We start from the raw sequence: 65,086 nt of genomic DNA, 5'->3' as shown, positions 1-65,086 counted from the left end.
AGGTATGCTAGGATAAAATACACTAAAATGTCATGATTTTACATGTGAGAGGAGAAATTTTATTTTTTTTTTACTTTACATATTTTCTCCAAATTTCTGTGTTCACATAGAACTTTTAGTAATTAAACTGTGATTAATGAACCTGAACATTTGTTATGTACAGTAACAAGAGACTCATTAGTGGACAAAGAGGGAACTCTATCATGATACTTATTCTAAAGGAGCTTAGAATCTAAGTTTAGGAGGTTGCTTTTAAAACACAATATCCCAGCAGCTCATTAATGACTACTGCCTTGGTTGAATGGTGTTTCCCCAGGGTCTAGCACAATGTTTGCTGGAGAAAAACCAGCATGACTAAATAATAGCTGGCAGTTTCATTCCCAAACAAAGAATGCTAAGATTCCAGCTTGACATTAACCAAACACCATGGGACCAGCCTGTACCCATCATTAAGGAGAAATAAAGAATGCTATGTGCCTGTCCTCACAACTATTCAGGAGGATCACTTGAACCCAGGACTTCAAGGCAGGAGGCAGGGGAGAAGATAGGGAAAAAGGGAGAAGGAGAAAATATTTATTAAAGAAAATTACTTTTAAGCTACCCAGTGACATTTCCAAGAGGGCAAGATAAGAAAATGCACCCCAGGGGCCCCATATCTGTATGAACTCAAGACAACTCTTCTAGCAGTTGCAAGATTAAAATTTCTCAGAAAATGGGGACAGAAAAAAATCTACAATTTAAATTTTTATCATGTTTAAATATATGTTTGTTTGTTTGTTTGTTTTTCAAGACAAGGTCTCTCTGTGTAGTTATGGTGCCTGTCCTGGATCTCGCTCAGTAGACTAGGCTGGCTTCAAACTCACAGAGATCCGCCTCCTGAGTGCTGGGATTAAAGGTGTGTGCCACCATCACCTGGCACATATATTTTTTAAGTGGACTTTTTATGAAGTAAACAAAATGTATTGTCACCAAAGTCAACAGAAAGTACAAACATGGATATAAGTATAAAAACAAATACAATAAAGACACGTGAATTGCTTTGTATAATTCTATACATTTAAAATCTCAATAAGATGAAGTAGTATTTTTTTCTTTTTTACAGTGCCAAGGATCAAACCTGAGGCTTCATGCATGCTAGGCATGTGCTCTACCACTAAGTGCATTTCCAGCCCAATCTTTTTTCTTTTTTCCACTCATTTTTGAGAATCTCATACAACATATTTGGGTCATATTCACCACCCCAGCTGAAAATGATACAATAAGAGACAGAAAGTCTAAGCAGCTCAACTTTCTCAGAAGAAACTGAGACAGTGGCAGCAAGGTAAGTCATCAAGAGATGAGGTCATTACAGTTCTCTAGAATAATCCCACAAGAACCGTATAAAAGAGGTTATTTCTGCACTGTTTATAGCCCCACAGCATACTGGAAGAGCACCAGTTTTTAATTTTTAATGCGTGGAGGCTCAAGGACAGCTTGCAGGCATTAGTGCTTGCTTTCCGCCATGTGGGTCTCGGGGATGAAACTCCAGACATCAGGCTTGGTGGCGAGTGTCTCTTTACCACTGAGCCATCTCACCAGCTAGGAAAACATTGTCTTTATGAAGTGAGAATAAGTAACAAAATCTAACAAAGAAACACAACAGATAATATTACAGATCAATATTGCCAATAAACATCATTGCAAAAAATATTAAATATTGTGAAAAGGATTCAGCAGTTCCATAAAAGAATATCATAACTGGAATAGTTTAACACAAGACAGTGTCAAAATCACAATAGTTTTAAGGATAGGAGTAATGAGACCACTTCTAGGAACACTAATATGGTATGTGACAGACACTCAACCCTCTTGCTAGAAACAAAATAAATTCCATAGATTTTTCTGAATACATCATTTTAAAAACTACATAAATACATATTAAGGTGTATATATATATGTATGTACATTTTTCAGCCTCAAATCAGCATGCTACTTAGCAGAAAGACATTGAATGCATCATCACTTCTGTTATCACAACAATTAATTGTACTATTATTGGCATTACTCAAAAGAGAAAAGGATGTTGGTGGTGACAATAAAATCTATAGAGTTAGGGAGATGGTGGGTAAAGGGATTTGCTGCTAGGCCTGACAACCTGAGTTTGATCCCTTGGACCCACATGGTAGGGGGAGGGAACTGACTCCCACAAGCTGTCCTCTGACCTCTACATATTTGCCTTGATGCTTCTGCACACACATGTTCATGCATACAAGCAGACAGACACAGTAAGTAAACATAGAAAAACTGTTAGAATATGAAATAAAGATTATGCATAGATAATATGACTGTATATCTAGAAAACAATATCAACTAAAAATAACAGATGAGAATTCAGAATTGTAGCAAATGCAAAATTTATATAGAGTAATTATGGCCTTTGGGTATATCTTAGTTATTTTTCATTTGCTGTGAAGAGATAACCTGACCAAGACAACTTATAGAGAGTTTATGGAGGCTTACAGTTTCAGAGGGGTTAATCTATGATCATCATGGCGCGGGGGTGGGGGGAGGGGGGATTGCAGCAGGCAGGCATGGCGCTAGAGCAGTAGCTGAGAGCTTATATTGATCTACAAGCAGGAGGGAGACAGAGAGTTTATTGGGAATGTCATGGGCTTTTGAAACCTCAGAGCCCACCCCCAATGACAAACCTGGTACAAGACCACACCTCCCAGTCCTTTCCAAACATTTCCACCAACTGGGGACCAAGCATTCAACTACATGAACCTCTGAGGGCTGTTCTCATTCAAACCGTCACACTGTATATTGTGAAATGAAAGACTTTAGGGGCTGAGGGTAGAGGTCACTGGTAGACCACTTGCCCAACATGAGTGCTCCTCTGGGTTCTAATGCCAGCACTGCAGAAAGCACTCACAAAAAGGGGTTCCACAAGCTCCACCCAAGAACATGAGCGGCGAGCTTGCACAGGCAGACCACAGAGCACAGTCAAGAAGGCGTTGACTGGCCTCAGCCAAGCTCATCTTATTTGAGCATGATGCTGCACGAGTGTTTAGTTGGAAAAGATCCTACTGGGAACCTATGCTTGACTGAAGCTTAGCTGTTTGGGATTGGCCAAACTTTGGCTTGTTGTCACAAAAACATACATTGTCCCTTCACTAATAGTCTAAGCTTATTTATTTAACACCACAGTTAGTGAAGAACTCAAAGCACAAAGGATCGGAGTAAATAATCTCTTGCCTGTTTGGGAATAGATGACATATGGAAAGGAGGGCTTCATCTACACACAGAAGCTTACAAGGGCAATGACTGAAATATGCCTGTCCCAAAGTTGGCATTTCATCAGCTATGAGAAAAACATTGAGAAGCACCCATTTCTAAGAAGCTGGCTTGCTGGGATTGGCCAAGATATTAACAAATGAGTTTACCCACTCCTGTTTAATTTCAAGGATTTTTATTTATTTTTTGCCTTAATTTCTCTTTACTTCTAACTTCTAATACTTACTGCATCCAAACTTACCTTGATCCCGGTTTTAAGAAAAATCTTTCTTTCACCATTTTTGTGATTTTTTAATTGAAAAAAATTATACTAATTTAATTTTTATGTGTGTGAGTGATTTGCTTGTATGTATGTGCACCATATGTGTGCCTGGTGCCCACAGAAGTCAGAAAAGGGCATTGGATTCCCTGGGCCTGTAGTTACAGGTAGTTGTAAACTATCATATGGGTTCTGGGAGCTGAGCCCAGGTCCTCTGGAACCACTGAACCAATTTTCCAGCCCCAATTTCTCATAAATGGCCCTTTACCATTTCATTTTTTTATTGCTAAAGTTCTTATTTTTAAATCCATTTAAGGATTCTTTTTTTAAAAATTTATTTACTTTTATTTTATGTGCATTGGTGTTTTGCCTGCAGGTCAGATCTTTGAGTTACAGACAGTTGTTAGCTGCCATGTGGGTGCTGGGATTTGAACCTGGGTCCTTTGGGAGAGCAGTCAGTGCCCTTAACCACTAAGCCATCTTTCCAGCCCTTGATAAAGTTTTTGGCTCTGTGTGGCAACTCAGCCTTATAATCTACAACACTCAGAGGTAGGGGGGTTGACAGCTCAGGGCCAGCCTGAGCTACATAGCTAAACCCTGTCTCAAAAACCCAAACCCAAAGTAAAATAAAACAAATAAACCATAAAATAGACTGTTGTAGTCATCGCAAGTGCAAACTTCAGTGGCACTTGGGACGTTCCCGACAAGTTGCTACCCGCTTCCACTACCATCTAACTCCTTTTTCATTACTCAGAGTACAACTCTGAACATATTAAAGACCTTATCCTGCAGGTGTCCCCAGCCACTGGGGACCACTTCTACCTTCTGTTTCTGTATCGTCATATAAGCGGAGTGATGTTGTGGGGATCCCTGAGCCTAAGCCCTTGTTCAGGGTACCATCTGTGGGAGGCCAGCTCCCACCCTTTAAAAGGGTTCCTATGAGGAGGAGAGAGGGATAAGAAGCTTTTAGATAGAAAGATAGCGGAGAGGAGACAGACAGCTTTGGGAGGACCAGGATCAAAATCCACCGGCCCCTTCTGTCTCTGCTAAAGGGCTTTTTATAACAATGCCAAGGGGCGGGGCAAAAGACCCTTCCAAACACCTGGTCACCACGCCCGTGGTTCAGTCATCCCTTTATGCAGTCTTGCTGGGTAAAGCAAGCTCAGATCTCACTAGGAAACCTCTGTGGGTCTCCACATGATATGACACTTATCTGGTTTTTATCTTCAGCTATTTTGTTAAATGTCCTCTTTTCTCGACTCTTGCTCACTCTTTATCTCCCCGTTTCTCCTCTGACTCTCTCTTAAGCTATTCTTTCTCCACTTCTTTCCCCTCTTTTAAGCCTCTGTCCTTTCCTTGTTGTCTTATCTGTTCTTCAATCTTATCATCTTCCTTTGGGGTTTCCTTGTTTTCAAAGATTATGTTTCACTCTCTAGAGATTGGGAAAATTATGCCATCTGCCCTCTGAATGATTTTTTTGGTAGAAGGCTTGTATCTTTTCTTTCTTTACCCAAGTGTGCTATTTCCTGACTATTATTGGTATGTGGACACAAACAGCTATATCAAAGCTAGTATTTGCTAAAGAATATGAGGAGTGGGTTGGGGATTTAGCTCAGACCCTGGGTTCGATCCTCAGCTCATTAAAAAAAAAAAAAAAAAAAAGAATGTGACAAGTGCCAGGAAGGCATCTAAGGTGTCTAAGATTCCAATTCCAATCTGACATCTTCAACACCATTCATAAAATTCATTGGGTTTTTTGTTTGTTTGTTTGTTTGTTTTTGTTTTTGAGATAGAGTTTCTCTGTTTTGCCTGGCTGTCCTGGAACTTTCTCTGTAGTCCAGGTGAACTCACAGATTTGCCTGCCTCTGCCATCCAGCTATAAAATTTGTTCTTAACAGCCATAGAAATACCTGCAAATTGAAAAGGCAATCTCTTTATTCCTTAGCATAAAGCAAGTTGAAAGTCACAGTGAGGTATCACTATCACCAACTGGGATGGTAATTTAAAGACACTGACATGACCAAATGCTGAAGAAGCTGCTGTAAGTGACTGATGGGGACTATAAATTGTATAAACATATTGAAATTTTATTTGGCTACAAAAGTTAAACATGTTATTTGTTATCAACCAAGAATTCTGTAGGAACAACTGAGTAGAGGAATAAAGATAGATATACCTGTAGTTTAACTTTGCAAAAATTTGTATATATTTAATAACTAAAAAAATTCAATCTTTGTTACAAAAATACTATACTTCCATTTCCTCAGTTTCTGGCAGAAAAAAATTTCAAGGGCAGGGAAAAAGAGCTTCATTGTTTTAAACTTTGAGGGCTGAGTGTGTGTCTGTGTGCCCAGGGCTGTCTTCCTCCTTTGTGCCTCTGTCTCCATGTCCTAGGAAGTTGAGTGTGAGTTGCTCAGAACCCATCTCTCTGTAGGAATACATTTGCTGCTTAGAAATTGTCAGTAAATTTCGATTGTTAAACTGTCTAATTTCTATCACATAGGAAAAGAATACCATACCAACTTTTACAATGTTTGAATTCTTTCTACCCTATAGTGGTGTTAATCCGAGGACCTGAAATTTGGGGTTCTCTCTATAACATTGAGTTTATTTTTATAGCAAGTGACAATTTAAACTTTGGGTCCCTACAGTTGGAAATTTATCAGCCCATGAAACTATGAGAGCAGAAAAATGTACCTTAATCTTCAAACTTGTTGTTCAGAACATCTTAAGACGCTGTCTCCGAGCTCTGCTTTCTTCAGTACCAACTTTGTTCTCAGGGACTCACTCCTTTGGTTGTCAAGAAACTAGTCCAAGTGTGCTCTAGGATCTAATGAGCTGCACTTCATGCCACGTTCATGAGAATCCTAACGAAAGGTCAAGGGAGAGCTTCTAGGTCAGGTTTAGGCCACCAGCACATGGCTGACATAATCTATGCACTGAGTGTGGATTTCTGTCCTGAAGTGGCTCTGAGGTTGTGGTGGTGGTGGGGAGGTCAGGGAATGGGTCACCCTCAATAAAGAACATATGTTTTAATAGAAAAAGGAGGACTTTCTTAAATTACCAGTTTGCTATCTTTCCTGAAAGTAGTTTGTGGGGAGCTATCCCATACCCCTAATCTTGAAGTGAGAATTTTATTGGTCCTTAGTCACTTACGTCAATGAATATTCCATATTGAAAAGCTAGAAGGGAGAATATTTCAGTTGGGAATACATATAATTGTAGTCCTTTATTTGGTTCCATAATAATATCTTTTTTTGGAGCATTTTGGACGTGCTTTTTAAATCTACTCAACAAAATGCTCTCAATTGCTGAGCTGGCTATCGTATGTCAACTTGATGCCAATCAGAGTCATTTGGGAAGAATGAACTTCAATTGAGAAAATGTCTCCATCAGGTTAGCCTGTGGGCAAGCCTATCGTCCATTTTCTTGACTAAGGATTGATATTGGGGACCCAGCTCACTGTGGGAGGTGCCACCCCTCCTGGGAGCTGTAAAAGGTAGGCTATGCAAGCCTTGAGGAATAAACCAGTGAGCAGCACTCCTCCATGGCCTCTACATCAGTTTCTGCCTCCAGGTTCCTGCCTTGTTTTTTGTTCCTGCCTTGACTTCCCTCAGTGATGACCTGTGATGTGGAACTGTAAGCAGAAATAAACCCTTTCCTCCCCAAGTTGCTTTTGGTCATGGTGTTTATCACAGCCATAGAAACCCAGAGACAAGTGGTTTCTCCAATATAAAAAATATTTAAAGAGACCATGAAGAGTCAAACTTTCAGTGAATGTGCACAATAGAATCATGATATATTCTGTTTTCTGACACAAGGTCTAGCTAGCTACATAACCTTGGGCTGCCATGGAACTCTCTATGTAGACCCAGGCTGGCCTTGAACTCATAGATCTACCTGCCTCCTGTATGCTAGGATTATAAGTGTGTGCAAACACCAGTATATTCTTTTAATTTTTATATTTATTTATTTATTTATTTATTTATTTTTGATTTTTTTTTTTTGAGACAGGGTTTCTCTGTAGCTTTGGAGTCTGTCCTGGACTAGTTCTGTAGACCAGGCTGGCCTCGAACTCACAGAGATCCATCTGCCTCTGGATCTACCTGCCTCTGCCTTCCGAGTGCTGGGATTACAGGCGTGTGCCACCACTGCCCGGCAAACAGTATATTCTTAAGAAACCCTCACATCTCATTCTCAGGACGAAAAGCAGCTTATTGTCACTCAGATCAACTTGCTTTATATGACATGGACTCCTGTCCTAGTTTACACTAAGTAGAATTCTATTACTTATACTTCTTAGCTCACCGCACAATATGTACCTTAATTTATCTTATATAATTCATGATCACATAATGCTTATTAACTCAAGAGTTTAAAATTGGTCACTCTCTGATCAGATTAAAAAAAAGATAACCAAGCATCCTCCTGTGGTGAACTTCGAGCTAATTTCAACATTGCAACACAGTGCTAGATACTGACCTTCGGCCGCTGGTTTGCTATGCACAGGTGATTCTAGGCTGTGTGGGGGTAAGCTACTGATTTGTTTTGTAACATTAGAAGCCTGCTCCTCTTACACTTTCTCAGCTGCAGTCCACCAGTTTCAACCATGAAGCCTCCAAACAGAATGTTTTGCTGTTTGTTTTGACTTGCTTTAGCAAGTGAGGGTGAAGCAGAGGTTTGAGGCAGGGTGGGGTGGCCTTCCCAATTGTCTTGCTTCACCAAGAAGCGCCTCAGAGAAGCAAGCCTCAATGCACAGGATATTGTGAAAGCTACAAAATTGAGAAAGTTAGCTGGGCACTCCAGACAAAGGACACAGAGTGGAAAAAAAAAAAAAAAAAAGCCCTGGGATGGGAAAAGTGCTCAGGTGTTCAGTGAACAGCAAGGAAGCCACTCTGACTAAAACTCACTAAGTGGGTGAATCCTACAAGCAGAGGCACATCCAGAGGGCTGGACACACAAGGCTTACAGAGGATGGCGTGGGCTTTCAATCTTATTCTCAGTGTGACAGGAACCTGTTGAAGAGCATGGGACTAGTAAAGGCCAGCATATGCTCTGAAAAAAATCAGGGACAGCTAGGTGAAGAACAGGAAATAGCAAAACTTTGCAGTCAGGAGAGAGAAACCAACCCAGTTATTTCCTGCAGGAGGGGCTTCGGGAGTAAACACCATCAGAAGGAAAAATGGGGTGGTATCGAAGATCAGAAACTGCCCAAAAGGTTCTCAGTTGGAGCTCATCACTCCTATGCCATTTAGAGATGCTGTGACTGTCCTCCTCGGTCTAGCGGAGGAGCCACCTTGTCCAAGGGATTCCTAGAGGCAGGGATGCACTTATCTCCCCTCCCACCATGCGCATGTGCCACACTACTGAATACATGGAGAAACAGAAATTTTGATTTTCCTTCTGGCAGAACTTCCTCAGAGGCTGAGGACGAAGGAGGACCTCTCATGGGACCCTGAAGTACAGAGTATAAAATGACAAGGGTAGGATTAAGAAGTAACAGATTCATAATCTCCAAGCAATCAAGCAGGGAGCCTATTAGGATGCTATTGCTATATACAGTAGATATATTTTATGGTTCGAACCATCAATTATTGGATTCAACATATATTCTGAAGTTAAGGGCAAAGAGATAGGGAACACTGAAGGAAGTATGTTTGGTAGAGAAAAAAAAAAATCAAAAGTTCTAATGAACTTAACGGCAAGGCGCCCATTATAAGTCTAAATAGAGAACGACATTTAGTCATTCCAGAAGATGGGAAGGACAACTCTGAATGAGCACCATTGCTGAGCAGCCCCAGACAGGGTCCCGATGCCCACCATTACTAATTAGTCTGGAGAGGAAATTTGGGGAAACCTGGGTGATGCGGGTTCCCTCTCTGAAGCAGTAATGTCAGACAGGGGAACAGAAAAACCGGAGGATTAAAAACCAGGGTGGACGATGACAATGCTGGCGTGAGTGCACTGGAATCCACCTCTGTCGCGCGCGTCACCCGCCTTGCCCCACCCCTGCACCCGGCCTGCAACTGCCTCTCTGAGTCTGAGGCGCCGGGGGCGAGGGGAGGCCGCTCCCGACCTAGCGAGCATCTCTCGGGCCTCAGTTCCTCCTCCGAGAGGACGCTTGGCCCTTTTCCAAAGCCAGAGCAAGCCTTCCGCTAGTCCGCCGAGACACACCTCTTCTCCAGCCGCCCGCTGTCAAGGGGCCTGTGGCTCAGACCCGGGCCGGGGGCGGGGCCTCGCAGTCACGTGCAGCGGCCCGGCCAATGGGCGTGCATCGCGTCATTAGCCGCGGAGACGGCGGGTTTGGCTTACGTGGAGGCCTGGTCTGGGCGGGTAAGCTAGTGGGGAGGGTAAACCGAAGGTGGCACTCAGCGGCGGCGTCAGCCAGAGCTGGGCGTCGTCTGGACTGTGCAGCCACACCTGCCTCACTCCGCGTTCTCCTCAGGCCCGGCCATGGAGCATCAGGTCCAGCGGCTTCGGCAGGCGTTCCGGTCCGGCCGATCGCGGCCGCTGCGTTTCCGACTGCAGCAGCTCGAGGCCCTGCGGAGGATGGTGCAGGAGCGCGAGAAGGACATCTTGGCTGCCATCGCGGCGGACCTGAGCAAGGTGAATGTGGGAGATGGGAGGTGGGAGGGACCCGACGCGTCCCCTTTTTCCTGCGCTGTAGCAGGTTGTTTATCCAGTAGTAAAGCGGAAGCAGAGTTACTCCGGACTCCAGCCCTGCCTAGAGTCCAGACCGTTTTATTTGCACTGACGGGCGCTCGCAGTTTCTCTTCCGCGAATGCTGCTTATTAGGACATTTCTACTGCATTTGTAGTCTCTTTTCTTACAATGTGCCCTCAACTCTCTGGATATTCTGGGTGTCAGTGGTTTGTCCGCTTGGTAGATTTCAGATATTTCATTCCCTGTCTTATTTCTTAACTTTTAAAAAGTGGGTTCTAATTGTAGACAGTGTTGTTATTTTTTTCTAAGTAATCTTCAACACTCATATTTTCCCTCATGACGTTATGTATCATTACATATGTGTTGCTTAAACTCTAGTACACTGACAATCACTCTGGGGACCCGTTAAAATAAAAATCTTAAGTCCACCTGAGACAGTGTCTGAGATTTCTAATGATGTCCCAGGTGATACATATGACCTCTTCAGAAGCAAGCTTTGAATACCAAGGTTTTGAGTAGTGTTTGAGATATAACTATATTCTCCTATACTCTCTAGTAATATTGTTATTTCTTTTTACTTTCTATCTGTATTCCAGGCGTAGTAAGATCTTTATTTTCAGATTTGCAGTCCTTCCTTCCCCAATCAAAGACTGTTTCAAAACATGGTACCAGTAGTTTAGGAGTAATGATAGTTGTAGCTACAAACCTTCCTTCAGGGTACTTTCGGTGAAGATGGGCTGTGATAGTAACAAAGATAATGACTGTTAAAACCCTATCATTCTGCTAGCATCAGATACTTTGTGTATACATACACAAATATATGTATATACTTTGTACATACATAGGGTTACTGAAGAAATACAGTAAGTCCAGAATTTTAAACCAGACTGTAAAAGAGAACATATATAGATAAAATGTGACTGTGGTTATAAACCAGTGTCCTAAAGATACAGCTCAGAAGCAAAATTGCCACGGTATCTAAACTGTGACTGAGGCAGGCTGTTATTAATCAGGGAACTGTTTAACTATAATATAAATATAAAAGGCTTGGATCAGCAGAGAAGAATTCAGACACATTGACTATCTTAGAGAGGAAGAGCCAGCAAGAGTATCCAGGGTGTGTCTTATTGAGAATTTGGAGGTTAAAAAAAATCTGATAGCAATCTGTGGGGAGGGCTGTCTAATAACACCAGTTGTCACTGCAGATACACCTGGTCTGAACCTTGTCACATCATAAGCCAATGGTTCTCAACCTTCCTAAGGCTGCCACCCTTTAATACAGTTCCTCATGTTATGGTGACCCCAACCATAAAATTGATTCATTGCTACTTTGTAACAGTAGTTTTGCTACTGTTATGAATCATAAATGTAAATACCTGATATGCAGGTTATCTGATATATGACACCCGTGTGGTCTCGTCACAGGTTGAGAACCATTATCCTAAGCCCAGTAGACTGTAAGATGAATTGATTTTCTTTTCCAGAGTGAACTCAACGCATACAGTCATGAAGTCATTACCATCCTTGGGGAGATTGAGTTTATGCTGGCAAATCTTTCTGAACTGGCTTCTGCTAAGCCAGCTAAGAAGAACCTGCTTACCATGCTGGATGAGGCCTATGTTCAGCCAGAGCCCCTGGGGGTCGTACTGATTATCGGAGCTTGGAACTACCCTTTTGTTCTTATCATGCAGCCACTGGTGGGAGCCATTGCTGCAGGTCTGGTGCCAGCTGATGTCTTTATTCCTGTGTAGAGGGTTGCACCTTGTCATGTTGCTTGGGAGTTAAGTGTCTAGTTAAATACATGTACTTTGCCGGTTTTCCTTAGCTAACACCAGTTTATTGAGAATTCACGTGTGTACTTGTATTTATGCATGCTGAAGTGCCTAGGGGATGAATCCGTGAGAGTCAGAGGCATTCCAAGTAGTCCCAAGATCTTAGAGTCAGGCATCCATATTCTTTTTTGAAAATCATTTATTTAAATTTATTTTACGCACATTGGTATGAAGGTGTCAGGTCCCCTGCAACTGGAGTTACAGACAGTTGTGAGCTGCCATGTGGGTGCTGGGAATTGAACCTGGGTCTTCTGGAAGAGCAGCCAGTGCTCTTAACCACTGAGCCATCTCTCCAGCCTAGGCATCCACATTCTAATGTAACTTTAGTTGCTGGCTCTGCCTTTAGAAAACAAACCACTTGATTTCATTTGACCAGTTTCTTTATTCAAACAAAGGCATTATGTGTAATGCTAGCTAGAGTGTACAGCAGATCCCAACAGATTGATTTCTTACTGTGTCAGCAGCTTGTCTTGGCATAGCCTGTTCGCTCGGTGATTCTAGGGCAGAGAGAGAAAACCGTGGTAGACTTTCAAAGGAGGAGATAGAAATCTGGGGAGTGGGAGAAGCTGGAAGAGCCTGTTGTTAGTAACCTGGCGATACTGGGAGCTAATAGGTTAGCACTTGGGAAGGAAAACATGAAAGGAAAGAGGACATGTGATGTGAGCTAGGACAGACTTAAGAGCTGCAGAAATATGTGAAACTTAGCCTGTACAATACATGAGTGTCATTTTGGTAGCTATTCAAGTTACTCAAATATTGGCTGATGTTGTTCTGCTGTCTGCTTTATTTAGGAAATGCTGTGATTGTTAAGCCTTCAGAACTAAGTGAAAACACAGCCAAGATCTTGGCTAAACTCCTCCCGCAATACTTAGACCAGGTAAGAATATTTTAGTCCATCTTCAACACATCTGTTTGTGGGAGAAAACACAGATTTGACTCCTCTGCCAGTGATGTCTTTGCTGGCTACAGACGGGTATGGTCTCCTTAAGTCTCCAACAGTTAGTTTAATAAAGGAAGCCAGGTTCCAAAATACACTGTGGAATGACCCAGCAACCGTGGTTGCACAGTGTGTTTAGGTCTGTGGCTTTATACATGTCTCTTATCTTTTTCTACCATTTGGCACTTCTAAGGATACAATTTTAGACATCATCCATTTAGTGAAATAGTTATGAAAGGCTAGCATGTCTTTGTCACTGTCTTCTTTTCCTAACAGAACATCGTATGTATTATTACATGAGTACTCTGCATTTTAAAGGCATGTTTGTGGCCTGGATGAAAGGCCTTCCTGAGCTAGCACTCTAAGTTAGCATGTAGGCATGGAGAGCATCGAAGGCTGACGAGGGAGAGTGATACCCCAGCTTTTGGGTAGGGGATCAGATTCGGAAGTTCTCGTGACCTCTAGTGAGGGAGTTGATGGCTTTGTGACTGCTGAGGTCCACGTGCAGTTTTACAGGGAGATTATCCATTTCATCAAAAGGCAACTTGAAAACACCCGACTTGTATTGTGTTTATTAATTTGTGGTGTCCCTAGACCAATTCTAGCTCTTAGAATAACTTTGTCCTCTTTATTGTCTTATCACTGTCGTCATAGCTCACAGAGCAATTTGATTCTAATAGTTTGGATATCCAATCTAGCAGGACTAAATGGAAGATGGCAAGGAAGCATGGATTGGGTAGGACTTGCATGGATTGAGTAGGACTTGGAACCAGAAGATAGAGGATTAAGGTCTCAATTTGCCCCTCACCCAGATGTAAATTCTTTAATAGTTGACTGTCCAAATGGCGAGGATAATAATGTACCTGCTTCAGTTAGCTGGTGGGTTAATTTATCTGTGGATTAAAGCACAGAAAAATTTAAAGTACATTAGGCAGTTGAACTATAAAGTGAATAAGAACTAATTAGCCTTCTAAAATCTAAAGAGCGAGCAATCAAATGAGGACTGGAGGTTGACAAGCCAGCTTATCCATCATACGGCTTAGACAATTGCAAAAATCTCATGTTTTCCTTGGCATTTGTTCTTAGTCATTAATCATCCCCACCCCCACCCCCCACCCCTGAGCTGAGGACTGAACCCAGGGCTTTGCACTTGCTAGGCAAGTGCTCTACCACTGAGCTAGATCCCCAACCCTTAGTCATTACTTTTTGCCCTTGTAGTTCAAAGTAGTTTCTCTCTGAGCAACTACCTAATGGTAGCATAGTGCATGTGCTGGGCATTGTACAGCCGCTATGTGACTTTTCCCAGTAGCAAGTTCAGAGATTGCCTAAGGTCACAGATGCTAGTGAGAGGCAGAACCTAGATTCAGTCCAGATCCACTTCAAAAGCAAGTGCCTTTGACTACAATGCTCCGAGTTCTGTTCATTTTTGGGCAGATATGGACTTATTTACCTTGGGCTTAGCCCTGCTGTACCTTGTGTTGTGTAGAGAGAGAACATTGGGATAAAGACATGTAACTGCAGGGATGGAGGTGTAGCTCAGGAGGTAGAGCACTGGCCTATGTGTACAAGGCTCTGGGTTGGATCCCCAGCAATGTGCAAAGCAAAATAGTAACAAAAACCCCTCACAGTACCCTCCCCTTGTCTTACCCTTTTCCCGTGTTGAGTCCAACTGTTCACTCATTTGTGCTGTCATTGCCAAACTCATGTAGAAAATATCAGACCCTGAGTCTTGTGTAGGTTGATGGTTCCTGGTCAGCAGCAGACCCCTTGTCCTCCGTCTGTCTTGAGTCACCTCCCTGATCTGTCCCTTGAGGCAGATGACCTTGGTCTTTTGGTTTTACTGATTTATGTTGAAGAATTGCTGAGGTGAGGCAATAAGATTAATTTGACAATGGAAGACTCTGCTTCTCTTTCTTCGAGGACCTGTATGCGGTAGTTAATGGCGGCGTTGCCGAGACCACAGAGCTCCTGAAGCAGCGCTTTGATCACATTCTCTACACAGGAAACACTGCGGTTGGAAAAATTGTCATGGAAGCTGCTGCCAAACACCTGACCCCTGTGACCCTGGAACTGGGGGGGAAAAGCCCGTGTTACATTGACCGAGACTGTGACCTGGACGTCGCTTGCCGGTGAGGCTGGCTTTGGTTTCCTGAGGTTTTTCCCAGAAGGTGCAAGTTTTTGCTAATGGCTCGTTTTCCTTTACACTCAAACCTCATGACTTACGGCTTCAGGGTTCATCAGACTGTAGTGGTTGATGTGCCCAAGAGGACCTGGAGCCTCTCAAACTGTCTTCTGATGCCACTGCTGGGGTAGGAGCCACACATAGGTCCCGCTAGCATGGAGTTTTCCTTAGGAAGTTTGGAAATATTCTTATGGATAAACTTGGCAAGAAATTTTTCCCAGATTTGATTCCCCCCCCCCCAGGTGTTAGGATCAAATTATGGTAAGCCTGTGCTCCACATTAAGCTACTCCCTGAGCCTGTAGCAAGAAATTCTAATGTCCTGCTGGTTGATGAAATAGATAATCCAAAGGCTTGTGTGTATTAATAAAAATTCTCAGTTGAAAGGGTATTGTGTTCACTTCTTAGCTGAGATCCTTTGTTGACAAAACAGCATGACAGACATTTTTAATAGCACTTGGCAGCTGGGAACCAGAAAAGAAGAGTTCCGTTTCTCTTTTCTAAGTTAGCCTGACTACTAGGAAGTGAGTGCCTCTGTGCTCTGGGTGCCGTGGTTTTTCTCTCCCTCTCAGAGCTGTGGTGCTGAGGAGGTGAGGAGCTGGGTCAGGGTTGCTGCTTGGCCTCTTGAAATAGAGCATAATTTCTAGAAAAAGAGACCAGCAGGGAATGCTGAGCTTGTGGGCATTGTCTGTACATAGGAAGGGGAAGGGTCCACATGGAGGAGCTTGGTAGAGGACGCTGGCTGTGCCCTCTGTACCCACACAACACAGCCTGTCAGCAATACTACAGCCTGGAGAGCCAGAGTCTGAGCCGTGTGCTCGTCATCCAGAATGACCTTTGGCTGGATAAGAAAGGAAGGAGTGTTGGGAGGCTGTTCCCTTTCTCTGCAGACTGTGTCTTCATAGCTTGTTAGGTACTATTTGCCAGGCTGACTCTGAGAATTTTCTTGCTATGTAGAATATTTTACCTCAATTGAAAATGTGTTCTAAAGGCTGGTGGGATGGTTCATTGGTCAAAGCACTTTATGTACAAACCTGACACTCTGAGTTTGATACCAGGAACCCATGTTTTAAAAAAGTCAGATTCTAGCTGGGAGGTTGTGGTGCATGTCTTTGATCCCAGTACTCGGGAAGCAGAGGCAGGTGGGTCTCTGTGAGTTTGAGGCCAGCCTGGTCTACAGAGTGAGTTCCAGGACAGCCAAGGTTACTCAGTGAAGCCCTGTCTCCAAAAACCAAAAAAAAAAAAAAAAAAAAAAAAAAAAAGCCAGATTCTGAGTAGATGGGAGGCCTCAAGTATACAGCAAGCACACAGGAGAAGCAAGAGAGAGACCCCACCTCAGCAAGGCAGGAGAGAACCAACTCCTAAAATGTTGTCTTTTAGCCTTCATACACACACACACACACACACACACACACACACACACACACACACAGGCATGCATGCTCATATGTGCACACACACAGCAAATCAAAAAGAACTCTGAAAATGCATTTTAAGTTGTAACTAGATGATCTACAGCTCAGAGGTTTTTTTTTTTTTTTAATTTTGTTTTTAACAATTACTAACTAAATCTACAAGGCCACATCTGTTGGCATGATGATTAATCTTGGTTGTCAACTTGATGGCATTTGGAATCACCATGAAAACGAATCTCTAGGCATGTCTGGGAGGGACTGTCCAGATTAGGTTAAGTGGGAAGACCTTTTTTCTGGGTGAAAAAAAAAAAAAAAGTCAAGCTGAGCATAAGTACTGATGCTCTCTCCTCTCTGGCTGGGCGTGCCATGTTGCCCCGGCCAGCGGGGTTTCAACAGGGGCGACCCACCTGTGGGAGCGAATGAGAGACAGGGGACACAAGAGACAGCAGCAAGACAGAATTCTGATCAATCCACCAAACTTTATTTTCCTCCACATGGTTTATATAGCATAAGAGGGGAAGGGGCAGGAAGGAGGGAAGGGGAAGGGACGTGGAAGGCGTGCAGAATGTGGGAGACGTGCAGATCTTGCAACTGCAGGAAGTCTGCTAAGGTGACTGGTCAGGGGCCATTTGTTCTGTTGCTAGGCTACCTGACCATGGAATGCTCTTTACATTCGGTTGCCATGGCACCTGACTGTGGAATGTTCTTATCTTTGGGAGCCTCCGGTTAGCAAACAGGTGTTACTGCTCTGGGGAAGGGCAGTGGGCTTAGGACTTGTTCTCTGCTTAGCTACTACTTTCCATGGTTCATGTTTGGTTCCTGAAATCTTGGTCCCTAACACCATGTGACCAGCCGTGTCAAGTCCCTGCTCCCATGACTTCCCCCGCCGTGATGCCGTACCTTCAGCTGTCAGCCAGGGTCCCCTCTTCCTTAGTTGCTGTTGCTAGAAGCCTGCCACAGCAGTATGTAAAGTGCCTGAGACGTTGGGAAACAAACAAGATAACCACAGAAAGGTGACGGAATTATATAGGTATTCTGTTCTTGGTTTTGTTTTTTTTTTTCTCCCCAGACGCATAACCTGGGGAAAGTACATGAATTGTGGTCAGACCTGTATTGCTCCAGACTACATCCTCTGCGAAGCCTCCCTCCAGGATCAGATAGTGCAGAAGGTTAAGGAAACGGTGAAGGTCTGTATTCCGTAATTCTGATCCCACTGATGAAAGAAAGTCCAATAAAGCGCTTTCAGACAGCATCTCTGTTCACTTTTACCCCCAACCCAGACAGTTCCAGAACATAGGTGACTGAATCAACTTACTGGCTAATTAAAACACTCTGTGCATCTGTGGGAACAAGGCAGGTCCACTTAAATTATATAGTTGATTTGTCGAGGCATATACTTAAAAGTCAAAAATGTTTTCTGTGGTTTTGAGAGAGTGCTTCCAAATCACTTGAAGAGAGCCCTTGGCATATTGGTTCTTGCTGAAGAAGGTTATCAGTTGCTGTGTGTGTAGAGGGCTAGATGGCCAGTAGTTTGAAGGAGTGAAGGAAAGACCTACTTAAAGTGCCCCCTGCAGAGCAGTGGTTCTCAACCTTCCTAATGCTGGGACCCTGTAGTACGGTTCCTTGTGTTGTGGTGACGCCAACCAAACAGCTACTTTCATGCTACTTCATAACTGATTCTGCTGCTGCTGTGGATTGTAATGTCAGTCTCTGATGTGCAGACTATCTGATTCGGTCCTCGTAGAGGGGTTGCGAGAACTGCTGCTGGAGAGGGTTATCCATCTCTTAGGGTACTTAAAGGAACTAATCAAGACTGTCTGGTAATAAGCTAAGGCTTGAAGAAGGTGTGGGGTTTTCATTGTGAGTGTTTGACCAGGGGTACTGAGTTCAGTGGTATGAAGACTAGTAAGCCATGCTTCTGAGATAACTTTTTGTTAATTGAGCACCAGAAAGGATTGAGAGTACCAAATTGTAATATATGAAGAGAGAATGAAAACTGTGTACCAGGAAGTGGAGAGAGAGAGAGATGGGGTGGGTGAGAGTAGAATTAGTGATGAAGACTGAGGAGCCAGGAAAGGAGAGCATGAAACTTGTCTAGATCCAGGAAATGTGAGTGGAAGAGAGGGTCAAGGTCGCTGTGAGACTGAACTCGTTGGGAGTAGAGCTGTGCTTTACTGAATATGATGATACATTCCAGAGGATCAATGGCCCCTCTTCCTACCTTTAAGGAGTTTGTGCTATGACGTAAGAGTTCTCAGTCAAATAACATGCTGGAATAATTAGGGAGCCATTTAAAAGTAAGTCTAGGCCTTATCTTCTTGTTATTCTGTGATTCAGTTGGCCAGAAAACCTAGCTGTGTTGGTGGCCTTGGACAGAACATTCATTTCAACAGGCTGCCTGGATGATTTCTGTTGCCCAGACCTTTGAGTTCATCTTGGTAGGTTAGTGGATAAGGCCTTTTGTGATTCAACATTAGTTCTCACAGGGCTGCCAAGCTTCCCAGCAAGTGCATGTTATGTGTTTATTTACATGATAAATATTGGTTATCCTTCTTGAGGTTGTTTTCCTTTGGAAATTTAACAAGGCCATATCTTTATACATAGAGTAGCTTTGCTGTCGTCAGTGACTGGTGAAAATACCAGTCCAGAGAAGACGAAACCAACAGAACAGAGTGAAGGCTAGCAAACTTCTTTGGTAAAGGCTAGAGGAGAGTAAAAATGTAGGAGTTTCTGTAGCAACTGTCCAGTTTCCTTCTGGGAGAGGCCAGCTGACATTTGAACTAATGACCTCTTCCCTGACATCTCCTTTCAGAAAGGGCTATCAGGAGACTGCAAGATCTGTAGGCACCCGAAGAAAAGTATAGGCAGAAGGTGTGTGAGTGTGTGAGTGTGAGAGTGAGTGTGTGTGTGTCTACCGTATCTGTTAATTCTTGACTTGTCTAAGAACTTAAAGTTATTAGTACTGTACTATTACTAAGTTATTTGAAGAGTGGGTATTGGAGTCTGTGACTCATAAACCAGGTCAACTTTTATACACCAGCAGATTTTGAACTTATTAAAGAAACTGAGGCTGGGTGTTGGTGGTGCACACCTTTAATCCCAGCACTCGGGAGGCAGAGCCAGGCGGATCTCTGTGAGTTCGAGGCCAGCCTAGGCTACCAAGTGAGTTCCAGGAAAGGCGCAAAGCTACACAGAGAAACCCTGTCTCGAAAAACCAAAAAAAGAGAAGAAATTGAAGTATGGGTTTTGTGGCAATTAAATAACTCCTGTTGTTTTTAATAGGACTTTTATGGGGAAAATATAAAAGAGTCTCCTGATTATGAAAGGATCATCAATCTTCGTCACTTTAAGAGGTTACAAAGTTTGCTTGAAGGACAGAAAATAGCTTTTGGCGGGGAGACTGATGAGGCCACACGCTACATAGGTAAATTCTATTCTTAAAATTCTATTTATTTTTTTTTGTGTGTGTATGCACATATGCATACAGGTACCATAGTATCTTAATTTTCTGTTGCTGTGATAAAGCACCATGACTAAAGCCACTCAAGAAGGAAAGGGTTTATTTCATCTTATAACTCTCAGCTCATACTCCATCACTGACAGAAGTCAGAGCAGGAACTCAAGGCAGAAACTAAAGCAGAGGCCATGGAGAGGAACTGCTTATTGGCTTGCTCAGCCTGCTTTCTTACACAACTCAGGACCACCTGCCTGGGGTTAGCGCCACCTAGCGTGGTCTGAACCCTCCCACACCAATCATTAATCAAGAAAATGCTCCACAGGCTTGCCCAAGGGTCAGTGTGGTAGGGGCATTTTCTCAGTTGGCAGTTCCCTTTGCCCAAATGACTCTAGCTTATGTTATGTGACATAAGATAACACTGTTGAGCACTTGTTAGTTGGATGTGTGTGTGTGCGCGCGCACACACACACACACACACACACAATTGATTAAGCCATAATGTTTCCCTCCTGGATCATTTCCAAGATCTTATATTAATATCAAAGTCCATGGTCTTTAAAAATTCAAACACATTAAGTTCAGTCTCATTAGATATCCAGAGTTTCTTTAAAACTCAAGTCTTTCTGAAATGGCAAAGTTCTCCAACAATCCAAGGTCTCTCAGCTGTGAGTTTCTGTGAAATCAAAATAAATCGCATACTTCTACTCCAGGAGGGAAGAACCAGGGCACAGTTATAACCGAAGTCCTGCAGTGTAAAGCTCAGTGTTTGGGCCCCACACACGATCCTCTGGGCTCCAGAGGCCTTCGCCAGCTCCAGCCCTGCAGCTCTGCCATCCACAGCACAACACAGCCCGGCTCAGGATTAGGCTAGCTCCACTCCACAGCTCTCAGCATTTATTTCCAAGTTCACACAACAGCTCATTAAGCTTTGAGCATTCAGTGGCTTTTCCAGCCCAAACTCCTTCCACAGTCCTCCCAAAACAGACCTCCACGTCTACCACTGCAACGTCCACAATCATAGTACCAGTTTATATCTTAGTACTTTTCTACTGCTGAGCTAAAACATCATCACCAAAAGCAACTTGAAGAGGAAAGATTTTCTTTCATCTTACAGCTCTTGGGTCATCCTACTCTATCACCAAGAGAAGGCAAGGCAGGAACCTGGAGGTAAAAACTAAGCAGAGGTTATGGAGGACTACCGCTCACTGACTTACTCCTCATGGCTTGCTCAGCCTGCTTTCTTATACATCCTAGGACCACCTGCCCAATGTGGCACAACCTCCCTGTGTGCTGGGCCCACGCACATTAATCATTAATCAAAAGACTTGTCTACAGGCAATCTGATGGAGGGATTTTCTCAATTGAGGTTCCTCTTCTCAAAAACTCACACAATGTGGAAGTCGGGACAACTTGAGGGAGCATTGTTGTTGATTGGTTTTGCTCTTTTGAGGGGCCTGCCACCCAGCTCCCAAATAAATCACACATGGAGGCTTATTCTTACTTATAAATGTTCAGCCTTACTTATTTCTTTCCAGCTTTTCTTATCTTGAAATTGTCCTGTTTACCATTTGCCTTTGGGCTTTTCCCATTCTCTTATTTCTGTAAATCTTACTCTTACTCTGTGTCTGGCTGTGTAGCCGAGTGACTGGCCCCAGGGTCCTCTTCCTTGTCTGGATCTTTCTTGTCTCCTCCCAGATTTCTCCTTCTATGTATTCTCACTGCCCGCCAGCCCTGCCTATCCTTTCTCCTGCCTTGCTATTGGCCGTTCAGCTCTTTATTAGACCATCAGGTGTTTAACACAGGCACAGTAACACAGCTTCACAGAGTTAAACAAATGTAGCATAAACAAAAGTAACACACCTTAAAATAATATTCCACAATGAAGTATTTCCTTCTGTGAGGACTCTAGGGGTTGAAATCAGGTTAGTGGGCTCAGTGGTGAGTATCTTGCTGAATCATGTCACTGGCTCTTTCTTTGATTTTTAAATAAAAATTTCAAAAATAACCTGTAAGGTGATGTAAGAAATGCAAGTACATTTGGTAGGCAAAGAAGCTGCCCCCAAACTAATTTACTTATCTTTTCTTATCAGCTGTTAAAACAAACTTAAAAGGATACAAATAATTAGAAATTCATAGAGATTCTCCTGGGTTGGATGGTTCAGTGATTGTTAATACCATAAAAAAAAAAAAAAACAAAAAACCCAGTTCTTTCATCTTGTTGCTCTTCCCATCTCCTTGGTGGCAGTGTGACCCATTTCTAGGTCAGTCAAAGAAAAAATGAAGGAAGAATTGTCGAGATTAGCTTGGTCTAATTAGGACTTCTCCCTGAGATGGACAGTGGATTTGGAAGCAGATTTTGTTGGGGGCGGGGAGGTTCCTGTGAACCAAAGCCAGGTCTGGCACGCTGAGAGGACAAACTAGGTATGCCTAGTGGGTGGTTGACTCAGGGAAATAAAGAGAAGATGAGAGTCTTAAAGAGAAGTCTTCAGCTTGACCATTCACGTTACTTTATTTTATTTTATTTTTAGCCCCAACCATACTTACTGATGTTGATCCTAATTCCAAGGTGATGCAAGAAGAAATTTTTGGACCAATTCTTCCAATAGTGTCTGTGAAAAATGTAGATGAAGCCATTAATTTCATTAATGATCGTGAAAAGCCCCTGGCACTCTACGTATTTTCTCATAACAATAAGGTAAGCTTTATAGAGAATAATTCACTCTCTATAAAAAAATAAGAGCCAGATTTCTCTATTACTATAAAACATAGATGGTTTATTTATATATCAAAGTTGACTGACTGTATTCATAGCTTGCTAAGGTAATGGAGTCTTGGATTATCACGGCACCTTTCTCTTACTCCCTGGAGTTAAAACTAAATCCACAGGGGTGAATATCACAGGACTTTTGAATAACAGACACCTCCTGAATAATTAGAAAACTTACATCTACTAGCATGTAGTGCTTTTTGTGACATGGATCCATAGCGCCTGCCCCTATGACTCAAATGGCCTTCATAGCCACTCAGATGGGGCTGGGAAAGTCCAAGACTCTGTCTGGCATATCCTATACATGGTCATAAGAACTTGGGTTTCGGGCATCACTGGGCAAGTAGCTCTGCCTCTTCCTGCGTGCTCTGTCATTCATGTCACTAGGTGACCTGCTGCTCTTAGCAGATGATGGCTTCCACGTGGACTTGTAGGTTCAGGATCCTTCTGGAAAAATGAAAATGAGAAAGGGGAAGACGGGATTAGTCAATGTGAGAAGTTCACTGGCCAGGTGCCGTGTGCAGTTTCTGGTAATAAAGTGCTGTAGTCACGTGGTGGCTTCAGGAGTCTCCAGTGCTAGTGAAGTTCTCATGACTACAGGTACTTGAAATGAGATAAGTGTGCATGGTTCACTAAGGTCTGCTAGCAGCATGCAGCTGGGTGGAGAGCACCCCACTGTGGTCACTGTAGTCCCATGTGACATCCATCATGAATTCTCAAGGCTTATTAGTACCTAAGTGAAATGATGTTTATTAGTTCTTTATTTCTTCAAAAATAGGATAATTCTAACATCTTTTGCATTTCATACCTGTTAATCATATGGTACAATTTAGATCAGGGATTGAGAAATTTTTTTGATGTTGATGTCTTTTGTTTTGTTTTGTTTTTCAAGACAGGGTTTCTCTGTGTAGCCCTGGCTGTGCTAAAACTCGGTAGACCAGGTAGCCTCAAACTCAGAGATCCACCTGACTCTGCCTCCCGTGTGCTGGGACTAAAGGTATGCACCACCACCCCACCCAGCTGAGAAAAAAAAAAATTTTTTTTTTTTTTTTTGGTTTTTCCGAGACAGGGTTTCTCTGTAGCTTTGGAGCCTGTCCTGGACTAGCTCTGTAGACCAGACTGTCCACGAACTCACAGAGTCCACCTGCCTCTGCCTCCCGAGTACTGGGACTAAAGGTATGTACCATCACCCAGCTGAGAAATAATAATTTTAATATACTATTTTTATTTACTCTTTGAGAATTTCATGCATGTGTACAATGTATTTTGATCACATTCACTCCTCAGTCTTCCCCCTAACTCTAATTTGCCTGTTTATTAATGGGTATGTCTCGAAAATTATCATGGTTCAGCCTTAATAATTTTCTTCCCAGGGGCCCAGAAGAGAAGCTGCAAATGATGTGTATAATTTTTGGGGAAAGAATCTAAGTACACCGAGCTCTTTGTCTGTCTACCTTATTCCTCTGGGATAAAATTCTGTTTACACAGCTTCAATTCTGCTCTCGTGCCTAGCCCTTTCTTGCCTGATTTCTCTCTGCATTCATCTGCTGTCTCCTCTAAGTTCTATCTTAATTCTCTCCTCTTAGTTCTGCCCCATCTGGGTTCTCGTCCATCTAGTTCTTTCCCATCTCAGCTCCTCTCCCATCTCCTTCTTCCTCATCTTGTTCTTCCCCATCTGGCTCTTCCTCATCTTCCATCTCATTCCTCTAGTTCTCTCTTCCAGCCCTTCAATCTAGTTCTTCCCCATCTCGGTTCCTTCCTCTCCAGTTCTTACCCATCTAGTTCTTCCATTCTCTTTTCTCTTCCCCTTCTCATCCTCCCAATTCTCTGAGGTTTAGTTATAGACCCATACAATAGAAATACTCTGGTTAAAATAAGGTCACCAGGCTTGAATTCCCTCAGGGTCAAAAGGAGGGGCAATAAGATCCACACAAAAGAGCAGTAATCGCCAGCCATCATCTGCAGCCCAAAAGGGAAGTGACTAATGGGGAATAGAACCAACTGAGGGCTAAATTCTGTTAATATCTGAGCAAGGGGGATTTTGTGTGCTCAAACTATATTCTTAGAAGTGGTTAGTTAAAGTGTTAGGAGTCTATTAGTGACAAGTGAAAATAAAACTGCCTTATTTTCCTTTGGCCCCTTATCTGTCCAAGCTATTTTGGCTACTGCTTTCTGGCAGGCAGGGGGAGTGTGCTCAGTGGCTGGGCAGCCTGAGTCAGCTTGATGTACCTATAAGTAGAAACCCTTTAGTTCTGAGTTAATGGTTAAAGGTAGATCTAAAACTAGAGATAAGACTTTGGAAAGGGAGAGAGTTAAGCTTAATTAGCACATCTGCCAGGCCTTCTCAAACAGATAGTCTAGATGCTTATGTCTGTTCTTAGAAAGTACAGAGGTATGTCTGATAAGATACTTTCCATTCATCAGGGATGGTCCTGGCCTGATGCTGCTAATGATAATAATTACAGAAACTCCTGAAATTAGGGATCCTGGCTGCATTACTGCACAGAAGTTTATCTAAATATTCCATTAGTAGAGGGGAGATTGTGCCCAATGAATGATGGAAAAGCTACAGTAGCACACGAGAAACTCATAGCAGGAAACGGCTCATAATCAAAAGTCAATATCACCAAGACTCCTTGAGCCTTGGCTTGACCTCTGGAAGGCACTTGGCTTCTTCCAGGTATTAGCTTGTCACAATCAGCTGAAATCCTACTTCATATTTTTGCAGCTTGCAGCAGGTATGGCGTCATCAGCTAGAGTATGGTTGAGATGTTGGGCATTCTGTAAAGAAAACTGACTGTCCCTCCCCATAGCCATTGGACTGTCACTATCTCTTCAGCTATGGGGCGGGCTCATGAGTCCCTCTCCCTTCCATGCTGGAGTGTTGACTGGCTTGACCTTATGTGGTCACCCACAACTGTTGAGAGTCAGGAGTGTAGCGGTCTTTTCTGAAAGACTGTTTGCTCCTTCCCATCCTCTGACTCCTACAACTTTTCACTCCTTCCTTGATAATCCCCAACCCCTGGGGGAGTGTGATATAAATGTCCCACTTGAGGCTGCACACTTACATAGACACTTACACTTCACTTTGACCAGTGGAGCGTTTCCATGACAACTGCTATCCACTGCACAAAGAAACCTCGCTAATGAGGTCTGAGAAGTGGACTAATCTATAGATTAGTATAGAAATGCAAAAAAATTAGAGGGTAGTTTGACACTAAGTCCACTTAGCAAAATACTAGTAGTAGGTTCATCATTAGGGCCTCTGAGCTCCCCAGCCATGAATTCTTGGTCAGATTTATAATGCCAGGCGTGTTTCCTCCTATGAGGAGGAGATTAACTCCAAGCCCAAAATGGTTTGTTACCCCCTTAACATTCATGCCACTCTTGCACCCACAGGCATGTCTTGTGGTCATTACTGCAGTTCACAGGTTCACATCTGGGAAGACTCTGTTGTTTTAAAAATGATAAGCAGTGCTGGTTATCATGTGGAACGGTCATAGGCACAAGCCACGACAAAACCCAGTATCAGAGCTTTATGTGGGGTGGAGGTGGGAGACAAAAGAACCAAGCCTGGGGAAGAAGCACATGCAGAGAACAGAGAGAAGGGGTATAATGGGGGGAAGAGAGAACAGAACAGAGAGGGAGGAAGAGTCTGTGTCTGGCTTTTTAAAGATTTCCATGAACATGCACAGGTGGGCTTACAGAGCTACACAACACATGTGCTGATTGCATGACCATGCCATGTACATGTAGTCAACAGCACGCACTGATGATACCTAAGACGAAAGACCCCTTGCTTAGCTGCTGAACTGCACATGTGTGGTCATGCATCTGGAGTGGCGACAGAATCCTAACATTCCAAACTTTTTGCTTATCATAAAAAAGTGGGTGAACAGGAATAGGGGCGTCGCTTCTCCCAGAAAAATTGCTTCCAGCTGACTTGATGAGCATCAGTTGACTCTTGGGGGGAGGGGATTCTGAGGTAGAGGTCCTAGGATGATGGGCTGTCATCTGCTGCCTTGGAAATTGTCTGACAAGGTGCTGTCCAGGTGGATTCAAGTCAGTTCTAGAGCTTGCTGACCTGTCCAGGTGGATTTTCTGGAGCTCGGAAAAATTTTGAACATGTTAAGAAGTAGCCATGAGAAAATTAAAGTCTTGGGCTAGTGACCATTGCAGTGTTTAGTATTATGTTTATATTGGTTAGTGTTAATGAGAGAGGGGGGGATTGGAACATGTTTTTAATTTTTACCTGAGGTAAGCTTTATCAGAGATAGATTATTTTAAGGCACCTGTTTCCTTTATTAGTTTAGCATCCAGGAGAGACAGATGATCAATTGTTGAGAGCATTTAACATTAATGGATTGTTATATTAAAGTCTGTTTTTGCAGAGCCCAGACACTTTTAGGACTGGGGGTGTTTCTCATCACCTGGGTATATCCGATGGTCCTTGGACTCCGGCTCTATGGTGATCCTGTAACAATTAGCTGAGTAGTTAATTAGAAGAGGGAAACAGGAAGCTTGTGGAGTGAGACCTCATTCTTCTGGAATTGGTGACAAGGCAGAGAGCAGGGCCCTGTCTGTGTCACTGTGCATGGGAAGCACTGCTGACCAGTCTGGAGTAAGGCACATGGAGGGAGCAAATGAAATGAAAACACCTACCTTAGCTGGAAAAATCTTTTCCCATTAAGTAACCCTGGAAGTACAATTAAGTCTGCTGATGTGGGAAGGCTGTCCCCCTACCCCGACAATAAGGAAATGAGAAGGAGAGGTGGGACCCCAAAACTCCCTCAGGACTGAGTGAGTAGAGCTCAGTGACCTGTCCAGGTGGATTTTCTGGAGCTCGGAAAAATTTTGAACATATTAAGAAGCAGGAAAGAAATGGATCACCCCATGCTGCATTCTGGGGTCCCTGCTGGCTGTGGCCAAGCCTAGGAGGCCTGCTAGAGGTCTTTGTTAGTCCCCATGCCATGAGGTGCCCAGGCAATCAGCTTAGCAATTATCTCTCTAGGTGACACTTTGAACAAGGCTCAATTGATGGCCGGAGGAGGGGCAGGGCACACACTAGCCCATGTGTCCTCCTCTAGGACCTGGAAGCCCTTATGCAGCTGCTCAGATGGTGTGTGCCAGCCAGCGTTTGGCACTTCTGTTCACGGGCTTTTTCATCTCTCCCATGGCACACTTTAAATGCCACAGCTGGAACTTCCACCTGTGGGGTCAGGAGCCCTCTCTTCAGATGCTTAAGTGTAGCCCTCATGTTGGGAAGCTCTGGGAAACAAGAGACAGATTTTATTCCGTGTCTTGAATTTTTTCTTCTTTTTTTTTTTTTCTTTTGGTAGTTTGGTGGTTTGAGGACAGCTTTAGGAAGACCCACCAGGAGGCAGGCTGTAAAGTGATCTCTAGCTAAAGAGTCATCTGGATTATTATGATGATTATGATTATGATTATCCCAGTGTGGGTCCTGATCGTAATGCATCCTAGCCTGCTTTTAGACCTATCTGTGCTTAGCTGCCTGTCCGGTACTGGAGAACAGAAAAGATAAGGTTCTTTGGAGTCAGAGATTCCTTAGGTTCAGGAATGCACGTGGGCAGGAGAGAGAGAATCAGAAAGGGAGGGCTCAGAGCTTAGGTAAAAGTGTGGGAATGAGATAACTCTTTTTGTTTGCCTGTTCGCTGGCAGAAGTTAGATAATTCCTGTGAAATATCAAGTTCAAGCAGCTGTTACATGGCCAAATTTGCTGGTATCTGGGGATATTTAAGGCATTTGTCAGAGGAGGAGCAGAACCACCAGAAAGAATCCTGCATGTCCCATGACTGCAGCCAAGAGAAAAAAATAAAAAATTAAAGTAACAAACGGGATCCCAGGCTCCTGTCCTGGGCATCCCCAGGATAGGTGGTCTGTGGACCAGCATCAGCACAAGTTACCCAAACCGCCATCATGGAAGGGGTAGGGGCTGGGCATACGTACTGGAGGACTCCCCAAGAGTCCAGACAGCATTCAATACCTTGTCAATGTGTTGTGGTATGCAGCCGAGGACCCCTCGGGGGGTCTGATGCGAGAAATATATCTCAGGCCACAGTTGTGGGAAATGGCAAGGGGTCAGAAAGGGGAAACTCACCAATCTTGGCAGCCAGTGTGTTGTGTGTAGCAGTCCTGGCGGCTGGGCAGATGACCACGCCTGGGGAAGAAGCATGTGCAGAGAACGGAGTTAGAGAGAGACAGAGGTAATGAGGGGAAGAGAGAACAGAACAGAGAGGGGGTAGGAGTCTGTCTGGCTTTTTATGGATTTCCGTGAACATGCACAGGTGGGCTTCCAGAGCTATGCTGCGCACACGTAATAACCAGCACGCACTGATGACATTGATGACGTAAGTCACAAGACGGCTTACTTAGCTGCTGACCTGTGCACGTGTGGTCATGCAGCTGGTGTGATGGCAGAATCCTAACATTCCCTCCACTCCTCCCTCTGACAGCCTGCGGAGCTCCTTCTGGAACTGTAAAAGCTGTTGAGCAGGGCAGAAGTCTTCTAAATAATTTCTAAACTGTCTCCTGTTGATACTGTTTCAGAGTGTAGATCTTGATGGTGATCAAGGAAACAGGCCCAAAGCTTCAGGGCCACCCCTCTTTATCAGACTGATGTGCTGGGGACCAGAAGTGTTAAATAGTTCAGATTTTTAAAAGGAAATGTCTCACTGTATACCCTGGGCTGGCCTTAAACTCATGACCCTCCTCTCTAATGCAGAGATTCAAGTATGTGCCACCTGCCACCCAGCTTGACTGCCAAGTTATTTTTTTTTCCTTTTTTTTTTTTGGAGCTGAGGATCGAACCCAGGGCCTTGTGCTTGCTAGGCAAGCGCTCTACCCCTGAGCTAAATCCCCAACCCCCAAGTTTTTTTAGATTTTGGAATATTTGCCTATAAATGGGCTATCTTGGAGATGGGACCCAAGTTTAAGCGTCTTCTGTGTTTTATGAGACAGTGTATACATAGCCTGAAGATAACTTTATACAATATTTTTTTTAGTAATTTTTGGCATGAATTTTGTGTCTCCCCAAACTTAAAAACTTGCACCAGCACACAAAGCCTGGATGCATGCCCTTAGAGCCCACAGTGAGTATCCAAGACATGGAGTGACAGGACATTAGCTCTGACCTGGGTGCCTTTGGTCTATTCCTCAGCTCATCAAACGGGTGATTGATGAGACATCCAGTGGCGGAGTCACGGGCAATGATGTCATCATGCACTTCACTGTCAATTCTTTGCCCTTTGGAGGTGTGGGTAAGTAAGTCTTTCTTAGACACCATCACCAAGACAACTTAAAAGAGAAGCATTTAATTAGGGACTTGCTTACAGTTTCAGAGGGTTAGTCCAACATCTTTGTGGCAGGGAGCATGGAGGTGGGCAAGGAGGCAGGGCGCTGGAGCAGTAGCTGAGGATGTTTGTCTGATCTGCAAGTTGCAGACAAAGAGACTCAGACTCGACCTGGGTGGGCTTTTGAAAAGCCTACCCCGGTGTATACCTCCAAAAAGACTACACACATTCCCACAGGCCACGCCCCTTAATCCTACCCAACAGTTCCACCAACTGAAGACCAAATATTCTGATGTAGGAGTCATGGAGGCCATTCTCATAGCCCCCAGATCACCAGAGTGACCTCCTGAATAGAAATGTGCCAGAAGCATGATTCCTGGATTGCTTGTGTGGGCTGTTGAAAGTTGGGCACTGTTTTCTTCTGCAGGTCACTGGAGCCTGTCCCCCTCTGAGAACCCTCCAGCCACCCAGCTAGCAGTCATTTTCTAATCCCTGCCCAGTGCCATCTCCGGTTAATCACTCTCTTTGTCCTCATTAGCACTGACCACAGCTGTAGTGGCAGTCTTCACTTAGTTACTCTCCTTACTTATGCTACCAGATTCCGGAGGATCTGGATCAAGAATCAGGTTTCAGATTAATTAGTACGATCTCTCTTTTTAAATGAGGTACAGGAAAGAAAGGTTTGAATGCCAGAAACATAGTATTTCCTGATATCCCTTCATTTTCTACTCAAGGCGGTGTTGTGTGTTGCTTGATTTGAGGAGAGTGGGAGTCCCCTGTTCTCTAGAGGATGGGCAAAAGGCATTTTGTTCTTGGGGAAGCATCATGGACACAGTCTGGTCCTTTCTACTGGGCCCTTCCTACCATGGTCATAGCTTTAGCTGGCCACTCTTCTCTCCCCCCTCCATGTCCTCAGGCTTTCTCTCTGGTTTCATTATCTTTCCAATGAATCAGTCTTGCCTTCTGAAATGACTTCCTCCATCGAAACAGTTAAGTCAGCTGTGGCCTGGCCCCCCCAGCCTACTGTCCCCTGGCTTCCAGTCATTCTGCCTCTGTCATTGCGTCATACATGGCATTATCCTGCACAGGACATTGTGCACCTGCCAGCCTGTTGTATGCGTTGTGAATTATGCAAGTGTGGTGGTGTTTGGATGTTAAATGGTCTTTTAATAAAAAACACAGAGCCAGATATCAGGGTGAAAGCTGAAAGGTCAGAGAAGCAGAGCAACCAGCCACTAGTTCTTAACTCTATGAAATCCTCAGCCTAAAGAGAGTGAGTTCCTGTTTCCTCTGCCATGTCGTATTACTCTTGGGATTAAAGGCCTGTGTGCTTCCCAAGCAAAGGCATGAGATCTCAAATGCTGGGATTAAAGGCATGTGCCACCACTGCCTGACTTCTATGTCAAATCTAGTGGCTGGCTCTGTCCTCTGATCCTCAGGCAAGTTTATTAGGGTACACAGTATGTCACCACAATTCCCCTTTTTTGTCTAAAATAATAAAAGAAGGTTATAACTAAGAAAAACTACATACAATAAGTATATACAATATATACAGTCAAAAATTACATTAATAGTATCTAGTCTGTTAACATTGGACAGATTCAGAGAAAATACTCCATTATTTATCCTATTTTGATGAGTCCAAAATGTTATACCTAATTCATATTCTATCCTCACTTGTATTACCAACCAAAAACTATCTTTTGATGTCTTTCAAATGTATTCACTTTACACCTCTTTAGTGAGTTTCTTTTCTAATTTTGTTAACAAGGAAAACTAAAACTATCTAGTTTTCAAGTCCCTCAGAGACCTGAGAATGAAATAATACTGAGTAAACAGGAAGTACAAACAGGTGACTTCCAAAAAATGTGAGAAATGACAGAAACAGCTTCTGCCTGGACAGTCACCCAAGGTTCCTCTGCAGTGTTGAGGCATCCATCTTCAGCCTACAGGTCTAGCATATCTGACAGACTTATCAGTGAAGCAGGATTTTCTGAAGGGCTGTCATACCTTGTCTTGGCAAAGTTCAGCAGTCCTTTCATTTGTGTCCTGCTTGTCCATTTGGACAGCATACTGTCAGCAGTTAAGGCAAGGGCACTTTCTTGTGCAGTGGCTAACTTTTGCCACAAAGAAAGTAAACTCCATATGGAGTTTCTTTGATGCCCATCATCTTCTCTGAAGTATATTGGTGCTGGCAGGAGCAGATACTTCTCATTTTCATAAAAAAATAATCGGTTATTAAAAAATCTTAAATGTCATATTCTGTAGCTCTCTATATTGTTTGAAGATGACCTGGCTATCTAAAATGTATTTGTTTGACCTTGAAAACATAGCTAATGTAACTACAAGTTTGATTGTAATAGGTGACTAAATACTAACTTGCATTTCTTTATGACCCAATTAGTTGGTAATAACATTCAGGGACTAGCAATTTGCCTTACATTGTTAAATGAGCTGTATAGGTATAATACCTTGAACAAGATTAGAAACATATGTACAGTATTTTCTAACAAAATCAATCTCAAATTTGTATCAACATACATAATTTGTATACAATACACAAAAATCCGATCCAATATAAAAATATTTACAACTAGTAGTTGCTTTCTAAAAGTAGATTCAATAATCTACCTTTTTTTTCTTTTTTCTTTTCTCTTTTTTTTGTGTTTTGTTTTTTGCTTTTTTGAGACAGGGTTTCTCTGTGTAGTTTTGGTGCCTGTCCTGGATCTCGCTCTGTAGACCAGGCTGGCCTCAAACTCACAGAGGTCCGCCTGGCTCTGCCTCCCGAGTGCTGGGATTAAAGGTGTGCGCCACTGCCGCCCAGCATACGCTACCTTTTTATATTATCATATCTATATCCTCCCCTTTTTTCTTTCAGAGTAGATTCAATAATCTCCCCTTTATCCATCATTTCTATATTTTTTCAGAGTAGATTTCAATAGTCTACCTTTTATTCTATCTGTATCCTCTTTTCAGACTACATTCAATAGCTACTTTTTAGCTTATATCTATACCCTCTTTTTTTTTCTTTTTTTTCAAACAAGAACCCTAAATCTAATCTCCTTTGTTTAGCCTTTTACCTATTAACAATAACAAGTTGTAACCAACCATCCTAAACAATGGCAATTATCCATAACCTATTGAAAGACCAAAAGCTACCCATCCCACCTCTTGGGAATATGGGCATCATATTCTTAAAATTGCTTCCAGGGGGGGGCACCTTTAGGGTCCTGAAAAGAAAGGTTTTGGGTAGACGGTCAAGTCCTAAGGGAGCTGGCTGTGTCATATGTTGTCCAGTCTCTGCATGACGGGAAGTCCAGGGCTTGTCTCAGATTCCTGCTTGGGTAGTCCGTGAAGCTGGATTATCTTGGCTAGCCATCTTGAATTGTCCTGAGCAGTTTGCAGCCTGTCCTCTGACCCTCAGGCAAGTTTACTAGGGTACACAATGTATCACCACAGTGTGGCTTCCAGGAAGGCAGAGATTTTTACTTGCTTATTCTTACCTGGCTGTATAACCTTGTTACCCTGTTCTTGGTTTTTCAAGAACTTAGAGGTAGCCAGTGAGAGGAGCCATGGATAAATAAGACCATGTGGACTGATAGGAAAAGCACACATAGAACATCTAGCATCATAGTAATCTGGGTTCATATTTTAGGTTCCTCCTTTAACAGCCATGTGACCTTAGGCAGATCATCTAGTTCTATAAACTCCTTTTTCCTGTCTGGACACTGAGTTGTAGGTACAGACCACTACAGGGCTGGGGTTGGAGTGTCCCAAAGAACTCATTGAAACGCTTGGCACACTTTGGCATAAAGGCCAACACAACCCTAGAAGGGCTGCAGATCCTGACCCTGTTCATGGAAAGGGTGGATGACTGTGCTGGGGGGCCAAGTTGGGAAAGGACTTTTGAGATGAAAAGCAAATGAGTTGGGTGTCTACACCCCAAGCAGAGCATGCTTTCTCAGTCGGTTGAATGGGAAGCACCTACAATGAAATTTGTTTTACCTGTTCCGTTTATTTCAGGCGCCAGTGGAATGGGGGCTTATCATGGAAAATACAGTTTTGATACCTTTTCTCATCAGCGCCCCTGTTTATTAAAGGGGCTAAAGGGAGAAAGTGTTAACAAGCTCAGGTATCCTCCCAACAGCCAGTCCAAGCTCGGTTGGGCAAAGTTCTTCCTGCTGAAACAGCTCGGCAGAAGAGAGGTACTGCTGCTGCTGTTCTCAGTCCTGGCCGTGGCTGCAGCTATATTAGTCAAGGTGAGTCCCCGCCCTCCCGAGGCACCAGTCCTCTGGCCCTTCTTTCTGTCAAGGGGGGGGGGGGTGCTGCTGCTGCTGCTGTAGCTACATGAGTCCATCTGTTGAGACACTCCATCAGCTTCTAAAGTCCCAGCCTGATGGTCAGCTTTCTGTTTTTGTAAACAAGTTGTTTACTTACTGTCTTAGCTGCTTTTCACTGCAGTGTCCAAGTTCAGTAGTTCTGACCAAGGCTGAATGACCTACAAAGTCAAAATTATTATAGGAGTTTGCCAACTTTTTTAAGAACCTGAAATACTGTAGAGCTTGCTAGAAGGCTCCAGAGCCATTTAGCCCTCTGCTCCTTTGGATGTTGGTCTTCACTGTTCAGGCTCAGTTTGTTCTGGAATGTGCATGAAGTTGCCATGGAATGGCGGTAGTAGGAAGAAATAGGCAAGGGGTAGGATTTTTATTGGGCATATTTTTCTCCAAAGTGGATCACCAGAGAAAGGTTGTCTTGGGTCACAGGTCATCATAGAGGTGGGCTTGCAAAAAGGCCCTGTGATAGCCTTCTCTGGGTGGTGTGTACATCTCTGGGATGAAGGAGGGATTCTGTGGGAATGAGTGTCAAGAGGGAATGGGGAAGGGTTTCCTCAGACAGCTAACCAAGGAGGTGTGTGACAGTGTCTGTGAAGAATGGATGTGGAGGAGAGGTAAGAAGCAAGCATTAGTGGAAATGCCATGTTTGTGTATCACGTGTCTTGGTTAAAAGTGAAAAGTTGTTCATCTCACTAGTGCCACACTGGTGGACCTGTGATAACAGCTGCATCTGAAATCATTTGGGTTTTCTCAGAAATACCAAGGTCTGCCGAGGGGGATTGCCCTGTTTTCTTCTCTGATAGTTCACAGACTGCGCTGGTCCAGTAAACACTGATAATCAGATCTCAGCTGTCTGTTGAGAGTGAGGTAGGAGCTTCCTGTTTTCTTTCTGTGTGTGAGGTGGGCCAGGTTGGGTTCTGTTTGGTTTTAGCTGTTTCTACAGCTGAAGGTGTAGGGTTGCTGACAAAGGATGTTTTATTTACATATATTGTCCCTTGACCCAGAGCTAATCAATGTTAAAATTCAGTTTAGGCATCGTTTGAAAGGGACAGGGAGGGGTACTGATAACCTGAGAGAAATGTATAGGAGTAACATCTAGGCTGGGTCTGGTGAAATCTGCATCCTTTCTAGAAGTGGGTGGCCACATGTTGAACCTTGCTGTTCCCTCTGTCAGTTCAGGAGGATGTACCAGGCAATTCCAGTCCACAGTCACCATTTAGACTTTTTATTTCATAACTTGAGAATTTTTTTAAAAGTCTCAGAGTTGTTTCATTTTAATGAAAAATAAAACCTTGCAGCTTAGGAATTGATGGTGGCAGGGTTTTCCCTCTTCTTCCTTTCTGAGGCTGGAGATTTGGTTGGAGGTAGGCGTGGGTCTCTGGTCAGTACCTTTTTTATCTGACATTGGTCCCTTAGCCTAATGTGCATAGTTTTGGTTGGGGTAGACTTTCTCAACCTCTAGGGTGACATGGAGGACCAGGCTTGCCTCGTCCCCAAGAAGGCCCTCCTAGCTGGCACCACATGCACCACACAAGGGTTTGGCAGACAGGTCTTCCTTAGCCAGGTCTTTGGTGGGAATGAGGGCACATGGGCTTGATCCTCGGATTGGTTATTGAATGGAGATTTTGGCAAAGCCTCTCCTGAGCTTTTACTTGAATCTCCCCTACAAAGTGTGTAGGAGTTTGCGATTTCCCAAGCCGCTTTCAATTTCTCCCATCTCATTGCTATTGGCCAGTACATTCATTCATTTCTTTTTTAACCAGCGTGGAGTATTGCTATTGACCAGTACATTCATTCATTTCTTTTTTAACCAGCGTGGAGTATTGCTATTGGCCAGTACATTCATTCATTTCTTTTTTAACCAGTGTGGAGTTTTGCTATTGGCCAGTACATTCATTCATTTCTTTTTTAACCAGCGTGGAGTATTGCTAATGGTCAGTATATTCATTCATATCTTTTTTTAACCAGCGTGGGGTATTGCTATTGGCCAGTACATTCATTCATTTCTTTTTTAACCAGCGTGGGGTATTGCTATTGGCCAGTACATTCATTCATTTCTTTTTTAACCAGTATAGAGTATTGTTATTGGCCAGTGCATTCATTCCATTTCTTTTTTAACCAGCGTGAAGTATTGCTATTGGCCAGTGCATTCATTCATTTCTTTTTTAACCAGTGTGGAGTATTGTTATTGGCCAGTGCATTCATTCATTTCTTTTTTAACCAGCGTGGGGTATTGCTATTGGCCAGTGCATTCATTCATTTCTTTTTTAACCAGTGTGGGGTCAGGTAACGATCTGGTTTGGGCCCTTTGCTGCCTCTTGGTTCTCTTGCCTGAACTTTTATCCTCTTTGTATCAAATCACATTTTACTTTAAACAGTGATTCAGAATGTGGATTGTGTTGCTCATTTGGGTCTTTAAAAACATTCTGAAAACATTTTTGAAGGCTTTTTTTTTTTCTTTTGGATGTTTTTGTACATGCTCAGTAAGCTTACTGAGCATGTACATCTGAGCTGTATCTCGAAGCAAAATGAGCTTAGTTTGAAAGAAACAGTGATTGTGACATGCCATGGGATGGGCAGGTCAGGGTCAGGGTCAGTGGCACATATCACTTTCTTTCTTGGCACTTTGTGTCAGGTCTTTTGAAACAGACCGTTACTTGCCTCCACCTACACATTGAGGAGCCTATGATAACTACAGACCTTTGTCACATGACTTCTTTGTGCCTCATGGTTTACTTTTACCTTGTCATGTTTTATTAATTTACTGGAATTAGAGTGAATTTAGAATAAAGGCCACAAAGGAAAGTTCCAACAAAGCTTGTAAGCTACAGAAAGTGTTATGACTGGTCTGGGTTATTTAGATTTATGTATTTTTGTTTTACATGTATGATTGCTTTGCTTGCATATGTATCGCATGTGTTGCTAGTACCCACAGAGACCAGAAGAGGGCGTCAGATCCCCTGGAACTGGAGTTACATATAGTTGTGGGTGCTGGGAACCGAATCCTAGTCTTCAGTAAGAGCAACAAGTGCTCTTAACCATCTCTCTGTCCCCTGATCAGGGTTTTAAAAGGTAGAGAAATAACAAGGTGGGTTAAAATTAAGAGACACCCTGGGCCTTCACATGGAGGCTGCTGCTGCACCACGCAGCTGAGCAGGCTGCATTGGCTGAATTGCTGTCCTTGAACTTTAGAAATAAATTGTCAGTTTTTAGATTTCATGCCTCCTACTACAGTGCCAGAATGATACACATCTCTGCTCTTACCTCGTGGTTTTGGACAGTGCGGTCTGCCCCTCCCTACCTGTCTCCCTGTTATTAATGAGAAAAGGCATAATTCTTCATTTTCCATTGAAACTGCACTGTGGCTTCTTAGGGACACATAGCTCTCTTTTCTATTATGAGTTTGGAGTCTCTTAAGAAAGAATTTGTGAGAGTCTCAGTCCCAGACTTATGTTCTAAGGCTGGTGTTGGTGGTTTTCTCACAGCAGGGTAACATGAATCCTTCTCTCTTCTCTCCAGGAGTATCTGTAATGACTTCTTCGTAGCCTCTACTGAACTGTTCATCTACTAAATGGTTAACAAACCAGCACCTTTAAAATCATACCCAAGCCAGGAAATTACAAGCATACTGCAATCAAGCCTAAGTTGTTACCACTTCCCACTAACGAAACTCACTGTTTGAGCCCGATTCCAGCTATGGTCAGCAGTGAAGGGCTGAAGGACTGTGCTGGGGTGAGAACATGGCACTCTGAGTCCCAGCTCCCTGGGGATGCGTCACGGAGACTCGGGGGCTGTTCCGTCCCTTCTCTGCTCCAGCTCACAGCACTTCCCACTCCTGCAGCTGCTGCTACCAGGTGTCAGTAAAGCTCTCAAGTGTCAGCACGGCCCAGGCTTACCAGCTGGCTGAACAGGTGAGGTCAGGTCTTCCCAGCTCCCGTTAGGGGTTAAGGCACTAAAACTGGGGAGTGGATATGTCCACCTCTCCATTGTGACAAGACTCTGACCTTCAGGAATCGGCTCTCCATTTAAACATCCTTTCTTGTTTGTTGCACATTACCTGTGTGTTCGTGACAGTCTGTTGTGACTGCTGTCCACAGTGCCTTTTTGACGACTTAAACTACACCGAGCCTCTTGCCAAGAAGCAATGCTTTCTTTGTGAATACCATTGAAAGCATCTTGTAGTCACAGCTGTTCCAGAGGCTGAGGCTAGAAGATCCCTGAGTCCAGGAGTTTGAGGCTAGCCTAGGCTACATAGTGAGGACCTCCCCATTCTCCATAAAGACCCCTTGAGATCCTAGAGTTGAATGTCACAAAGATCTGTGAGGATAAATCTTTTCTTGTTTTCCTAACACAATGCAAGGAAATTTCACATTTTAAATTATAGAGAGATCCCTTTCTGAATAAATTTAGCCTACAGATCTTAAATCGTAGGCTCCTGTCATGAAAAGGGAGGTGTTAGGATCTGAGGCTTCAGAACTCATGGGGCAGAGACTGTGGGAGAGCGCTGTGAGCTGGTGGAACATACCTAAAGGGATGGGGTGGTAAGAGGAGCTCCTGCGCACGTGGGCCTTATTCTCACTCAGATCCCAATGCCGCCGCCGAGCAGGGAAGTGGCAGAGGAGATCTGTATGGAGCTCAGCTCCCTGCTGCAGGGCCTGGCTGTGCCTGGAGCTCCATGCAGCTGAACCCCACTGCTTTCCTGGGATTCAGATTGAAACTTGACCTACTCGGTGAGAATGTAGCTTGCCTGATTGAATGTATAGCCATCTTTGCTGAATAACCTGTTCCTTTGTTGAGGCTGTCTGAAGGCTGTTGTCTCTACTAAAGTATGAGGCATCAAGAACAAATCATTGGCCTATTTAGTAAATAGTTGCTTAAGGTGCAGTTGTCATAAACTAATCATCAAATGTTTTGCACAAAATTTCAATGTAGAAGTTGCACTTATTATAATATTAAATTATAAATCATAATTTCTGTTTGGCTAGAATACTTACACATTATACTGATCTTCAAAATAAATATATTTTACAAATTATTCTGAGTGTTAATTTCAACCTCAGATATGGAGAAAAATCCAAAGATTACAAAGCCCCTGCTGGAACCTTGCCAAACCCAACGTTCACTATGTTTTCAGAACCACATGATGTTCATGTGACACCATCTGTGACAGTGGAGGCCCCAGAGCTTTAAGGAGTGCTCCAGTTTGCTGTTTTACTGTTTGTCACGAGTAGCCTTGGATGCAGTGAGGTTGTAGAAATGGTCGTAGGATGACCTTTGACCTGCTCCACTTGCACGCCTACCACTAGACTATCTGTTCATCAGGCTGGGCCATTGCTTTATCACATGGACATTCCGTATAAGCCATGGCATGCATGTCTGCTGATGGGGTGGGAAGTGCCCCACATACACATGCCCACCAGACAATTACTCACGCCAGCTCTTCCTGAAAGCTGGAAGCCAAACATGGTTTGGTGTCCTGGCCCTTAAAACACAGGATCAAGCTGGGCATTGTGACACACCCCTTTAATCCCAGCACTTGGGAGGCAGAGGCAGGTGAATCTCTGAGTTTGAGACCAGCCTGGTCTACAGAGGAAATTCTAGAACTGCCAGGGCTACACTGAGAAACCTTGTCTTGGAGAACACACACACACACACACACACACACACACACACACACACGATAAAGCAGTCTGAAGCCGTTTTCGTAGTTGGGGGTCTTTAAACCTGTATTCAGTTTCCTAAGTATCAAGAGTCAACCCTATGTGTTTCAATATTCTTGGTTTCCTAGTGTTATCTGTGAGTACCAGGACCTCTGCGCCCCAAGAAAACACTGACTCTACCTGGAACACACCACAGAAACATCCATTGTAGGTTTGCCTGTATGCCTGTGACCCTCCACAGGACCCACACGAGCACCCTGAGTGGCCTTGGTAGTGAAGGACAGGCATTTCTTTGATTTCATTGAGGGGTCCTGCCACAGGCTTCTTCTCACTGTCCCACTACAGCTGTTAGTTTGCACTTTGTTGGTGTGAGTAGTGGACAGGCATGAGCCCAGAAGTTCACGTGTCTCTTGGTTTGGGACAAAACAAAGATCGTTTTAATGTGGAAAAAAAATTAGAAGGGAACTAGCAAACTGGAAAATATTTTCAATGTATGTGGTAAATGTATTATTAAATGACAATTATAATGATGGGGGGAGGAAGTTCAAACCACTCACAAAAGGAAAACCAGTGACCTATCAACACATAAAAACAATGCAGTTTTATAAGCAATAAAAGTAACATGTCAGAGTAACTTATTTATAATTGGGAACATTGTAGTCAGATAAATAAAAAATTAGTAAATGACACTCAATGCTGCTGAGGTTTTGCTGATGGGTATGAATCAGTACAATTTGACATTGAGTCAAAGGCCGTTAATCAAGAGACTGCCTCCAATAATGCATCTGAAGGAAATTATCACAAAAGAGCAGGAAGGTTTTCCATAAGAAAGTTACTGCATAATTTGTGGGTGAGGCTGGGACCTTTGGCCTGCGAGGCAAGCCCTTCACCACCGGCTACACCCCACCCACATCTCACACATTTCATTTTCAGGAGTGGATTTTCTAAATATATATAGAATGCTAGGTAAGTACTGGAGTTGTCATTATGGGAGGCTTCTTAATCATATTAAGAGACGTCGCATATTTTAAAGACGCTTGTAGAGGACCCAAGTTCAATTCCCTGCACCCACACTTAGCAACCCACAAGTGCTTGTAACTTCAGTTCCAGGGGGTCTGGTGTCCTCCTTGCCTCTGTGAGTATACACACACACACACACACACACACACACACACACACACACACACACAGAGAGAGACAGAGAGAGACAGAGAGAGAGAGACAGAGAGATCCACAATTAGCAATAAAATGAACTGAAAAGTTTCCACACCCCAATATTAAGCCTCTCCGCTGACACAGCAACCCAAATCAGACCTAATGGAGCCCAGGTTTAATGGGTAAAGTGCTCCTGGATGAACTCCCCCCGACCCCTGAGGAGCCTGGGAAGAGAGACTAGGGGGGCAGTTTAAATACCCTGTGGGAGTGGTCTTGAGCACCTCTGGGGGAGGAGCCGTGTTTGGCAAGCTTTCTGAGATGAGGTAGGTGGCAGGGTTTGGGGAGAGAGATGGGAAAGAGGGATTGAGGCAGAATTTACCAGAACATGAACTTTTTAAAAAGGAAATTATTGGCCGGGCGGCGGTGGTGGTGGCAGCGCATGCCTTTAATCCCAGCACTCAGGAGGCAGAGCCAGTCAGATCTCTGTGAGTTTGAGGCCAGCCTGGGCTACAGAGCAAGATCCAGGATAGACTCCAAAACTACACAGAGAAACCCTGTCTCAAAAGATAAAACAAAACAAAAAACACAGAAAATTATAATACAATATACATCTGTCACCCCCACCTCAACTATGTATACCCTTGAATAATTTTCTGGGTTGCAAAGTTAAAGGTGATTTATAATCTTTCTGTCCTATGCTATTATTCTCCAATAAACACATTTTTACAAATGGGGGAAGGGGGCGTTTCCTCTGCTCCTTTTTGGTGCTGGGGATGGAAGCAGGGCCTTGAGTGTACTAAACCCACACTCTACCTATGAGCTACCCTCGGCTCTACGGGTCTTTTCAAAGCTCTAGTTCATATATGTGAACCAGAGCTCCGTTTCTGGCCTGAGCAGCCAGCCACCTTCACTCCACAGGAATTCACTCCAGGCCAGTGCTCCTGCCAGCAGATAGGAAAAAAGCAGAGCCGGAATTCAGGGGAGACATGATGTTCTCAGCAGACAGGAAATGAAGAAGCTCTGGAGTTGACTGTGCCTCAGGCTGGAGCTGGCCTGGAGTCCAGGTCCCCTGGCCTTGCTTTTGAAGAGGAGCTTCGCCAGACCCTGAAGATCCCTGACCAGGACAGTTAAAACTCAGGGTTATGGCTTCCAGATGCAGAGGCCAGAAGGCAGGGCCCAGGGACAGACCTCCCCAGCCTTATGGCTACAGAACTGAAATCTAGAGTGGTGTGTAATTTGTAAAACCAAACCAAACACCCACAACATGACCCTATATCTTATATATATCTAAAAAATAACTAAATGACATGTACAAAATCTATGAACAAGGCAACCTAGCAAGAGGATGTTTCCATAAGTCATTGGACATGGCTCAGTTGCCAGTTTCCCACTGGAGCTGGTGTGTGCCTCGTTTCTTAAAAAATCATTGACTTTGTGTCCGGAAGCAGACCCACGTCCCTTATGCTCACTTTTCTCATGAAAACTGGCCATCTGCCTGCCCACTGCTAGTCATAGTGGGAACAGCATGTTGCGTGGTACTTCTCCGCTATGCCACTCCTTTAGGTCACCCAGCCACATGCCTGCTCCCCTGGCTTCTGCCTGAGAAAAACCTCGGTCTCTTGCACCTGGTTGTGAGCACAACTATAATAACTCCCATTTCTCAGAGAGGTAAGTAGCCTGCTCACTGGCCCAGAGCAAAATGGGAGCAGAGTGTGGATCATGCAAGACCCTATGTTGGTGCAGGAGAGGCTGCTGCCCCTGTGGTCCTAGCTGCTGCCCCGAGGTCCTAGCTGCTGCCCCGTGGTCCTAGCTGCTGCCCTGTGGTCCTAGCTGCTGCCCCGAGGTCCTAGTTGCTGCCCCGAGGTCCTAGCTGCTCCCTGTCGTCCTAGTTGCTGCCCCGTGGTCCTAGATGCTGCCCCGTGGTCCTAGATGCTGCCCCATGGTCCTAGATGCTCCCTGCTGGGACTCCACTGTTCCTCTGCAGCATTCCTGTGAACAGAAGTTTGGGAAAGCAGCCCCCTTGTCTTATGTCCAGCAAGGTCCTCTCTTGCCCCACAGCCATCTCTGCTCCTTCACACACAAGTAGCCTGTGACCCCCAATGACAGGCAGGACAATGGGACACTATGGAAGGCTCATAACAACACATTGCTTAACCAGTTTCAGTCTGGAAGAAGGAAGGGTAAGTAAGAGGGGACATGGGAGGGAGTAAGCGGGACAGCAAGGAAGAGTTGGGCCCTGGATCCACTCCAGCAGTGAAGGTATGGACAGCAGAATTGAATGACACGGTCGAGAGAAGGCGATGAAGAGATAAGTAGACATGACTGCAGATGCACACTACACCCATGATGCTACACCCATGGTGCTACACCCATCGTACAGTTGCCTTGCACAAGCACCCATCTCCTGGTTTTGCATAAAACTCCAAAATGTTCCAGGGGTGTTTGCAGACAGGAGATCTGGATGGCGCACATTCTTTCCCTTGACCAGAGATGGTCTACAACCTGTGCACTAAAAAACTAAGCTTAGCCTTGGCCCATTGTTTTCCTCTGTTCTAGGTGAGAGGATGGCAGGGTTGCAGCCATCTTAGAGAAGGGTCAGACTGGGGGCAGCAGGCCCTGGGAAAGCCCCCAGAGGATGTGCTGCCCCTAGACCCAGACAATTAAGATCACATAAAAAAGAGTTCCAGACGTTTCCTGTCATAACCTAAAGGACATGATAGATTATATACCATAGCTGTCAGAGGGAGCACGTTTCCTGCAGAGAAGAAATGGGATGTCTAATTGTCAGAGAAAATGGTCTGCTGATGATACAGATGTGATGACGTAAACTCTAGAGGGGACGGCCATTTCCTTACAGCTGCAACTCTCCAATCCGTTCAAACCAAGCGTCTCTAACCCGAAGTAAGCACCAGTCCTGAGCTTGTAACTATGTAGAGTTGGAATTCCCCCAGATCCCCTACCCTAACCACTATAAACACCCTGCTTCATTGCTACTCAGGGTCTCTCCTGCTCAGCTGCTGCATCAGACGGATGGAGAGACCCGAGTTTAAACTCATAAATAAAAAGACTCTTTGCTTTTGCATCAGATTTGGTCTCTTGGTGGTCTTCAGGGTCTCTGGGTACAACACTAGGGAAGGATACTCTATAGTCAGAAGTGATGTGAACAGTGAGGATATCTCATGGAGCCGGTGTTTGGGGTACAGGCAGTGGAGTTAGTCAGAATCTGGGATCAGTTGTAATGATAGTTGCTTCACTGCTTACACCAAGGTCGACGCTAATCAGTGTGAAGGCTGCCATTTGGGGTCAAAACCCATCAGGGTGCTGTTCTTGTGGGAGCTCCACCTCAGCCCCTGACACCCTGGCATCCATATACCCAAAGAGTCTGGAAAGTTCTGGTGGAAGATCCACCTCAACTCTCCTCCCCATCTCTTTCCCCAAATCCTCCCCTTCAAAGCCCACCAAACACAGCTCCTGCCCCAGAGATGCTCAAGACCACTCCCATAGGGTATTTAAACTGCATCTGAGAAGATAGACACATGGTTTTCCTGTCTCTCATCCCCATCTCCTCTCTGGGGGGCTGGAGAATCGCCTGGCGACACTTTACCCATTAAACCGGGCCTTTTTCTAATTCTGTCTGATTTGATCTGATTTGGATTGCTGCTTCAACAAAGAGGCCTATGGGGTGCAAACGCTTTTCAGGTGCTGCCCCATGTGGGGCCTAGCAGCCCAGGACATGGGCCAGTTTATCTTCCTAAGAGCAAGTTCTTAGCTAAACATCCTTTAAAAAAAAATCCATTCCTACAAACAGCCCCCACAAGTTATGATAGGTAAGATGCCTCACCACTGTCTGGGGCAGAACTCTCCCCACAAACTTTCAGAATCTTAAAACCCAGACCTGGGTAGGTGGAGCCTGGGGAAGAGGGGGCTAACTGACTTCCCATGGAATGCAAGGTTTCTGCCTGGGGCATAGGCATGGAAGTGGGAGATGCATCGAGGGTGGGGTCATGGCCTCTCAGCATCCAGCTTTTCCCCATGTGGAGACTTGCTCATGCTGTGGCTTCTCTCCTGCTCCTCTTTTTTTGGTGGGGCTGGCAATTAACCTGCAACCAGCTAACCTAAGCAGGTCTCTTTCCTGTTAGGGGCCTGATGTGCAACAGCTGAAAATAGCAGCCTTTGTGGGAGCACATGCAGTGCCTTCGTGGGAGCACAGGCAGTGCCTTCGTGGGAGCACAGGCAGCACATTGTTTACTTGGGTTTCCCAAGGGACCTTGGGAACCGTTTTTCTGGTGGATATTGATGTCTGATCTCAATGGTGTACCCAACCTAGGCTCCAGACAGTTTCCTAGGTGCCTTTAGGAAGCCCCAGGGTTCACATCGGCCAACTTATCTTGTCCATTTGCACCAAGCTGTGGAATAAGGAACACATGACAAAGATTCTGCATAGAGTCAAGTTCAAGTTCCCTGGCTGCCAAGGCTCACATCTCTAAGAAGCGGGGCTTCATCAAGTTTAATGTGGATGAGTATGAAAACATGGTATCTGAAAATGGGCTCATCTCTGATAGTTGTGGGGTCAAATATATCCCCAACCAGTTCCTGCACTCCTGAAGGCTTCCACTATGCTAAGTTCACACCCCACCAAATCATGTTCAATAATAACCTCAGATGGTGGGGGGAGCAAACAACCTTACATTTCGAACAAGCCTCAGCCTTGCCTGGGAGTCTGGAAGTTGTTTCCTGCCCTGAAGGATGTCCATCCCACCCTTGCAGTCTTGTCAGGTACCACAGCAGAGCCTGAATGCAGCTCACCTCTTATCAGCAAGGGCTGTGACAGTGACAAGCTCTCCCAGGTGACAACGTTCACAAGATCTGTATTTCTACAGGGCACATGCAGCTCTTTGATGGAAATAGTAGAAAGGAACTTGAGGTGATGGTAGAAGATGGGAGTGGAGGGGAAGAGATGGGCAGGGAAGGGGACATCATTGTGGGTGGTATAGACAGCTGAGCAGCCAGCCTTGGGAGAGAGCTGAGCAAGCAGCAGGAGGAGCCCATGAGCTGACACGACTCGATAAACACCTCAGCTTCACTTCCAGGTTCCTGGAAGCCCAAATGAGCTGAGCTGTGATGGGAATATAAAGGCCAAATCGTGGGAGGAAGGAAGTCTGGACCCAACCTGGAGCTGCGCAGCGTGTTCCCTCTGGAAGATAGGATGCTGTGTGGGTAGAGTGCCTCATGGTGGCAGCGGCATGTGCCAAGAGGCATGGTCTGATGCCAGAAAGTCATTATTACAAGGCTCAGCAAGGAAGGCCGGGCCTACTGGGGGAAGGGCCGGGTACCTACCCCTCAAGTAACTAACTTGGGTTCTGATATGTATGATCTTCATGGAGTCTCCAGCTGATGAAGTTGTCCCTAGTAGAGTCTGATGTCACCCTTGTCACTTTTGTGAGCCCCAGGATTTTGTGGCTTTGGGTCTTCCCTGTGAGGGTTCTGGGCAGGCCTAACTTCTCTCTACTGAGTTCAGGGGTCTTTGTCTGCTTGGTCCTTGCTCAGAGCCAAAGACATGAGGAGTACATGGGAACAGAGAAGAGCATGGCGAGGGAGAGAGGCAAAGGAAGGCACCGTGGCAGCCTGAAGAGAGCCTGCACCTCTCAACTGCTCCTCCCTCAGAGAGGCCAAGGTGGCTCCCTTGTCTGTCCGGGCCAGTCCACTGAACAGCTGTGGTCAAATGAAAGGCAGAGGACACGACTGACTTCTGAGTCTGTGAGCCCGTTGCATGCTTGAATGCTCCATCTTTCGTCCCAACCCTAAGAAGCCTGTGGTTAATAAAAAGCCGACAGGCCAGTAGCCAGGTGGGAAGTTTGTCAGGAAAGCCAAACAGAATAATGGGAAGGAGGGAGAGTCACTGGCAGATGCAGAGAGAGCAAGATGGACATGCCATACTAAGAAAAGATACCAAGCCATGTGGTAAAACATAGGTAAGAAATATGGGTTAATTTAAATGTAAGAGTTAGCGAGTAACAAGTCTGAGCTATTGGCTAAGCATTTATAAGTAATATTAAGCGTCTATGTCAGTTATTTGGGACTGGTGGCCAGGATTGGGAAAGAAACATCCGTCTACATAAGGTGCCCAAATGTTCGGCCAGAATTTCCACATAAAACCTCAGAAAGCTGGAAAAAAAAAGTTCTAAGCACACAGAAACAGAGACAAATGCAGCTTCCTAGTCTCGTGCCAGCTGCAGCGCAAATAATCATCTCCCAAAAGCTGCCTGTGAGATGGAGCCAGTCACCAACCACCATGAGCCTAGCAGCATGGCAGGTTCCTGCAGTCTCTCACACAGACGGAAGTACAGATATTCTTCTCCCAGCTGCTGCCTGCAGGCGTAAGCCACCAGAGCAAGCTCCACCCACACACTGCATGGCAGTTTTGGAGTTTTGCTCATTCAGACAGGAAAGGTTACAGATACACAGTAAAGATGTATTCAAATGGAAAAAAAACCCTCTAAGCAGATTAGGCATGTTTAAAAATATATGTAGGCTTGGGAGAGAAAGAAAAAGGGTAGAAAAAGTCCTTAAAAGAGGAATAGAGTAATAAAAAAATATAATAATCCACATAAAGACAGAAAATACACAGAGAGTCTGGATCCTATATGTTATTGTGTTGTCTTTGAATTTTTTGGCTGCTAAGAGACACTGGATTATAAAAACTGCTAGATTCAACCAATCTATACATTAAAAAAATATCTTGACTTCAAAATTTAAGTCAAAAGATATGTTACTGTGGGACAGAGTTTATGCTTTTATTTTCATAGGAAACAAGAGGCTATGAATTCATTCTGCACTAAAGAAAATTGGATTTGATCAAGGAAGACTCCCTCAAAATCCTGGCTACAGACATAAAGAAATAAAACTAAAATAACCACAAGACATCTGATGTATATTTTACCTTCTTGAACATTTAACAAAAAATCATCTTTGGCTAACATGTCTATACTTGTATTAACACATATATGTATGTTATCTTTAAAAGTTAATATATTTTCAGAGCAAAGGGACCAGACACCAATGAAAATGGATGGTCCAGGTGAGCTAGCATCCAGAACAGCTACCAAGCTGCTGACTGAGATGATCCAGCCTCACAGAATATTACAGCCAAGACTTAACAATTATCCTAAATTTTCTCAGGGTCACCCAAAGATTACCAATGCCCCCAATCAACAGGAAGTAGTCTAGAAAACTATGCCCACATTCCAAGAAAATGGGTTATGGATATTTATTTTTGAGAGACCCCCACCCCAGTCCCCCCTAAGGCCTAGAGAGCTGAGGGAAGGGATATCTTAAAATAACCAGAACTGGGTCAGTTCCCCATTCTCAGACAGGGTGAAGTCAGAAGTTTTAAAAGTACAAAGTCAGGACGGTGGTGGTGACTAACCATGAGATGCCTCCTTCCCCGAGATAACATGACCAGACTTCAGGGATGGGCCATAAAACTCCTGACAGAGCAAACAGATAAACTAAAATAAGATAAAGTCCAGGCTCTGGGAAACTGGACCAATCAAGGATGGACCCATACTAATCCCCTCCTCTCTGAAGAATTTTGTGGGTTTTGCCTTCAAAAGCTAACCTCCCTGAGAAAGAGGAACTCTATTCCCTGCCTCGCTATGCCTGGCACTACAGATGGGGGTTCCCTGCTAGCTTGTACTGCGCTGAGAAGTCAGTCTTGCTATTGTATTCTGGACATCCTCGGTCTCTGGTGGTCTCTTTGGGGGTTCTAATCTGGGCAGAACAATTTTCATTTAAGGGAGTGTGTGATGGTATTGTGTTCTCCAAAATATTGTGCAGGCTAATAAACTTATCTGGGGTCAGAGAACAGGACGGCCACAATATTACATATGAGGGTAGGCAGTGGTAGCACACTCCTTTAATCCTAGCATTCCAGAGATAGAAATACCTCTGGATCTCTGTGAGTTCAAGGCCACATTGGAAACAGCCAGGCATGGTGGCACACACGTTTAATCCCAAGAAGTGAGCCTTTAATCCCAGGGAGTGATGGCAGAAACCAGAAAGATATATAAGGCTTGAATACCAGAAACTAGAAGCATTTTGCTGGTTAAGCATTTTGCTGGTTAAGATTTTAGGCTTTGGAGCAGCAGTTCAGCTGAGACCCATTCGGATGAGGACACAGAGGCTTCCAGTCTGAGGAAACAGGATCAGCTGAGAAGTTGGCCAGGTGAGGTAGCTGTGGCTTGTTCTCTCTCTCTCTCTCTCTCTCTCTGATCTTCCAGCATTCACCCCAATACCTGGCTGAGTTTGATTTTATTAATAAGTACCCTTAAGATTCCTGCTTCAAGGGTGGTTACAAGTTGTTGTTGGTAATTTCAGGAAAAAAGCTAAACAAAGGAGATTAGATTCAAGGATCTCTTTCTGAAAAGAAAGTGGGATATAGAAATGATGGGATAAATTGAATCTACTTTAATCCAAAGAGCACTTATTAGTCTTAAATATTTTACATTGGTATAGATTTTGGTTTATTGATACAAATTTAAAGTTAATTTGTTATAATGTATGCATATTTCTACTCTTGTTTAAGGTGTTGTGTTTATGTAGCTCATTTAAAAATGTAATGTATAGCTGGGTAGCAGTGGCACACGCCTTTAATCCCAGCACTCGGGAGGCAGAAGCAGGTGGATCTCTGTGAGTTCGAGGCCAGCCTGGTCTACAGAGTGAGATCCAGGACAGGTACCACAACTACACAGAGAAATGCTATCTTGAAAGCAAAACAAAACAAAACAAAAAGTCATGTATAATTAAAAAACACAGATTAATAATCATCTCTAATAGTCAAACTTATAGTCATGTTAGGTATGTTTTCAAGGTCATACACAGATATATTTAGATAGGTAGATGGTCTTCAAACACTTAAAAGACCTACAGAATAAGGCATTTAATATGTTTAATAACCTAGGGCTTTTCAGGACAGTGAGATATGTCTGCTCCTAGCAGCACCAATTACTTCAGAGAAGATGTTGGGCATCAAAGAAACTCCATATGGAGTTTGTTTTATTTATGGCAAAAGCTAGCCATGTGGGCAAACAAACTGCCCTTGCCTCAATTACTGACAGTTACTGTCCAAACCAGTAGGACCAGCAGGATGCAAAAAAGGGGACTGCTGAACTTTGCCAAGACAGGATAGGACAGTCCTTAAGAATTCCCTGCTTCACAGAAAAGTCTGTTAGATATGCTAGGCCTGTAGGCCAAAGTTGGATGCCCCAACATTACAGAGGAACTTTGGGTGACTGTTCAGGCAGCCTGATGTTCCTCTTACTAGGTAACAACATTTCTTCCTTCTGGGGTCTTTGACAGAGTTGAAGATTAGATGGTTATAATTTTTCTTGGTTATGATAAAAAGGTAAAGTAGATATAAAACTTTAGATTCACCAAGATAAGATAGATAATTGAGTAATCTCTAATTTTGCTGTTGGGGATTTAGCTCAGTGGTAGAGCATTTGCCTAGCAACCACAAGGCCTTGGGTTCGATCCTCAGCTCAGATATATTTATATATATATATAAATGGACTGGATACTGTAACCGTAATTCTTACTTAATAACTGTTTTCTTAGGGCAGGGCTTCACTGCTGCAGCCTGAACATGCACAGCCAGCCCAAGGGTTAGAACTTTGTTGTTTGTTTGCTTAACTTTGGTTTAAATGTCTTTTCCCCCCTCAGAATGGGAATAACTTAATATTTAAGGTCCCTTCATGGGAAATACTTTTTTTCCCTGATAGTGGGAATAACTCATTATCAATGGTCTCTTCATGGAAGAAAGAAAAAATGTTAAACAAGCCCAACATACAGTAAACAAACAAGTATAGTAAAGGTGTAGGTCAATGCTCTCTAAATTTCCAGAGGTGTTAGTCATTCATCCTGTAGAGGGTGTTCTCTTCTCTTGATTGCCCAGTTAATGTTTAAATGAATATTTAATTTTCATAGTAAATGAACTAAAAGAACAAAATTAATGATTTTAAACTATTATTGAGTATGCACTTGTCATTGCTGAGAATTTGGCTCTGCTCTTTAAGTTGCTTTCTGAAAATTCTTGGTTAAAGTCTATAAAAATGTAACACCTAAAAGAGAATGGGTTGTTAGCTTATTAGATAATGTAGTTACTGAGGCAGAAGTTCATAAGAAAATAATCTCTTACTGATAAAAAGCCTACAAAAATTGTTTTTGTACTAAATAAAATACAGGTAAATTGTTTGATCCACACTGTTAATAACTGGCAAGTTGCATTAACATGTTACTTGTGATCTATAAAAAGGATCCTCTGTTTTATAGAAATACTCCATAGTATTACCTAAACGTACCTCTTAAAGTTCCATAGAGATTGTTTTTAATGCTTTTATAGATGGCTTATGTGAAAAGGCAGATGAAAGCTCATAATAGAAATGCCCAATTGTTATTACTCCCATATTTTGTCCTTTTTTTTTTTTTTTGATTTTTTTTTGTCAGAGCTGAGGACCAAACCCAGGGCCTCGCGATTGCTAGGCAAGCACTCTACCACTGAGCTAAATCCCCAACCCTATTCCCATATTTTGAAGGTAAAGTGTGATAGGAGGTTTTTAAGTACTGGAAAGAAAGTATTTTGACAAACTGTTATTAATGATAAGAGGCCAAAGCTAAAATGACAAATAAATGACATTGAGATTTCAGACCCACTAGACACTAAAGCTGATGAATCTTTAATTTCTTGAGAATCTTAAAATCCCAACTGGTCTTTACAGGAAGCTGTGAATTGTATAATTTTTAAAAGCCCTTTACAAAGCTAGAGTCAGTCAGTTCACCAGAGGCTGACTCCCCTGCAGCTGGAAAAGCTAAAAATCATCCCAGAATGCCTCTGTTTCTTCTTTTCACAGGCCTGCATGATCCCAACATATGATCAACAGGGAGGCTGAGAACGCAGGAGCTGCTGGACTCCTGAGGCTGGATGCCTTGGCATCTGGTGCAGAAGACCTGGAAGACTGCTAAAAAAACCTCTGGCCTTTGAGATACTTGAGAAGATGGAAGAAGATGGGTTCTGATGCCCAAGAATGATGGCAGCCGCAGGGTAGATGAGCTTACCAGCAGGGGTAAAGGCACACAGACAAAAAGTTCCCCCTTGGGTGCCCTTATGTCTGGGGCACCTCTGGAAAGTGAGGCCCACATTTAGGGTAGGCCCTCCCATTTCAATGAACCTGATCAAGAAAACCCCTTACAGGCATGCCCAGAGGCTGTGATGATTCCTGAAAGTGTGCCCATAAGCCTGTCTCACGGCTGGTTCTGGCTTCTGTCAAATGACAGTCTGCAGTAACCATCATGTGTCTATGACTACACTAAAAGCCATCCGTTGTATGCCTGGAAAAGGTAACTGTGGTGTATGAATGCTATCCCAATAGCACTCTAAGAAATGGGGAGAAGAGGGCTTACCTCCCTGGTTGTACACAACCACAAAGGACAATATTGAGACAGTTCCAGGCCCAGTAGGTAAGGTGGGTAAGGTGAGGCAGCCTTACTCATTGTGGAGTCAGGACAGTCATCCCTTTGTCCTGGCTGAGTCAGATTTAGAGTCACAGGGACCAGCAGGTGTGTTGGGAAACCACAGAAGATGGTGAGGAAGGACCTTCTAGACCAGCCAACCAGGAGGATCTAAGGACCAGCAAGTAGGGGGTTGTGGGTAACAGGCAGATTTGCTTAGGGGCAGCAGGAGGCACTTCACCTGCAGAGGTCCTAGAGGCCAGACCCAAGCCTTGGAATGTTCTGGGGCCCAGAAGCCCAGAGTGGTCTACTCATGTCAATATTGTAGCATTGGCCTTAGGCCAGTTGCCTTTAGGAGAAAGAAAAGAAAGGAAGAAGGGAAGGGAATAGCTATTTTATTTACCCTAAGCCAAGATTACCACTCCGCCCTCAGTGTTCCAGAACCTTCAAGGCAGAGGCTCTGAACTCAACTTTCTCCTTTGTCCCTCTATCTTGTCTTCCAGGTTAAGAAATTTCTGTAGAGGCTAGGTTAGATGTAACGAAAAATTGTTCTTCCCACAGTTAGGAAGGTTGGGAGTCCAAGAGTGAAGCTCCGATGGTCATCGAGGTTTATCATACTATGATGGATAGTGAGGGGGGGAGAGAAAGAGGGAGAGGATTCCCCTTTCATCAGGAGCCCATTTCTGGGATAAAAAAAAAAAAAAAAAAAAAAAAAAAAAAAAAAAAAAAAAAAAAAAACCCAGTCTCGTGAAGATCACATGGATCCATTTGTGAGAACGGGTTCTCATGACCTAATTGTTATGATATATACATAGGAGTCACGCTCAGTGGAAGATCTCAGGAATGTTCCTTGAGGGAGCTGAGAAGGCGGGTTGTAGCAGTGGTGTTCCAGGAGCTGGGGGGAATGGCACATCAAATCAGGAGTATAGAATCCATGGCATCGCTGTTTCTCTGAAGGTCAGGTGGGAACAGTGAATCTGCAGTATATACTTGAAAAATAGGTGGGGTAAAAATGGGCTCTGGAGACTGTTAGTTTTCATCAGACCAGATTTCTTTTTTTTTTATTTAAATATATTTATTTATTAATTTTTTCCATTTTACATACCAACCCCAGTTCCCCCTCCTTCCCTTTCTCCCACCTCCTCACCTCCCTCCCACTCTACCCCCATCCACTCCTCAGAGTGGGTAAGGCCTCCTCCATGGTAGTCAACAAAGTCTGGCATACCAAGTTGAAGGAGAGCCTAGCCCCTCCCCATTGTGTCAAGGCTGAGCAAGGTATCCCGCCACAGGGAATGGGCTCCAAAAAGTCAGTTCATGCACCTGGGATAAGTCCTGGTCCTGCTGCCAGGGACCCCACAAACAGATCAAGCCACACAACTGTCACCCACATTCAGCGGGCCTAGTTCAGTCCCATGCAGGTTCCTGAGCTGTCAGTCCAGAGTCAGTGAGCTCCAACTAGCACTGGTCAGCTGTCTCTGTGGGTTTCCCCATCATGATCTTGATCCCTCTTCTTCTTCTTCTTTCTTTCTTTCTTTCTTTCTTTCTTTATTTATTTATCTATCTATCTATCTATCTATTTATTTATTTATTTATTTATTTAATTTTGGATGCTGAATGCTGCCAGACCAGATTTCTTGATACAGTGGCAGAACTTTCCCCAGGTACCTGTGGGTATTTGTAAGACAGCTGGAATAGATTTACATTATAGCAAAAGGGTTAGAAATCCATAGAAATTTAAGGACTCTTAAGAACTCTTTGTAGTCAATGTTCTATTGGTTTATCAAAGCTGCATTTATCAGTATTAAAACTTTGAACCTCTGGAGTTATATCTGAAACTAATCTATCGTGTATCATGAAGTCTGTTAATGAGGCATACCTGTCTGTAATTTTAATAGGAAACTTGTTAATGAGCTGTCAGTAATCTTGGGATTGGGGCTACTAAACTGATCAAACACGGTCAGATCTGAGAAGGATAAATTTAAGAAATAAGACAGCTTTCCAGCTACCTGGGCAGCAATCCCAAGTCTCTCCATGGTCGTTGGGGGACAGAAGCCCCCAAAGGTGGCACTTGTTCAGCTGATAGGCCCAGAAGATCTGACAGATTTTTTTTTTCCCTGAGGAATAGAAATTTAGGGAGACTGACCCACCTTGACTTTGCAGTATAGGGCAATCGGTCCTCCTTATTCACAGTCTGGACAGGATCAGCTTTTCACTGCATGGCCAGCCTTGCCCTAAGCTTCCAGATGGAAGTTCTTCTGCAGCCATCTATCTTCTTGGAGAAGATACAGGACGCTGCCAGGAGCTGACACGTCTCTTTATCATTAAAAGCTTTTATATTAAATGCCATATTCTCAGATCTCTAAAGGTGTTTGAGGACTGGGGAACAAAATCTGTTAGATGTGGATATACAGGTTTTCCAATTACTCACAGCTTAATGAAGTTAGCAAGGACAGGGAGGCTCACATTCTTTTTTTTTTTCTGTATGTGGAGCTGAGGATCGAACCCAGGGCCTTGCGCTTACTAGGCAAACGCTCTACCACTGAGCTAAATCCCCAACCCCTAGGCTCACATTCTTAAGCCCGAATAGACCTTGAGAAAGGAGAGACATTTTTAAAGTTGTTGGCAGTGATATCTGAGTCTATTACACATTTTTAAGGCTCTGTAGCTGTAGTTCTGATCTTTGAGTACAGCCAGATTATAATTTATATAGAAATAATTTTTCAAGGTTATATAATACCTCCCCTTCTTTTGATATTCTGAGGCTTCTATGAATTTTATCTTATAAAAGGAAATAAAATTTTTAGACAAATTAGTATTAGCAATCAGTACTGAAATCCTTATCACAGAAGAGCAGACAGTGGGTATCTGCAAAACAGCAGAAGTGGACTCATACCCTTGAGTTCTAGCAGAATTATAGATTTATGTTAAAAAGTATGTATAACTGGTGTTTATATCCTGAATCATTTATCAGGAGACCTAAAAGCTTCTCCCAAGGGAAGGTTCAAGATCTCTCAAATGTCTTCTTGTAATATCAAAAATAAAGTACACAGCATTTTAAAAGATTTAAAATCTCTTAAGCATTATTGTTGCTACATTATCCCAGCATAGGAGTGTGCTGCCCCTGCCCACGACTGAGTCAGGAAGTGACTTTTTGCTGCTCTTAGTAAAGATGACAGTGAGGTCATGTGACCTGCCCCCCTTTGACTTTAGCAAAGAGGACATCTGCCTGATCACATGACAACCCTTATCAAATATGGCCAGTGACCACATGGTCATGTGGTTTTTTGTTTTGTTTTGTTTTCCAAAATAAACTAAAAATGTAAGGAATATAAACTGAGGCATTTAAAAGTCAGTCAGAAAGAAATATAAATGATCATATCAACCATTCACACATAGGAAACAGTCTTTTTGAAAGAAAAGGGAGAAAAGACTTTCTGGGAAACTTACTGTTAATGAATTGGAGCTTGGAGGTGGTGCTGTGGGGGGGACCGGGAATTGAGAGCAGTGCAGCGGCACCAATGTTACAATATATCACACTGGGGACCCCCAGCTGGCAGGGCCGGGGTATCCCACACACAGGGAAACCATGCTGGCATGCTGGACAGATGCAGTGGCGGGCGGCGGGCGAGACACACCATGTAGACATGGTGGAGGCCGACATTCATTCACCATCCGGGTGCTGCATCTGTGCAGAAAGAGTTTGTGACAATATAGAGATAAAGAGACAGGAGAACAGAAAGGAGAGAGAAGAGAGGAAAAGCAGAGGTGTGCACACCTCGCGGTAGGAAAGGGAGAGAGCAGAAGAGAGCGAGAGGAAGGAGCGGAGTTTCTCCTTAAAATGAAGCTTCTACATCAGGATGCAGGACGTCCCCAAGGGGCGGGATTTCAAGGGGCGGGATTTCAAGGGGCGGGATTTCAAGGGGCGGGATTTCAAGGGGCGGGATTTCAAGGGGCGGGTCAGAATATTAGCGCTAATCACCCTGTGAAACGCTCTCTCTTTGCACTACTCTGACTGCAATTAAATTTCAATAGCACCCGAGCTGAGTCAGAGAGAGGGTAGAGGGGGTTTCTCAAGCCTAGTCAGCCTGCTTAGTTGGCCACAGTGCGCTGCTATACAATACAGCCTCACAATAGACCTCAGATAACTCAGCAGAAAAGTATATGGTGAGCAACTAGTGATGCCTGCTAGGGACATGGGATGTGGGGTATTGGTGTGTGTGCTATGTAGGGGCCTCTCTACCTGCATTAGAGAGCTTAGTTAGGAGCAAAAGAGAAAAGAAAATATTTATTTTGTCTTTCTAGCAGCTGTTGGCCTGAAAAAGAACTCAATGCCTAGATACTCTGTAAGGCCCAACTCTTCCTCCAGAGCTGCTAGCTGAGGCCAGAACTTCTCTGGTACACACCCTTGGCCTTCCTACGGTAGGTGACTGGAATGTCTTCCGGTTTCCAACCAGCAAAGTCTCCAGCAGGCACATGTGCCTTTGGAAACAAAGCTGTATTTCTCAAGCCAAACAGTTACCAGCACTGACATTCACTTCCTAGAAGGTAGCATGAGGACTTGTGAGGTCACATCTGACGCCTGTTCCCAGAATGACACTCTGTGATATAGGGACCAGACCTGAGCATCGTTTCCAGGAGGACAGGAGCACTAACTCTGGGGCATTTTAATGCTTACTCCGGCCACTATCACTGTGGGGGAGAAAGGCTGTGAGTTTTCTCCTCATCCTCTACTTAGAAGCTCCAGTCAAAGCAGAGGCAGCCATCTCCCCACCTGCCCTGTCCTCTCTTACCACCAGGCTGAAGTGCCTCCTACTTCTGTTCTGCTAGGGGGCAGAGGTAGCAAGCCCATGCCCACAGTGGGTATGCGTGGATGCTGCCCATACACTGCACAGCTCACCCATGCCACATCCTAGATCTTGGATGGAAAGTGGCCGAGTGAGAGACTGCCAGCTGCCACCCACCCTGCCAGGCTGGCTATGGGCCTGGGCAGAGCCTTTGCATGTGGCTGCTTGGCTTGCCCAGACAATTCCTGTTGCCTTGAGGATTTAAGCAGCTTAGGCCAAGCCCAGTTGATGTTTTCAGAACTTCCTATAAACAAAGGGAAATATGTGGCTTAGGTAACACCCTGGCTGGATGGCTCCCACGGCATAGGACAGCAGCTTGTCCAGGAAGTGCAAGCAGATATGGGGGTCTCAGCTGTCCCCAGTCTGCCACGGAGCCACCCTTTGCAAGCTTTCTACCAACTGAGTGACCTTGGAGTCTAATAAGAGAAACTTCAGGCGTATCCAAAATAACAGCTAGACAGAGTCAACAAATGAACTCATCTAATCCACTCGCCAGCACTAGGAGGCAAGAATGAGCACTATAACCAATCGTGGAAGATGTAGACTCGGCGGAGCTGAACAACACCTTTCCCTGCTCCCCAAGTACTGAATGTGATCCACTCAGCACCTCTCCCCCAGCCATTCCCACTGCTGCTTACAGCTTTCTCAGCATCAGTGGCCAGAAATCCTAACATTTCCCATACTCCCTTGGAGCCAGTGCCTTATGTAAGAATTAAGGTCTGCCCTTTAGAGACATTATAGGAAACCTGGCTGCTTTGATTGACAGGGAATGGAGTTGAGGCGGTAACCTGTGTCCAGTCACCTATTTGTTAGGAGTCAAAGGCAAATGAACCAGTTCCCTGGCCCATTGTCTGATCCTTGGGATGAGACCAAGACTTTGAGCTCTTGAATACCACAGTTCCTGAGGGGACCCCTCTTGGAAGCCTGTGCAAGGGCGTGCCCCACCAGCTCTCCTGGTGCTTCTGCAGAGCCTCAAAGCCTCTCCCTTCTGACAGCTCAGACTGGTTTACTGCAGGTGCTGTCCTGGCTGGTGCAGTTCCAGAACAGACGTGAAGCAAGGCTGAGTTCTGCCTCCAAATCCTCCCTACCATCTCTCCAATTAGATCTTCTGAGAGAAGACACACCCAGTCACACCTAGGGAAAGCTGGGTCACCTTTACAGTCTTATTTAAGAGACAGGGTTTCTAGCCCAGGCTATATTTTAACTCTCTCTGTGGCTGAGGATGATCCCGAACATCTGATATGCCTGCCTCTGTCTCTCCAGTCCTAGGATTACAGGCATGTACCACCGGTGAGGGTTTTACACAGTGCTGGGGATCAAACTCAGGGTTTCATGCTAAGCAGATACTCTACCAACTGAGCTGAACTCTTCAATCGATTTTTCTTGCACATCTGTTTCCTCAGACGCTGTGAGTTTTATTCTCTTCACGGCATCGCTGTCTTGGATTTTTCTTACCTGTTAATTTGTGTTTGTCCTTCTCTGTCCATATGGTAGGCACCCTTGTTGCTCACAAATAACTGTTGCTTCCCTATGCTTCCAGCATCCTGTCAGCTCCAGGAACCCTGGCTCTGGACAGTTGAGTGTGAGTAAGGCAGGTCTGGTGCATTTCCCTGTTCCCTCCTCCCCTGCTGGGGTGAAAGTGGAGCCTTCCTGCCAACTTAACCATCATAATTTGGAGGTGAACTTTCTCTGGTAGCAAAAGCTAGTCTCTTCAGACCAAATACAGTGTGACTCTCTTAAAAGCACAGCCCTGCTTCTTTCTTTCATTATGATCTCTGGAACATTCCACCCAATAAAAATGAGTGAGCAAACAGGGAATGGACTCTTCCTTTCTGTCCCGTAATAAGACAGAAGTTGTCTATGGAGTTGAGCTGTGCAGTGTAGACAGTGGCTTGGGAGTGACCATGATTGTGGGGTCATCACAGCCAGCAGGAAAATGATCCACATGAGGTTAAGAATGAAACTCAGGTCAGTACAACTTTAGCTAGTGCTGGGCCCAAATCTGACCAAGCAGTTTACTTTTCTTACATATTTAAATACAGCAAAACTTTGGGGAAAGTCTCCACATGACAATTATTACAACAAAGCATTAGGCACGGCCACGTGGAAACTCCCTTGCAAGCTTTTCTCTTTAGAGAAGCACCTGTGTCATCTACTGTAAGAATGGTTCTTAACTCACAGAGAGACAGCGTTCAGGGTGAGGACCTAAGGAGGAAGGATTTATAATAAGCATAAGGATAGTTTCTATTAATTGAGACTGCAAAGCCATGGAACCTCTTTCATAGGAATGAGTTCTATTCACAGAGAGACAAAGACCAGGATTAAGGCCTAAACAATGCTCAGGATTTGGGGGATCCAGGTAAAGGCTGGGTCCATAGAAGAGCAAGTTCACCAGGTTGTTGGATAACATCCACTCCAGCCTTCTGGGTGAACGGGCATCATTCACTTCCTTCCCTTGAAGAAAAAAGCATGTGTATTTATTTAACAGGTCTGGGCTTTCTAATACTTCTGTGAGCGTGCCTTCTACACACAATCACAAAGACAAAACAAAACAGAAGACATTTAACCTGAGCATCTAGACACAAAAGGGAGTGAACAATGGGCTGTGGGAGATTTGCTAAGGTTGTGGCTCCTGGCCAATGCCTTGCGTGCTGTGGTGGACTGCTTTGGACAACCCAGAGATGTAGCTTGCTCTCCCTGGCAATGCATGAGTTTTGAGAAGTCTTGGCTGTTTACGGGCTGGATAAGAACACTAGTTGGAAGGACTGACTCATAATTGTGCAACTGTTTGAGATTAGTACCTAACCCATGTAATGGAAAACATAGATCGGATTAAGATGTTGGGCCTCGACTGGGATGTGTGTGTTTCATTCTCCAGTTGGTTTGCATTAAGATCTATTCTCAAAGTGCAGTTAGTCAAGAACTGGTCACCTTTGGAGCTTTATAATAAAACAAATTATATTACAAAGTTTCTTAAACCTCTGGGTATGTAGCAAAAGAAATCTAAGTCAGCATATTACAGAAACACAAGCATATATCATGTATCACAGAGACATCAGAATATACAGAATAATAGCCAAGATAAGGAACCAGCCTAGCTGCACATCCACAGATGAATTGGTTTACATATACACAGTGGAATCTATTTGGTCATGAAGAAGAAAGAATTTATATCATTTGCAGGAAAGTGCATGAACTGGAAACCATCATGTGGACAGAAATAGAGCAGACTCTCATCTGCAACATCTAGATTCCTCTTAATTGTCTTAATTTTACCTTTATTGAGAATGAGGGGGATACACATGCACGCGTAAGTACGCATGCGTGCGTGCACAAGTGCAGGTCAGAGGACATTTTGCGGAGGTCAGTTTTCTTCTCCTGTTTTGTGGGATCTGGAGATAGACTTCAGGTCATCAGCTTTTGAGTCATGTGCCTTTACCTGCTGAGCCACCTCATTGGCCCCAGAATCTAGGTTAAAAACAAACAAACAAACATAGGAAGAGAAGGCAGACAGAGGCTCTGTATGTGGGGGAACGGGTTTAAAGAAGGTAGAGTGATGCAGAGGAAGACAGATACAGCGTGTTTTCTCTCATATGTGGAACCTAGACTACTCTGTATCCTGTTTTCCCGCATGAAATCCCAGGGGCTATTCAACAGGAGGAAGGCACCCAGTGGGAGGAACATAGGGAGGGGAAAGAGATGCATATGATCAAAATAGAAGTATGGAGTCTCCAGAGTGGAACATATTTTGTATGCTAAACTTTTTAAAATTGTATTAAGGCAATAACAGTAAATAGGAAAATAAAGAGAGGAAGCAATTATAATGGCCATCTGTTTGCTCTCATGCATCCCTCCAGAACACGTAGATGACATCTTTGGGGTCCCCACTCCTCCCTTTCTGCCTCTGTTAACAGCAGGTCATGTATAGGGGCTGAGGATCTAATAGCAGATAGATGCCCTGTAGCTGGCACATTGACAAGTGGTGTTCCTTGCTGAGCCTCCCTTTGCTTCCTTGTGGATAGATGGGTTCATGCCGTATGACAAAAAGAAATTTCATCTCTTATAGACGCCTGATGTAACTCGACATGCTTCCTGGTGAAAACTAACTAGTCCACAGGTGAGAGGACTCCACGTCATGGTCAGAGCTCATCCTGACTGACATGGGATGAATGGCATGTCTGCCCACCAAAGCAAGTAATGAAGTCTTCACTGCCAGCAACTCAGAATGTTCCTGGTCGTGGAATCTTCTAAGACATTAGTAAGGTGAAATGAGGTCCTATGATGCCAGGCGGTGGTGGTGCACGTCTTTAATCCCAGCACTCAGGAGGCGGAGGTGGGTGGATCTCTATGAGTTCGAGGCCAACCTGGTCTATAGAGTGAGTTCCAGGGCAGCCAGGACTACACAGAGAAACTCTGTCTCAAAAAAACAAAAACAAAACAAACACACAAACAAACAACAACAACAACAACAACAAAAACTACCCAGGTCCTATAGGTGGCCTTAGTCAGGTCTAACAGGCGTCTTAAGATGAGGATTCTACTCCCGTGACATCCACACCACTATTGCACCAGTGGGCGTGTCTCACCAGGCTGGCTGTTACTGTAGCTTGCAGGGTTCAGGGCTGGGTAGGACTGATGACTACTTTTCTCCCCGTGTAGTTTATGGAGTGCTTTCCAGAACCATGAAAGCTAGATACAAGGATGAAGCCCCCGGGCCAGTATCAGCTTGGTTTCTTCTTGTTCTGTGACTCAAGTATATGGTGTTTCCAACATCAAGGTCTTACCATAAAGTTCTGGAGGGAAGACATAGCAGTGATAATGAATAGCCTGTAATGTTTGTAGACTCTGGAACCTCACCAGCCAACAACTCAAAGCGAGGTAACCTGTTCCTGGCACTGGGCTTTTTATTAGATAGCCTGTGGTGTCTAATATGGGCATTGACAGCCCACTATAGAATAACTTCTCTTTAATTCATTCTTGCTCCATTAATCCTTTTTTTTTTTTTTTTTAAAAGAGAATGGCTTTGGAAATGTGTTTAGTGACCATCACGTTATAATTAGTTCAATATCAAACCACACTTGCACATGACAGACTGAGTCATTTCAGGGTTACAGTACTTGGCTAATACAACTTGTTTTGTACACACTTGACAAAACAAGAAGTAGACCATCCATTGCCACACAAGCTCAAACCAGTTCTAGGAAAGTTTTTAGCCTTTGAGTCAAGGACAAAGGACCGTTCCATATTTTAAAATCTATTCATTGTATAATTGAAGAACTTCCACCTAGATAGCATTAGGAATGGATTAATACACAACTCAACAAAGTGCTAAACTGTAGTCATCATAAAAATAACTTGCTAGAATTCTATAAATGCCTTCCAATTGTTGAATATCAGTTAAATACCATATGTCGTGACTGACATCAGTATTTGGTATTCCCTATTTAAAAGAAAAATTTAAAGAATAAGTAGATCTCACTACAGATCAGCTTTAACTGGTGTACCTTTAAATTAATTTTAAAAATTGACAGCACTAACATTGTACCTCCTGTTTAATTGATGCTATCTCTACAATTTTTCTGTTATTAATAGGCTTCCATTTCTAAAAAATATATTAAATTATTTTAATATGCTTTGAATTTCATCAAAAGTTGCAGAAGGTTGCATCTGTTTTGTTATGTGCTTTCGTAATGTCTTTTCCTAAGGTTTCCTGGATTCAGGCTCTAGGCAATGAAACTTTTCAGAACTCCTGCTGTGTGTTCGTGTTTTGTTCCACCTCAATGTGGGCTTTCCATTGGCTCTTCTTGGTTGCTATGTACTGAAATGAATACAGTGTCTGGGGACTAGAAATGTAACTCAGTGATACAGCGCTTGCTTAGTATGCACAAGGCCCTAGATTTGTTCCCCACCACTGTGTAACCCAGATGTGGTAGTTCCTGCCTGTAATCCCTGCACTGGGGAGGATCAGAAGTTCAAGTTCATTCTCAACTACAAAAGGACTTCTAGACCAGCCTTGGATCCATGAGACTCCTTTATAAAAATGCACAAAAAATAGATACACACAAATAAATCTTAAAAAGAAAGCCATTTTCAGATCAGTAGACACATGATATATCAGAAGACATGTTAACTCTTAGTAGTTGTTGTGGGAATCCAGCCTTCATCCCAATGACCAATTGGATGGAGTGTTTTTTTCCTAGCTTTATGGGTATGGTCTTCTCTAGGATATGTGATGTCTTAAAAACTGTAGGTTGGGGTGGTGTGCTCTTGGATGGTTGGAGCATCAGTAAGCTGCAGAGAAGCATGGCTTGCAGTTTGGTGCCCATCGCCAGAACAGCCGAACAACAGTTGGATCAGCAGCAATGTTTACTTTGCTCTGTGTCATGAGTGTGCTTTATAGCTCCTATTCCTTAATAAACATTACCTGGCCCATTGCATCAGTGTCCTGCTTTAAGTAGTAAAGGCACCAATCTGGTGCAAAGCTCTTTAGGGCTACTGCTTAGGTTATGTTACTATAATTCCTTATCATCTGCCATAGCCACTCACTCCATTTTTGTAGGAATCTGTGATGTCATGTGTCTACTATCTTGTATTCATTAGTGTTCCAAAGAAGCAGAACCAATAAGCTACTTTTATGGAGGAAAAGAGACTCGCTCTAAGGATTGTCTCATGCAACTGTGGAGGCTTGACCAGCACCGAGTCTGACCGGGTCACCTCGCAGACTAGAGATGCCACAAAGTGTTGAAGATTGAGGCCAAAACTACCCTACAGTAGAACCAGGAAGAATAAATGTGGCCAATGAGACCAAGGGCAATCTGATGAATTCTTTCTTGCTTGGGGGAAATTGAGGAGCTTCTCTCCAAGCCTGTTATCTATTGTACAAAACCTGTCTGTGTTGCAGAAGGTAATATGCTTTATAAGAGTCCACAGATTTCAGTAGAAATCTCATCTAAAACCACTATCAGAAATATCTAAAACTGACTAGAAGCATTATGGGTCAGAAAAGCTGACAAATAAAATTAACTCTGTGTACTCTCTGTTCTTTGACTTTTTAAAAGATACAACAGAGCTTTGTATATTCTTGTATAACTTTCCTGTTTTGCCAGTGGATAGGGTATTTTATAGAACTTTGCTTTGTATGACAACTTTGGTTACATAGGTCAAGGGAACCAATGTGATGGGTCTTCAAACTGCTAACATATCTATTTTGATTTCTGTATCTAGAAGCAAGGGAGCTCACCCCCGAGTGGGTCTCTGACCACAGTGTGTTTACTCTTGAAATATGCTTGGGTTAGTATGCCTCTATTATCTGATGCACTTAGGTGAGTTCAAGGCCAGCCTGGTCTACAGATCGAGATTCAGGACAGGCACCAAAACTACACAGAGAAACCTTGTCTTGAAAAACCAAATAAATAAATAAAATCCATTTAATTGTATGCATATGTGTGTGACTGCATCTATGTATGTGTACCACATGGGTCCACGAGTCCTCAGA

At 43.9% G+C, this 65,086-nt stretch overlaps 1 protein-coding gene, 1 non-coding gene and 1 pseudogene across 3 annotated transcripts; 2 read left to right on the top strand and 1 right to left on the bottom strand.

Moving 5' to 3' along the window:
• Positions 1–9,831: 9,831 nt before the first annotated feature.
• Positions 9,832–39,462, top strand: Aldh3a2 (aldehyde dehydrogenase 3 family member A2). 2 transcript variants are annotated; one of them, XM_036196406.1, is made up of 12 exons: positions 9,832–9,865; positions 9,978–10,138; positions 11,680–11,911; positions 12,819–12,904; positions 14,885–15,093; positions 17,629–17,746; positions 19,842–19,983; positions 22,545–22,711; positions 29,961–30,060; positions 34,117–34,352; positions 35,182–35,294; positions 37,947–39,462. In XM_036196406.1, the coding sequence occupies exons 2-11, from the start codon at positions 9,986–9,988 to the stop codon at positions 35,260–35,262; spliced, it is 1,524 nt and encodes a 507-aa protein (XP_036052299.1). In that variant the 5' UTR covers positions 9,832–9,865; positions 9,978–9,985; the 3' UTR covers positions 35,263–35,294; positions 37,947–39,462. The 2 variants fall into 2 exon arrangements, with proteins under 2 accessions (XP_036052299.1, XP_036052301.1); XM_036196408.1 differs by lacking the exon at positions 35,182–35,294 and having other exon boundaries at positions 9,834–10,138.
• Positions 39,463–45,342: 5,880 nt separating this feature from the next.
• On the top strand, positions 45,343–45,522 carry LOC118590503 (annotated as a pseudogene).
• Positions 45,523–55,226: 9,704 nt separating this feature from the next.
• Positions 55,227–55,304, bottom strand: Trnat-agu. Its single transcript has one exon. It is a non-coding gene; the product is annotated as a tRNA-Thr (tRNA).
• Between the last annotated feature and the right edge of the window lie 9,782 nt (positions 55,305–65,086).

This window comes from Onychomys torridus, chromosome 8, assembly GCF_903995425.1.
Source record: "Onychomys torridus chromosome 8, mOncTor1.1, whole genome shotgun sequence".
NCBI classification, from domain to species: domain Eukaryota; kingdom Metazoa; phylum Chordata; class Mammalia; order Rodentia; family Cricetidae; genus Onychomys; species Onychomys torridus.
The sequence above is the reverse complement of the archived record's forward strand: the minus strand, read 5'-3'. Positions and strand labels throughout refer to the sequence as shown.

What these genes read in the sequence shown, in the direction of transcription:
- Aldh3a2 (XM_036196406.1), top strand. Translation starts at nt 9,986, where the DNA reads ATGGAGCATCAGGTCCAGCGGCTTCGGCAGGCGTTCCGGTCCGGCCGA. An exon ending in GGTGGGAGCCATTGCTGCAG is followed by an intron (nt 11,912 to 12,818) that starts GTCTGGTGCCAG and finishes TGCTTTATTTAG; the next exon opens with GAAATGCTGTGATTGTTAAG. An exon ending in AGGTTAAGGAAACGGTGAAG is followed by an intron (nt 17,747 to 19,841) that starts GTCTGTATTCCG and finishes TGTTTTTAATAG; the next exon opens with GACTTTTATGGGGAAAATAT.